Source organism: Nicotiana tabacum, chromosome 15 (assembly GCF_000715075.1).
Source record: "Nicotiana tabacum cultivar K326 chromosome 15, ASM71507v2, whole genome shotgun sequence".
NCBI lineage: Eukaryota > Viridiplantae > Streptophyta > Magnoliopsida > Solanales > Solanaceae > Nicotiana > Nicotiana tabacum.
Window position 1 is genome coordinate 84,310,220 of NC_134094.1, and position 72,089 is coordinate 84,382,308.

At 37.5% G+C, this 72,089-nt stretch overlaps 2 protein-coding genes across 37 annotated transcripts; both read left to right on the top strand.

Annotated features, from left to right (window-relative positions):
* Window positions 1-28,825: 28,825 nt before the first annotated feature.
* On the top strand, window positions 28,826-33,502 carry LOC107782374 (putative protein phosphatase 2C 43). Of its 2 annotated transcripts, XR_001647216.2 has the most exons (5): window positions 28,826-29,529; window positions 30,845-31,209; window positions 32,079-32,315; window positions 32,426-33,008; window positions 33,112-33,502. XR_001647216.2 is itself a non-coding variant. In XM_016603255.2 (4 exons), exons 1-4 carry the CDS (start codon window positions 29,223-29,225, stop codon window positions 32,693-32,695), a joined length of 1,179 nt encoding a protein of 392 aa, XP_016458741.1. In that variant the 5' UTR covers window positions 28,826-29,222; the 3' UTR covers window positions 32,696-33,103. The 2 variants fall into 2 exon arrangements, 1 of the variants encoding a protein (XP_016458741.1); XM_016603255.2 differs by lacking the exon at window positions 33,112-33,502 and having other exon boundaries at window positions 32,426-33,103.
* An 8,509-nt stretch (window positions 33,503-42,011) lies between these two features.
* On the top strand, window positions 42,012-59,124 carry LOC107782376 (uncharacterized). 35 transcript variants are annotated; one of them, XR_012699339.1, is made up of 8 exons: window positions 42,012-42,210; window positions 42,504-42,710; window positions 44,920-45,008; window positions 55,021-55,080; window positions 56,215-56,271; window positions 57,149-57,219; window positions 57,345-57,442; window positions 58,195-59,124. XR_012699339.1 is itself a non-coding variant. In XM_075230937.1 (8 exons), the coding sequence occupies exons 7-8, from the start codon at window positions 58,420-58,422 to the stop codon at window positions 58,995-58,997; spliced, it is 426 nt and encodes a 141-aa protein (XP_075087038.1). In that variant the 5' UTR covers window positions 42,020-42,210; window positions 42,504-42,710; window positions 44,920-45,008; window positions 50,131-50,190; window positions 55,021-55,080; window positions 56,215-56,271; window positions 57,149-58,419; the 3' UTR covers window positions 58,998-59,124. The 35 variants fall into 35 exon arrangements, 18 of the variants coding, with proteins under 18 accessions (XP_075087038.1, XP_075087047.1, XP_075087034.1 ...); XR_012699333.1 differs by having other exon boundaries at window positions 42,013-42,210; window positions 57,149-57,799; window positions 58,195-58,302; window positions 58,387-59,124; XR_012699338.1 differs by having other exon boundaries at window positions 42,013-42,210; window positions 57,149-57,799; window positions 58,195-58,302; window positions 58,588-59,124.
* The last annotated feature ends 12,965 nt before the right edge of the window (window positions 59,125-72,089 follow it).

Genomic DNA, 72,089 nt, shown 5'->3' on the forward strand with positions numbered 1-72,089 from the left:
GAATATATTGTGAGAGCGGGTTGCACGCTGCAACAGAATTGAATGTGAATATATTGTGAGAGCAGGTTGCACGCTGCAACAGAATTGATGGAAATGACAATTTGGTTATGACTCCTGAGTTGGCTTCAATTATTATAAATGAATTACCTGATTTATTTCTATTATTTGTTGTTGTCATTAATATTGCGTACAGGTTAATGTAAGTGAACCGCCTTAGCCTCGTCACTACTTCGTCGAGGTTAGGCTCAGCACTTACCAGTATATGGGGTCGGTTGTACTGATACTACACTCTGCACTTCTTGTGCAGATTTTGGAGTTGGTCCCAGCGGCGTACCATAGACTTGCTCGGATTTCAGCTACCAGAGGAGACTTGAGGTATAACTGCATGGCGTCCGCAGTTCTGAAGTCCCCGTCTATTTTACTTTAGCTGTGTGCTTATTCCCAGACAGCTTTATTTTATTCAGACCTTTATTTGTATTTATTCTAAAAGCTCGTGCACTTGTGACACCAATTCTGGGATGGTATTTAGACACCGTTGTTTTTATGGATTATTTTACTATATTTCAAACTTTGCTTCCGCTTTTTTCCCCTTGATTATTAATAATTTAAAAATTAGTTAATATTATTCTAATATTGGCTTGCCTAGCAAGTGAAATGTTAGGCGCCATCATGATCCGAAGGAGGGAATTTCGGGTCGTGACAAGGAACATATATCGTGTTAAACCATTGAGATTATTTCTGTTAAGGCATAATTAAAAAAAAAAAAAAAAGTTTCAAATTTTTGCTAGCCGCAATAGTGGCGTGAATATAGTTTTACAGTGGAGATTTAACCTCATTTATTCATGTTCCTTGATTTTGTTTTCAAATAAAGTAAAAGAAAAACAGTATTGTTATAAAATAAAAATTATAAAGTAAATAAATCGAAAACAAGTATAGAGAAAGATTGATATATTATTCAATTTCAAGTTGATGTACATAATGAACTGAAAACTCCTTTATTTATAGAATAAAGGAAGCAGCTGCGAGGCTTTTCTTGAGCTGCTTGTAAGCTGTCTGCATGAGCTGCTTGCAACCTTCCTGTTTAATAAGAAGTTGTTGCATATCATTTTATTGAATTGTTTGCAACCTTCCTGCATTAGCTGCTTATAGATAAATTTCAATAGATTACCAAACGGATAATCTTCTTCATGAAGATTATCTATAGCGGAGTAATAAATGGACATCCACAATATAATTATTTCCATAACACTCCCCATTTGATGTTCATTAAAAGATATTGTGTCTCGTTAAAACCTTACTAGAAAAAATTCAGTGAAAAAAATCCTAGTGAAGTAAAAAGAGTATAAATATTTAGTAATACACATTTTTAGCTGCCTCATTAAAAACCTTACAAGAAAAATCACATGGGAAAAACCTTAATAAGGAAAAAAGAGTACATCACGTATTTCACTCCCCCTGATAAAAACCTTATTTCAAATATTTGAGTCTCCGCATTCCAATCTTGTATACTATCTTCTCAAAAGTTGAGGTTGGCAAAGATTTAGTGAACAAATCTGTTGGATTGTCACTTAAACAGATTTGTTGCACATCGATGTCACCATTTTTCTTGAATAAAATGAATCACTAATCTCAACCATACGCATTCCCTACTTGTTTCATGAATAACTATTATCTCAGTATGATTTGAAAAAGTAGCAGCAATAGATTGCTTTGTGGAGCGCTATGATATGACAGTACCTCCACATGTAAACACGTACCCGATTTGAGATCGAACTTTTATAGGGATCAGATAAATAACCTGCATCTGCATAATCAACAAGATCTGCACTACCTTTGTTAGCATAAAACAAACTCATATCAAGAGTTCCCTTTAAATATCGCAAAAATATGCTTAATCTCATTCCAATATCTCCGTATAAGAGAAGAGCTATATCTTGCTAGTGAATTAACAAAAAATGCTATGTCAGGCCTTGTAGCATTAGCAAGATACATAAGTGCATCAATTGCACTGAGATAGGGTATTTCAGGACCAAGGAGTTCCTCATCCTCTTCTACATGTCGGAATGGGTCTTTATTCACTTCAAGTGATCGAACAATCATTGGTGTACTCAATAGGTGCGCTTTGTCCATGTAAAAGCGTTTTAAGACCCTTTCTGTATAGGCAGATTGATGGATAAAGATCTCGTCTGCTAAATGTTCAATTTACAGGATAAAGATCCCGTCTCAAATTCTTTCTTAAGATATTCAATTGCTTTTTGAAGCTCTTCTGGAGTTCCAACAAGATTTATGTCATCAACATAAACAACAAGTATAACAAATTCTGATGACATTTTTATTATAAAAACACATGGACAAATAACATCACTTACGTAACATTCTTTCAGCAAATATTCATTGAGGCGATTATACCACATGCGCCTCGATTTCTTTAAACCGTACTAAGACCTTTGTAATCTGATTGAGTACATTTCTCGAGACTTTGAACTATATGCTTCAGGCATTTTAAATCCTTCAGGGATTTTTAAAGAAATTTAATCAAATGAGTCATATAGGTTATGACTTGTATTTAAATGGCATGACATCTTCAGGTGTCTGGACTGCAGGTCCGATCCTCACAATTTTTTACAATATTGTGCACTATATTGTATCAAATATATCATCGACAGTCATTTCATATCGGTTCGCAAGCGACATAACTTGTTTAGATCTCATCACTTTCTTTATTTCCAGGTACATTAACTTCTTCTGGAGTTTCATGAAATGTTATGTCGTGGGCTCTTCTAGAGCTTATTTCTTCCTTATTATGATCATTTTGATCATTTGCTCATATCCTTTTCAAGGTTGTTACCTTTGGAACCGATTGGTCTACCACGCTTCATGCGTACAATAATCTCTATCATTCAGGAACTTTAATTTTAATAGGAGCATTTGCAGCTGAAATATGATATTTTATTTTGGATCAATAAATGCTTCTAGCATTTGACTTGAATTATCTTCTGAATGAGGATCACACTAATGATAATTCAATTCATATAACATATTTTTCAACTGCTTATTACATCCCCTTAATGTTAGAAAAACTAACACATATCCCAAATTTTCTTTGGGAATCCTATCTTTGTGCTTTGTGGTAGAGAAATTAATCATATACCACGCATCAAAAGTTATTAGATAGTAAAAAAATTTGATTTCTGATCCTAAACCAATTGTGAGGGGAGGACTTATCATATATTTATTGGTCTGATGTATACAAGTGTTGTTGTATGCAGTTTAGAAAATCTTAGACCAACATATGAAGTTTTGTTCTCATAAGCAATAATTTAGCCATTAATAGGAGGTATTCAATGCTAAACCAACTTGGATATAAACCAGCGTTATCAAGATGAACTGTCTTGATTTCACAATGTGAAAATTATGCTCTTAATTGAGAAAAGCAATTTCAAATACCAAACTGCAAGTTGACAATAAACACACATATAACTATCTCATATATGCATTTATAAGTGGTTCACATGATAGGTGAATGGTCTCATATTCACCTTTTATGTATTCAAGAATTCAGGGGTCTTAGTCCCACCTTTAGCTGATATAATCAATTTATTATGAGAACAAGAAACACAACAGAATTCTTGAAGAATTTTCTAGTTCTTCAATATATGCTTATCAAAATTCTCAATTAGCTCATCATACTTAAACCATGTGGCAAATAAAAACTTCTAGTTTATTATGGCATGTGCTATCTTTTAGGAAACTTCTGGTTTACTATGGCATAAACTTTTATATCAGTAAACTTCTGATTTACTGTGACTATTTTTGTATAAGTAAACTCTAATTTACTGTAGCTACTTTTGCCTCGGTAAAAATTTGTGATTTATTGTGACTGCTACGTGATGTAGTACAAACTGAAGAATAAGACGGGTAACTTCTCACATATATATTTACCCCCTATGATTGTGAAAACACGAAGATTTTTAATTTTTCAATCATTTGTAGTCTCAGTATGATTGTCATTTATATTAGTAAACTTCGAGTTTATCATAACATATGTTTTGACAACAATAATGACAAATAAGCTCTTCGGGAGCCTTCAATTTATTGTCCACAATCAAATATTATTCATACACTACTTGTGTCATATGTCTTCTAGACAAACAGTTAGCTCTTCGGGAGCTTTATTAATATTGTCACATTCACTTCAGGGAATAGATTAATATTATCAAAAGTTCTCTTTCTTCAAGAGATGGAACATAATTATCTGAACGTGCAATAACCACATTAAATTGTGATGGCGTCTGACCTCTTTTAATATATTTGCTACTTCAGGAGCAAATCGAGGTATGTATGTAATATAGAAAAAATTTCTATAACTTATTTTTATTGTAACCATAGCAAGCCTAAATTATCACTTTTGGTAGTCATAGGCATATACAATTTTTGTTGGTTAACAAAATTTAGTTACAATGAGATATACGAAACACAACATCTTCTGATGGTTGTATATTTCTTGCAAACTCTGTTGGAGTTTAAGTGAATATAACAATATTATCCACTTTGTAATCATTTATTAAGATAATTAGGATGAAAACAAAAACCAAAATAAGTACTGTATACGTAGCACATAACCGATTAATTGATGATAAAGATATTAAACTAAATATAAGCAAAAGGCTCAAATTACTTTACACAAATTTGGCCACTTCAGACATGAATGATATCTACATCACTACTATTAAGAAGAAAAACTCACAACCTCAAGGATATAATTTGCTTTATGATACTCAGAATGAACAAGATCTAACCACGGACGTAAGAGCGTCGCCTTACATCGGAGATGAATACTGAAATAGAAATTTAAATTCGAAATAAGTGCTCAAAATGGCATAATTCGTGCTAATAACATGTTATAAAATAAAAACTGTAAAGTAAATAAACCGAAAACAAGTATAGAGAGAGATTGATATATTATTCAATTTCAAACTGATGTACATAATGAACTGAAAACTCTTCTATTTATAGAAGAAATGAAGCAATGCGAAACTTTTCAGGAAGCAGTTGTGAGGTTTTTCTTGAGCTGCTTGTAAGCTGTCTGCATGAGCTGCTTGCAACCTGCATGTTTAATAAAAAGCTGCTACAAATCATTTTATTGAGTTGCTTGCAACCTGTCTGCATCAGTTTCTTGTAGATAAATTTCAATAGAGTATCAAACGGATAATCTTCCTGAGTAATAAATGGGCATCCACAATATAATTATTTTTACAACAAGTACTAATTTTTCGGACACTAGTTGTGTGGCATACAGAGAGATGTTGTTATTGGGTATTTCAAGTTAACGTGCTTTCCTCTACGGCTGCCAAATTTAGTTTATCTGAGAAACTTTTTGGTTCATTAAAAAATTAAGAAAGGTTTGCAGTTAGGGATGACAATAGAGCGGTGCGGATGCGGGGCGGGGTGGGTTTGAATATTTGTGGGGCAGTACGGGTTTGAGAGTTTGCGGTTGCGGGGCGAGGCGGGGCGGGGCGGGGCGCGGGTGGGAATTTAATTTTTGAACTAACAGACATAATGGCTAAATATTAAAATCATAGTCCCAATTTCACTCTATTGACCTAGTCAACTGCTCTCTCACTCATTAGGGCTATCTCTCTCCTTAGTCCTCTCGCTCGATAATCAGAGAAAAATTTACAGCAACTTTCAATTATCAGTGAAGGTCATTATTCTGTGGTTTATCAAGGATTGTGAGTCCCTTTTCTCTCTGAATTCTACTTCTCACTATAGCTCCATTTTCTGGTTCTAGTAATCTAGAATTAATTTCTTGAATTAAGTTTTTGAGCTTTATCTTTGTTGTGGAATTCCTATTTAATTTTGATTTAAAACTTTGCATTTTCGATTATATCTTTGTAATGTCTGTGTCTGCCATTATAGAATTAATGCACTTATAGCAATGTACTGTTATTGGTGTCACCTCCTAAAAGCAGTAAGGAAGGTTTTCCTTTGAGAAATTTTATCAAACACATTATGCATTGTGTTCGTATATATTTTATCAAAAACTATATATTTAATTCTGTCCGTATACATTGTGCACTGAAAAGCAATGACTGAGCAAAAATGTTACTTCAAAAAAGTTAAAAATATTTACGGGGCGGGGGAGTGCGGAGCGGGTGAATGCGGGTTTAAATCCTATGCAGGACGAGACGAGTTGAAATTGCGCGGGTTCAGACAGAACCTGCCCGCACCGTCTGCCATTTCTATTTGCCGTTTGCCGCTTTTAATTTGCGGCACTAAAGTTTAGGATTTGAGAGGTTCATCTTCTCTCAGTATATGCTGCCAGAAAGGAGCAATAATGTGCAATTTTGTTTAATTTATTTTTAATATGCATTGAGATTTCCTTTTAACAATTTTAACTAAAGAAAAGGACAAAGGGATTCAAGGTAACTGGTAATATAAGAATCCCTGACAGTGGAGTGTCTTTAAGACAAAATGTACACTAGATGCTCTTTTAAAGGCAATTTTGGACTTTTGGTCGTATCAAACGAATAAACTTATCTTGAATGCTTGTTTGTTTGATTATATAAATTTTGGTGGTGTATATGTTGAAGATTTATTTATATTAATATTAAAGAAGTGCATGCATGTCTTATTTAACTTATAAAGCTACACTCACTGCTTGATACTTTAAGCATGGAAATAAAGATTAGAAACAGGCCATAAAGTTGCGATTTTGTGACAGAAAGTTTAAAGAAACGAAGGTTTTGTCCTCCTCTATTTGATGCAAGAAAGGGTTTTATTTTGAAAGAATGATTGTAACATGTACCTTTGCAATTTATTCGTTATTGTTTAATGGTCTGACAGAGGTGTCAGGTCACACTACAGTTTTTGTCTAAATTTGGTACTCTGATTACTAATGTTTGGTTAACAAGATTTGAGTAGAACTTTGGTATTGCCTTCTGTTAATACGTTAAAGTGTTAATTGAGTAGAATTACTTCAATTCGAGATTGTGGTTTCGGTATTTCATCAATTGAATACTGGCAGCATCTTTCAGATTAATTTTTTGGGCTCACCATAATTTACTTTGTTTTTGAAACTTATACTCTATGTTTTTGCTTTTGGAGAATTTAAATTTGAATATTGGTATAATTAAATATATCTTGAGATGAATAAATTTGAAGTTTGATGTCACCAAAGTGACATTTATTGTGGAGATTTATTTATTTTAAAATATAAAAGGTTGTGTATGTAACTTATGTGAATATTGATCGGCCCAAAGGAAGGTCAATGCTTATCAGAATTACATGTGCATCTTCTGGTAATAAACGTGTGATAATTATTTGATTTTACGTGTGAATAATAAATCGGCCTAAAGGAAGATTTAATATTCGACATGTTCTTTATTATGAGTGTTTGATCTAATACACCAAGATACCACTTACAAGTTAATATTTTATCCAAAGATAAAATATTAATGGAGTGACCGGTACCTTGAGATGGGGTCTACGTTTATTCAAATTTATTTTTATTTTTGTTTTAAGTAGTATGTGAGCTTATTTCGTTGTTTGTTGTTCTCTCATTCAGCTGAAATTACTCCTGCAAATATTACTGCCAGCATCAATTCAATTCCTATGTTGAATAGTACTAACTTCAAGTCATGGCAAGAGAATCTCAATATAGTTCTTGGAGTCATGGATCTCGACCTTGCGTTAAGGGTTGATTCTCCACCACCTCTTACAGATAAGAGTACCTCTAATGAAAAGAGGGAGATGGAAAGGTAGGAGAGATCAAATCGCATGTGTATGATGATCATGGAGAAAGCCATTCAAGAAATATTCAGGGGTACTATGTCTGACAAGGTTAAGACTAAAGAATTTATGGCGGAAATTGAAAAAGTATTTGTCAAGAGTGAAAATGTTGAGATTGGTACAGTCTTGACAAGTCTGATTTTAATGAGGTATCAAGGCAAAGATATCATCGGGAAGTACATCATGCAAATGTCTCTTCTTGCTTCTAAGTTGAAAGCACTTAAGTTGGACCTCTCTGAGAACTTACTAGTGCATTTGATTTTGATATCCCTTCCACCATAGTTTAGCTAGCGTAAGGTGAGTTATAATTGTTAGAAAGAGACTTGGTCTCTAGATGATCTCATCTCACACGATGTTCAGGAAGGGGATAGACTGAAGCATGAAAAGATAAAAAGTGTTCATTTAGTCGTTGTGCCTAAGGACAAGAGGAAGGATTGCATGAACTATCGAAAGTCTAATAATGGTGAAAGATACATCTACGATGGTGACGGCAAACAATTAGAACTTTTAGATTATTGTTAAGAACCAATTTTATTTGAATTTGAACGAGACTTATGTTGCACCATTTTTTTAGATGAAATTTGATTTCTGTTTCTGTACTAGAGAAGTTTGGTTATTTTTATTCATTTGAAATTTTTTTAAAAAAATAGTCTCTTTCCTAATTCAAAATTGATTGGTCCCGATTCTTTATCAGGTTACAATAATCTATACTTACTTGATGTGATTGTTTCGTTCGATGAACCTTGCATGTTAGTATAACTGGTAATAAGAGTAAATTAATAATCTAGTAGTCAGTTTCTTTTATGACATGAGAGATTAGGTCACATCTCTAAAGGAGAATTAATAGACTTTTGTCCAATAATATTTTCTATATACTTAATATTTTAGAATTTTTATCCCACTGCTATGGCTATTTTTTCCAATAATGTGAGGTTATTTGAGGATGTTGAGTTTGTGGGGGGAGAGAGAGTTAATGACTTTGTCTTTGAAGAGGAACATATTGATATTCCTTTAATTGTTATTGTCAATGCTCAGGAACAACTTTCTATACTTGACATTCTTCAAAAAGAAAATTTGGATCAAAGACAATATCATTCAACCTGTCATTCAAGAAGTAGTTCCCAAAGAACAAACTCTACAATCTCAAAAATAAATTTCAATAAAGAAAATCGTCTATGGACTTAAGAAAGTGTCTCATTAATAGTATTACTAATTTCATCAAGTTATTGTCTCATTTAGTTTCGAGATAAATGTTGTTCATCATTGTGTATACCACAAGTTTAGTGGGAGTAAGTATATTTTTTTATTGTATGATGTATGATCGGCTTTGTATGCGTTTGAATATCTCATTTAATTTAGGGATGTTGAGCAAATATTTAAACAATTTATAAAATTATCTTTTTGAAAGCAACTTAAAGGTTCAAAAGGTAATTACATAGAACAAATATTTTATGCTCACATAAAGGAAGTCGAAAAAGTTAAAGATTGTAACGACTTGGCCGGTTGTTTTGAATATTATAACCCAATTCCCCCATTTACTACTCAATTTATGCCTTGCTATTGATTTATGACTTATCGGGTTAGTTGGTTCGGGTCCAGAAGGAATTCGGAGTGAAATGAGACACTTAGTCTCATAATTGAAAAAATAAGTTAGAAAAGTGGATCGGATATGGACCTATGTGTAAACGACCTCATATTCAAATTCTGATAATTTCAATAGCTCTGTATGTTGATTTTGGACTTAGGAGCGTGTCCGGAAGAATTTTTGGAGGTCCATAGAGGAATTTGACTTGAAATGCCGAAAGTTAAATTTTTGGGAAGTTTGACCGAGGGGTTGACTTTGTTGATATTCGGGTCAAAATTCGATTCTGAAAATTTTTAATAGGTATGTTATGTCATTTATGACTTGTGAGCAAAATTTGAGGTCAATCGGACATGATTTGATAGGTTTCAGAGTTATTTATAAAATTAGAAATTTCAAAGTTCAATAGGCTTGAATTGGGGTATAATTCATGGTTTTAGCGTTGTTTGAGGTGATTTGAGGATTCAACTAAGTTCGTATGATATTTTAGGACTTGTTGGTATATTTTGTTGAGGTTCCGAGGGCCTCGGGTGAGTTTCGGATAGTTAACGGATCAAAAATTGAACTACAACAGCTGCTGCAATTTTCTTATGTTAGAAATTTTTTCTACCAGATTCGAGCTCAGAAATCTCTCAGAATCGAGCCCAGAACCTCCCAGAAGCGAGCCCAGATCGAGCCCAGGGTCGAGGGCCACGATCGAAGCCATGATCGAGCCCAAGGTCGAGGGCCACGGTCAAAGGCAGGGTCGAAGCCACGATCGAGGCCCAGGATCGAGGCCTAGGATCAAGGACCAGGATCGAGGCCTAGGATCGAGGACCTCGATCGAAGGCCAAGATCGAGGCAGAACCGAGGTTGTCTGAGCAGAATTATTAAAACAGGGACTTCGTCCCATTCGCCATTTTTGACAAATTGGAGCTTGAGGAGAGGTGATTTTTGATATATTTTCAAGGAAAACTTGAGGTAAGTCCCTTGTGATCATTTCTACTCCATAATATTGAATTATCATTGAATAATCCGACTAGATTACATGATTTTGAGGTGTAAATCGGAGATTGGAACTTAGAAATTTAGAAATAAATTTGTAGATTTAAGGGTCGAGTTGAGGTCAGAATTTGATAAAATTGGTATGGGTAGACTCGTGGTTGAATGGGCTTTTGGATTTTATAACTTTGTCGAGTTCCGAGACGTGGGCCCCACGGGCGATTTTTGAGCTAAAATTCGGATTTTTATGGAAAATTAGTATTTTCTTATGAAATTAATTCCAATAAATTTTATTGACTGAAACGAATTATTTGTGACTAGATTCGAGGCATTCGGAGGCCGATTTGCGAGGCAAAGGCATAGCAGAGTAAAGAATTTCACACTCTGAGGTAAGTAACAGTTTTAAATCTGGTCCTCAGGGTATTAAACCCCAGATTTTGGTATCATGTGATTATTTTGGAGGTGACGCACATGCTAGGTGACGGGCATGTGGGCGTGCACCAAGGGGATTATGACTTGGTCCGTCCCGAAAAACTGTAAAGTTGAAATAATTTGTTGTTAGTTGTATGCTCTCTATGTGTTGATAAAATTTAACTGTAAATCATGCTTAGGCTATGTGATAGTACTGTTGGGACTCACAGAGATCGCGTACTTGTTAAATTGCCTGCTAAATGCTATATGTACTCAGCCTCAGCTTTTACTTGCACATTTTATCTCAGTCTCTGTTGTTATTATTGATACATCATATTATTATTGTTTGGGCTGATTTCAAAATTTTTAAGATCCCGAGAGACTGGAGAGATTTATGACTGAGTGAGGCCGAGGGCCTGATTGTGAGATATTGATACTATAGCACGTGAGTTGGCCGTGCAGCACGTGAGTTGGCCGTGCGGATCCTTATATTATACTATAACACGTGAGTTGGCCGTGCGGATCCAGATAGTTATATTATGGCACATGAGTTGTCCGTGCAACACGTGAGTTATCCGTGCAGATTATAGCGCTTGGGCTGTAGGATGTCACTGTCAGGACCCAAAATTTCACTAGTCGTGATGGCGCCTAACACAACCCGTTAGGTAAGTCAATTTCCAATTATCCAATTCCAATGAAATTAATTAAAAGAAAATATCTAAAACCAATACATCTCCCCAAAAACTAGTAGTACAAATCATGAGCTTCTAAGAATAGAGTATACAAAGCGGAAATGAAATAAATACATAGTCTATTTCAATAATACATAAACAGAGCTTTTATAAAATCTAAGGCTACCCTGAACAAGAGGCAGCTACAGCAGGAACGCAGGTACAACTTTAAGTCTCGCAACCATCGAGCACAGCAACAACAACAGCCAACATCTGCATAAAATGTGCAGACGTGTAGTATCAGTAAAATCGACCCCATGTACTGAGTAAGTAACAAACCTACTCGTAGGTTAAAAGTAGTGATGAGCTTCCACCACAGTCGGGTCCAAAATCAATAATCCACAACAGTCCATAACAACAATAAGCAAATAATACCAGGAGTAACTCAGAGATAAAATGCTCAGTCAAATCATGATTTCAAAAATAATAGTTCTTCCTTTCAAATCCATCAATAAAAACTCAAATCTTTTACCGAAGTTGCCAATAATATGAATAGTTTGAAAACAATAAATTTCTCCAAAAATCTTTTCAATAATAAACAATATGTTTCATTTTTCTTCCGGGTAAACCGTGTAAAAACAAATGCATCACTATGCCCATCTGTCAAGATGTGTGAGAAATTATGAATAATGTGATACCGTACAACATGAGGAAAACACATCTCTATGCATATATGTCATGTGTGCATGTCAATGCAATGTATCTCAGAGATTGTACTCATGTACTCACACTCTTAGAGTACTCAATCTCACTGTCTCGCATTCTCTCTAACTGTGCTCAGCTCACTCAATCACTCAGCACTATACAATATCTGTTGCGGCGTACAGCCCGATCCCTGTTTATAGTCGACTGCGCTCACTGGGGGTGTGTACAGACTCATGAGGGGCTCCTACAGCCCAAGAGCTATAAGCACGGACAACTCACGTGCCATAATATAAATCCCTGGATCCGCACGGTCAACTCACGTGCTACGCAGACAACTCACGCGCTATGATATCAATACCTGGATCCGCACGGATAACCCACGTGCTACGCGGAAAACTCACGCGCTATGGTATCAATACCTGGATCCGCACGGACAACTCACATGCTATGTGGACAACTCACGCGCTATGACATCAATACCTGGATCCGCACGGACAACTCACGTGCTATAGTATCAATATATGGATTCGCACGGACAACTCACGTGCAATAATAGTAATAATATATATAAAGCCAACATGGCCTGTTGCGGCATGCAGCCCGATCCCAAAAATATCCTCACAATCAGGCCCTCGGCCTCCCTCAGTCATCAATCTCTCCAGTCTCTCTCTCATGGGCTCACAATGTCATGAGAATAGCCCAAAATAATGATATGATGTATCAATAAATAACAACAGAGACTGAGATATGATATGCAAAGAAATGAATATGACTGATTAAGAATTTTCAATTTAAAATAAATATTTCACATCAATATGACCTCTGTGGGTCCCAATAATACTGGCACATAGCCTCAACATGATTTTTAATATGTTTTTCAGTTCAATTTCTTTAACACGTAAAACTGCATGGAAAATGCCAAGATCATTTAACTACAAAATTCCACAAAAATAATTATGTCACAATTCCTATAGTGCACACCCACACGCCTGTCACCTAGCATGTGCGTCACCTCCCAACAATTCACGAAATACATATATTCAGGGTTCATACCCTCAACTCCAAGATTAGAAGAGTTACTTACCTCGAACAAGCCGAATCCAATGGCGAGCAAGATAAACAATGCTCCAGAAATTCCATTATGCGTGTATCAACTCCCGAATGGCTCGAATCTAGTCATAATTAATTTGACTCAGTCCACACAATTTATAAGAATTAATTCCATATCAAAACGCTAAAATTTTTCGTAAAATCTGAAATTACGCCCCAAAAATTATGTGTGGGGCCCACGTCTCGAAATCTGATGAAACTCACAAAATACGACAACCCATCCAATTACAAGTTTAACCATACTAATTTCACTAAAATCCGACTCCAAATCGGTATTCAAACATGAAAAAATCGTTTTGTGACATTATAGAAATTTCCTTCTATTTCTCTTGAAGATTCAATAATCTTATACCAAAAATGAAGATTAATTCATGGAATATAATCAAAAGGGAGTTAAGAATACTTACCTCAAGTTGTGTGGAAAATTTTCTCTCCAAAATCGCCCAACCCGAGCTCCAAAATCCAAAAATGGGTGAAAATGCTGAACCCTCGAATTTAAGGTTCTGCCCGAGCGATTTCCGCAACTGCGGACAATATTTGCGCACCTGCACATCCACTTGTGCGAGCAAAATGTCGCATGTGCGGACTTCAGTTGCCTGCCCAGTTTGCGCATCTGCGAGGAAACCATCACATTTGCGAGGCCGCATCTGCGGAAAAGACATCGCAGATGCGAAACTCCTCAGCTTCCAGCCATCTCTCTTCTGCGCACAATCTTCCGCATCTGCGCTCACACAGGTGCGAAATTTCCCTCGCACCTGCGACCAATGTCTCACAGTCCCTGCCCGCATCTGCGCTTGCCAGGCTCGCTTCTGCGAGCTCGCACCTGTGATGGAATTTTTGCAGGTGCGATTGCATCAGATGGCAGAAACTTTAGCCTTTTCTCCTAAGTCCGAATTGATCCGTTAGCCACCCAAAACTCGCCCGAGCCCCTCGAGACCCCGTCCGAACATACCAAAAATTCCCATTATATAATACAGACCTACTCGAGGCCTCAAAGCACACCTAGCAACATCAAAACGATGAATTACGCCTCAATTCAAAATCAACGAACTTTGAACTTTCAAATTCTACATCTTGTGCCGGAACACATCAAATCAATCCGGAATGACTTCAAATTTTTCACACAAGTCACATTTCACATAACAGACCTATTCCAATTTCCAGAATCGGATTCTGACCCCGATATCAAAAAGTCACCCCCGGTCAAACTTCCCAAAAATTCAACTTTCGGCAATTCAAGCCAAATTTCACTACGGACCTCCAAATAATTTTCCGGATACGCTCCTAAGTCCAAAATCACCATACGGGGCTATTGGAATCATCAAAAGTCAAATCCGAGGTCGTTTACACATAAGTCCGCATCCAGTCACTATTTTAACTTAAGCTTTAAACCTTGGAACTAAGTGTTCCAATTCATTCCAAAACCTCACTGGACCCGAACCAATTACCCCGGCAATTCACACAACAACTGTAAAGTACAATTTGAGAAGTAAATGGGGGAAACGGGGTTGTAATACTCAAAATGACCAGCCGGGTCGTTATAGTCACGACCCAAACCGATGGGATGTGACGGGCACCCGGTACCTTACTCAACCGAGTACCAACATAACATATCTTTTCGTATCATACTATCATAGATAACTGAGCCGGAGAGGTTTTCGAGAGATAATTAGAATATAACATGAAATACCAACTTATACTTAAGACATACGGGCCTACAAGTCCAAAACGAGCACTCTTACACTGAACATAGGCCGACAAGGCCATACAATCTTTCATATACATGACATCTGTCTACAAGCCTATGAGTACATAAACATCATAAAAATCGGTACAGAGCCCTGCCATACCAATCAACACATATTCTAATCATACTGACCAAATAGCAACTCCGGAGCAAATGAAGCACACCAACACCTTCCCTGAGCTGATAGCCTACTTGGAGGACTCTCATCCTGTCTAACGGGACTTGCGAGCATGAAACGGAGCGTCCCCAGGCAAAAGAGATGTCAGTACAAATAATGTACCGAGTATGTAAGGAATGAAAATCAGTAAATAATAGACATGAGAGAAACATGGAGTAAAAGACTCAACATGTAAGTCTGAAGAGCTCTGTGAATTATTTAATATTATAATGGTATGCATATGCGTATAACTGTCATACCATGAATAGGTATATGCATTCATAACATCATCAAGCCTCTGAGGGCATCCCGTTCATATCATCTCGGCCACTGTGGGCAAATCATCAATGTATACCAGTTGACCAGGTGGTGATGCGTATATAACGCCATCTCTCTCTCTCTCTATATATATATATATATATATATATATATATATATATATATATATATATATATATATATATATATATATATATATATATATACACGTATATAACACCTTCTGGTCATGGGTCAATGTACATGTATAAATGCATGAAATGCATAAGAAATACGTTAATAAGATTTCTCAAATATCATAAAATCAATATGCCTTTCGGACAAAATTTATCAAATACGTATTTTTTTGAGACCCATGAATAGAGCATATAATAATAATTCACATACGGAATCAAGAATATAGACACCCCTAGTATTTCTATGAATAGAGTCATTTATGAAAGTTGCGTATTTTTCTCGTTTTGTTTGTATCATTTGGATCATGCCAAAGAGAAAGAAGGGATAGCCTTAACATACCTGGACTGATCCTCTTGACGATCCCTCTAACACATGTCTTTTGTGAAAACACGTAACGACGGATCGAAGTAGGGAAAAATCCGTATGATGTTCTTGAGAAACATTGTACCGTACTCTCTTAGAATTGCAAATCCCGTTGCTATTACATTACGTAGTCTCGTATAAATTTTGTTGAAGCAATTTGCCATGGCAGATCCGTATGATATCTTTCTCAAATGAATTTGATCAAAATCTTTCATGACCTTTGTTGAAGTGAATTACGTTGCCAAGATGCTTACGGAATTTTTGCTTGAATTCTTGAACTCCTTCTTGAATTCTTGCTTGAATTCTTGTTGAAGCAGAATATTATTAAGTTGCCTATTTTTAATATAAGTACTCACGTTGCTAATGAAGTTTACCTTGGTGAAGCCTTTCACATAGATGTAATACATCTTTAGTTTGAATTTAGAGATGGATTTTAAGTCTTGGTGGTGTGGGCCCCACCTTTCAAGACTTGGTGTCACATATCTTCTTTAAAAATGTGCCACATTTCCACTTAATTCAAGAGTCATTATATGGCATAGTGGGCTGCCATGTTTGGGAGCTCAATCAAAATTATCTTGTAGACAAAGTGAATTAGAGAAGTATTAAATCCTTAGGTATGGACCCCACTTTGATTTTGCTTGAAGCTTTTTCTTAAGAGATAAACAATTGATAACGTTGATATTGCAAAGTTTATCCTTGCTGAACCTTTTCATTATTACCTTGTAGACAAAATGAATTAGAGAAGTATTAAATCCTTAGGTGTAGACCCCACTTTGATAAGATGACTAAGCCAAGAGCTCCTCCAAAATGTTCCACATGGCCATCCATGTTTGGGGGGGGGTGTTTAAATTTATCAAGTTTATCCAAAATAATCCACCCCTTTCCTTAATTAGTTTATTAATCCTCCACTAATTTAATAATTAACTAATTATCCGCATAATTAAGAATTATCTCAAATTACTTAAAATATTGCTCATTTTTAGCACACCTTATACACCTCACTATCATGGTCATGTGGTACCTTGTATGACACTAGTCCATAATTACCAGGTATTACAGCTTAGACCGTATTTTATCCCAAAATGTCAAATTTTGACGAAATTCATTTTCTTTGGTTTGCTTTCCCTCTCACCTTCACGAATTTACTCATCACTTGTTTGAAATAAAGTAATACTTACAATCTTAAAATAATCTCATTCCCGAGCTTACGTCGATTAACTTATGACAAAACTTTAACGTACGAAAATGTGAGATGTAATATCTCATTTCCGAGCTTACATCAATTTATTTATGGCGTACTTTCACGTACGAAAATATGAGGTGTAACATCATTCCCCTCTTTGGAACATTCGTCCTCGAATGTTGACTGATGCACTTATCATTGTCGTAACCCATAGCTCTTGCGAATACTTTAATACTATTCTTGCCATTTAGGCAACTGTTCTTTGAATAAATCCAAAGGCCAGGGCATTCCCCCCTTTAGGCCTCTTTCTCACACCACGGTCTGTGGTCGGAATTCTTTCAATCTCGTAACTCTTGTTACCCTTTGTCGTGCAGCCTGTATGACTTTTTCCTTGTGTATGCGCCTATGCGACTCTTCTTTCCTTTTTCCTCCAATTTTTAGTCAATCTCTAGGCCTCACTTTGTAAGCATATACAGAGCTTGATAAGATGTCTCTCTGGGCATCTATAGGTATACTGAAGTTCTTTGCTCGATACTTTGTTGAACTTACGAATATTGCTATATCTTATTTCATATACCTGATTATCCATTCGTATGACTTTATTGCATTTAGGTAGGTCATACTATACCATAACTCTTACTTCGATTTATCGTTACTGAGGTCTGCTACCGAACTCCAGGTTACTTTCGTTGCTTATCCCATATGTATAAATCTAAGTCCTTTAATGCTTCCTCATTACTGTTCATCTTAAGAATGACGGCCTAATCTCATCTCATACTTTGTGACTTTTGTTCATCCATTGTTGATTCACCTCAATATTGATGTACAATATACCACTGATAACTTGAAACTTCTTACGTAATACCTTGCCACTAGGGCTTACGTTGCATCGTGGAACAACTGAAGTAATTAGACTGATCCACCTAGGGGCGATACTATACTTCCATAACTGTATTTCATAGCACCCCAATGTGATTCACTTTACGTGGGTATTTTAATCCTGTACAATTCATGAAATCATTACTCAATCGAAGGCCCAAACGCCATCCTTCATCTATCACAATTACACCCTCATTCTACTACCATGACAGTATTCCATTTCTTCTAAATGCTACTAGTCTTAGACTCCTTTGAGTTCATTCAGGCTATACTGAGTTTTCTATAACTTAGAGAACTATAAGCTCTCTTGTTTTCATGGGCGTAATCCCGAGAACTTATCCATTCTCGTCACCTTTTCACTCGCCCTTCTTATCCTTATTCATGTCTTCCTAAAACCTTATCGCTTTACCATACTTTAGCTTGCGACCTACACATATTCGTTTATACTACTCGCAACCTTCCTTCAACTTGCTTGCACCACAGATTTCCTTATGTTATTCTGGAATATCAAGCGAGACATCACATCATCTCTAACTCTTCTTTACTCTCTTAATTAGACATCTCGATACCTATAAACCATAGGCTGGAAGGTATGCCACTGACGATTCTGCTATCATTCCTGGATACTGAATCCCAGTGCTTCTAGCCTTCTATCTGAAATATGGACTATTCACAACCTTCCTTTACCTTGCTTGCCTTAAAATCTCGCATCACATCTTTTATCTCTTTCATAACCTTCCTTCCACATAGGTATAATTCACATCCACAACTTGAAGCTCTATTATAATACTTGCACCTTTGGTGCATACCCAATTCGGTGAGAGCTTCATACTGACTTCTTATGAGATTGGTACTCTTCTGACTGGATTTATCGTACAACCGTTATGGAATATGGCTATTGTACTATCTCTCTTGTACCTCTGATATTTAAGAGTGATCCTGCAATGTTCTCAATCGCGAGGTCTATAATTTCCTGGGTCCAATAATCAGACTCCTGATTTACTTAGTTGATGTAACTCTTTAGTTTCCTCTTCCTTTTGATCAGCCTTCATGTAGGCTTAAGCTATCTTCCGATATGCGGCTCCTGGTATTAGTTATTACTTTATCCTTTCATGGGCGCTATGAAATATCCATGACACAATCTTCTAACAATTCAATCCCTTATCTATGCCCTGGGCTCAATTCTTTCTTTTAACTTATACCTGAGTCTTCTATGGCTGTATGATTGTCAACATATATGCTGCATGGATAATACTCCGAAATCTTAAGTGCTTTTATAACATAACTAACTCTGGATCATTGATTGAATAATTCCTTTTGTTCATTCTCATCTTTCTTTAAACGTAAGCTATTACTTGTCCTGGTCATTCTGCCACTTGTTGCGTGCATACTTAGCTTATCTTAGTTCCCATGCATATCGGAATTTTGTGCAATTCGTATGGTCTTGAATATTACTTTTGATTTTTTTACTCCCCGTTAATTAGCCATGGTAGGTGCCGCTTTCTTATAGAGTGCATACAACGTTGTAGCGAGACTGCTTCAAGTTACTGTGCTTAGGTTGAAGACTTCTTCCTTTTTTATTCAGTTAGTCTTTCATTGTAGTACTTAGGGAGGACCCTCTGACTCTTGTAAAGCTGCGAGCTTATTACATTATATACTTGACAGAATTTTTGATGTCCTTCCTCGCCTATAATTATCCGTTGTTGCTTACCTCCACGCCCTTGTGCTTGTAGGGTTGCTTCTGAACTGATATATTGACTGTTTTCCCAGTGGAATTCTCTTTTATTTCCATAATACTCATACGGTACCTTTAACTACCCCAACTCCTATCTGAATATTTCTCAAGTATTGCAATGTCATATCTGCGAGGCTGAATTCACTATATTGGGTTTTACTATGTTTATCTTGCACGATTTGCTGATTTGTCTGTGTCCTCTTTTCTAGCCACTAACTAGGCTCTTCCTGAATCAACTACTAACTACTCGTTGGCCCATTCTCATATCAATATTTCGCGTAATCTTTCTTGGGTTATTTCCTTTGTTTTAACTTACCTCTTGCACTAGCTCCTTATTTATCAATAACATCCCGGGCAGGAACCCTTACTTCCTTTCCTTGACGACGTGCTTGCATAATGTTTTGGAATCGTAGCATATCAGTAGGATTTGGATAAGTGCAATCTCATTCCTTTCTCATTTCTATCACATTCTTTCTTTACCATTCCATAGTTACTAGAACCATTTAATTCTGACTTAATGCCACATCACACCATATTCTCCTCTTTAGGGGAGCACTAAGATTTAGTGCTACGATGATCTACATATAGATGTTTTACCTCTTCATCTTTGGCATCTTTTCACATTATCGATGATCCTTACTCGCCTCGCGGTAATCCTTCTGTACCAAGGATAACAAATTTCCTTACTCGCGAGGGTGACACTTAGTATAACTGGCATATACAGTCCCTTAAGCTTAACTTTGCTCATATTGCTTGCTTTAGGGAAGCGTCTTCCTGAATGATCATTCTCTGAATTTCTCATGAATTTTCTTCTGTTGTCCATTCTATTATCGCTGGAACAAAATCTGAAATTCTTATGATGTCGACCATTCTCAAATCACTCAGTCCTTAATTCATGTTTAGTTTATCTTGTTCACCAGCCCATACTGATTTCTATTACTCTGGGGTCTAACTTTCCTTCTGGTAGTCGTGTTGGAATCACGAACTTATTTCTCGAAATGAGGATATGACTTTATGGCCTATACTCTTTTGTTATCTCAAGGCCTGTCACCTCTCGTCTCTCCCTTCACTTAACTATAGAATCTGTAATACTGTCATTTTTTTGATTTATCGCTGTCATCCATGTATCACATCTTACTCATAATGCTTCATTAACTCTCTTCTTATTTTCCTACTAACATCTCTGTCTATCACTTTATTTTGAAACTTTCAACAAGACATTCTTTTGCTTTTAGCTCCCCTTGCTCCATCCACTAGCTCTTCGGGTTTCCTAACATTCTCGCTCTACTAGGGACGGGAGCCACACTAAGGCAATATTTATCCCTTCAAGGCCTCCGGTGCCTATCCTTGTAACTCATATCTAGTTGTACTATTTTAGAGTGCACCATCTGGGTGTCTCACAAGGAGATCTGTTATCACATTTGCAATATTCTTCGAAAATGTCAACTAACACAAATAATCCATTCACTATTTTGGGTTACTCTAACCCCAGTCGGATCCTGATATCCCTTCCTTATCTTAAACTACACCTGTCAGCTCTCATAGGCATAATTGAGATGGGTGTGGCTAATTGTGTATAACTCCGTTACTATTGAAAGTAACTTAGAAATTTCTCTGCTTGAATTGTAAAAACTGTTAACCTTCATTAACTGGGTACCTCATACCCTTCTTCACCTTGCTTCTTTTACTTGCTGAAACTTGTGTCTACCTTTCGATTCTCTTATTCCTTTTTACCGTAAGTGTGGATAGATATTCTTGCCTTAGGGATCCTTATCAAGAATCTTACACATCTTAGTATACATATGATCTGTTGAATACCTCATATTTATCCATCATAAGCATGATGCAAAATCGAGTTTCTCTGACTCAACTCTTCCACAACTATATCTCTTACCAATCATCTTTCTAGATGTAGGTATCATCTTATTACGAATAAAATAGAATTTAGGAATCTGAATTCTTACAAGTGAGCTCTACCACACGATCTAGAGTAAGAAGAAATAGTGACAGTCCTAAATGCCCTGTAGCCTCCTACTTATAAGTGTGGTGCACAACACACCCATAAACAAGATTCTACTAGACACGGCTTGTAGACTCCCTAGAACAGAACTTTTGTCACGACCAAAACTAATGGGTTGTGACGGGCACCCGGTACCTTACTCAACCGAGTACCAACATAACATATCTTTTTGTATCATACTATCATAGATAACTGAGCCGGAGAGGCTGCCGTGAGATAATTAGAATATAACATGAAATACCAACTTATACTTAAGACATACGGGCCTACAAGTCCAAAATGAGCACTCTTACACTGAACATAGGCCGACAAGGTCATACAATCTTTCATATACATGACATTTGTCTACAAGCCTCTAAGAATACATAAACATCATAAAGGTTGGGACAGAGCCCCGCCATACCAATCAATATATGTTCTAATCATACTGACCAAATAGCAACTCCGGAGCAAATGGAGCACACCAACACCTTCCGTTGAGCTGATAGCCTACTTGGAGGACTCTCATCCTGTCTAACGGGACCTGCGGGCATGAAATGCAGCATCCCCAGGCAAAAGGGACGTCAGTACAAATAATGTACCGAGTATGTAAGGAATGAAAATTAGTAAATAATAGATATGAGATAAACATGGAGTAAAAGACTCAACATGTAAGTCTGAATAGCTCTGTGAATCATTTAATATTATAATGGCATGCATATGTGTATAAATGTCATACCATGCATAGGTATATGCGTTCATAACATCATCAAGCCTCTGAGGGCATCCCATCATATCATCTCGGTCAATGTGGGCAAATAATCAATGTATACCAGCTGATCAGGTGGTGGTGCGTCTATAACGCCGTAACCGATGATCGGGTGGTGGTGCATGTATAATGCCATAACCTTTTCCCATTTCACATATACATATAATATACGCATATATAACGCCTTCTGATCATGGGTCAATGTACATGTATAAATGCATGAAATGCATAAGAAATACGTTAATAAGATTTCTCAAATATCATAAAATCAATATGCCTTTCGGATAAACTTTATCAAATACGTATTTTTCTGAGACCCATGAATAGAGGATATAATAATAATTCACATAGGGAATCAAGAATATAGACACCCCTAGTATTTCTATGAATAGAGTCATTTATGAAAGTTGCGTATTTTGCTCGTTTCGTTTGTATCATTTGGATCATGCCAAAAAGAAAGAAGGGATAGCCTTAACATACCTTAAATCCGTTGAGTCCTTAATACCTTCCAAGAAATTCTTCAAACAACTCAATTCAATCTACCACATCATAAGGAGATTCAAAATTAGTGCTGAGTAAAGGCTAAGTCCTCAACTTAAACTAGTAGTCTCGTATGAATTTTGTTGAAGCAATTTGCCATGGCAGATCCGTATGATATCTTTCTCAAATGAATTTGATCAAAATCTTTCATGACCTTTGTTGAAGTGAATTACGTTGCCAAGATGCTTAAGGAGTTTTTGCTTGAATTCTTGAACTCTTGCTTGAATTCTTGTTGAAGCAGAATGTTACTAAGTTGCCTATTTTTAATATAAGCATCCACATTGCTAATGAAGTTCACCTTGCTGAAGCCTTTCACATAGATGTAATACATCTTTAGTTTGAATTTAGAGATGGATTTCAAGTCTTGGTGGTGTGGGCCCACCTTTCAAGACTTGGTGTCACATATCTTCTTTAAAAATATGCCACATTTCCCCTTAATTCAAGAGTCATTATATGGCATAATGGGCTACCACGTTTGGGAGCTCAATCAAAATTATCTTGTAGACAAAGTGAATTAGAGAAGTATTAAATCCTTAGGTATGGACCCCACTTTGATTTTACTTGAAGCTTTTTCTTAAGAGATGAATAATTGATAACGTTGATATTGCAAAGTTTATCCTTGCCGAAGCTTTCTATTATTACCTTGTAGACAAAGTGAATTAGAGAAGTATTAAATCCTTAGGTGTGGACCCCACTTTGATAAGATGACTAAGCCAAGAGCTCCTCCAAAATGTGCCACATTGTCTTGTGAGTTAAAGACTCATTATCATGGCCTCTTTGGCCAGCCATGTTGTGGGGGAGGGTGTTTAAATTTATCAAGTTTATCCAAAATAATTCACCCCTTTCCTTAATTAGTTTATTAATCTCTCACTAATTCAATAATTAACCAATTATCCATATAATTAAGAATTATCTCAAATTACTTAAAATATTGCTCATTTTTAGCACACCTTATACACCTCACTATCATGGTCATGTAGTACCTTGTATGACACTAGTCCATAATTACCATGTATTATAGCTTAGACTGTATTTTGTCCCAAAATGTCAAATTTTGACGAAATTCATTTTCTTTGATTTGCTTTCCCTCTCACCTTCATGAATTTACTCATCACTTGTTTGAAATAGCGTAATACTTATAATCCCAAAATAATCTCATTCCCGAACTTACGTCGATTAACTTATGACGAAACTTTAACGTACGAAAATGTGGGATGTAACATCTCATTTTCGAGCTTCCATCAATTTATTTATGGTGTACTTTCACGTACGAAAATATGGGGTGTAACATCGGAGCCCCTCCAGAGTCTGTACACCCCCAGTGAGCGTGGGTACCCATTGAGAGTGAGTGATGAGGGATGGGAGCTCAGTGAGTGATGATTGTTGGGAGCCCAGTTAGTGATTGTTGTCCTCACAAGTTGTACTTGATTTTCATTTATTGTTGCACTTAGTTGCTATTTGTCATTATTGTAAAATTTCTAAAGAGATTTTCATCTACAGATTACATGAACAAGAACTGTACAAAAATTGATTTGACATTAAACTGCCAGATTTGATAGCATGTCTATTCTTTGCTGGAATTACTGGAAATGAACCATAACTGTGTAGCTCGTTTCTATCTTCAGTTCCTTATTTATTATTGTTACTTGCTGAGTTGGTTGTACTCATACTACACCCTGCACCTCGTGTGCAGATCCAGGTGTTCCCGGACATAGCGGGTGTTGATCCTTTCGCGCAGTTGATTTTCAGGAGATTTTGAGGTAGCTGCCGTGTTCCGCAGACCTTCTATCTCCTTCTCTATCTCCTTGTTTACTGTATTTGGTCTCAGACTATTATAGATCATATTTTCTAGACTTGTATTCATATTAGATGCTCATGTACTCAGTGACACCGTATTTTGGGAGTATTTATATTTGTACGTGTGAGATTTTCTTCCGCTGAAATTAATCATTGTGTTTTCGTATTTAAAAGATATGTGGTTTATTGAGATTGTCGACTTGCCTAGTATTGAGATAGGCGTCATCACGACGGGCTAGGTTTTGGGTCGTGACAAAGATAATCATGTATTTAGATATCGACTTCACTAGATGCTGATATGATATGATATACTTGGTTGATGAGCTACATAAGGAAGAGTGTTAAACGAACACTCATGCCTCTTTTTACCATGGAAGTTAATTTATAACATATTATGTAGCATCTGATTATGGAATATGACTGTAGAACTTTGTCAATGGCTGCGAATTTATGGGTAAAGTTGAAAGGATACTTTAAGTTATTTTGTGACAATAAACTAGCAGTCTTGTATTCCAATAACAATAGGAGTTCGGTAAAGTCAAAGCACACTGGCATAAAGTTCCCTGATTGTTAAAAAAAGAGTTCAGAGTGGTTAGGTATCTATAGAGAATATTGGTACAAACTCCATGGTTTGTGGATCCACTTACTAAGGGACTACCACCCAAGGTTTTCATGAGCATATTTAGGTTATTTCTGCAGAAATAAAGTATTTAGGTTATTTTTACTCTGACTTATTTTTCAGTTGGACTAGTTGAAAATAAGCATGCTTAGATCACATTGCATATAATTTTCATGCTACACATCCATACTTGATCTATGTCATTTGGTTATGTTGTTATTCGTGATCAAGGAAGGTTTAATTACGATAAATGTAATGAAAGCCACCTTGGTTCAATATTGGCATGATTGATGAACAAAATTGTTCGGAGGTACTTTGGTTTATGATAGCAAACATTTTGAGCTTATAAGGTGATATACAATTATAGAGTTATATGTGTAATCCAAGTGGGAGATTGTTAGAACTTTTTATGGACTTGCACATATATGGTATTAAGAATAATTGTATGTTGGTTGCTATTATTAAAATATTGACCCAAATTAAAAGTGATTTGCTAAAATTTTAAAGTTAAATGGGTCTATTAGATACCTTATAAAGTATGGGGTCTTATGTGTAGATACTCGGATTTAGTTTCTAATTTGATGATGAGCTAAATTAGAAATACATAAAATTGTGCACCTATTAATATGATTATGGTTCCCAAATCAGACGAAAAGTTTTTCTTTCTAACACCCCATCGCTGGAAAGAGTAGAACGACTTACGTCTTGGTTTGGAAGACTGTACATCGAAAGATTCAGTAATCTCTGTGGCACTCATGGATTCAGGTACGCTTCCACATCTAGTTTTTTATTCTTGATAATTTGACATAATAATTCTTGGGTAAAAAATGAACGATTTCATGTTTAAAGTAATTTGGTCCCAACATAATATACTACTACCAGTTCAACTAGATTAATTACTGCAACGTAAGAACTTTTTCTTTCACTATATATATAGCTTAAAATCTAATTATAAAGAACAAGAGCATGATGCCAACATACAAGATGACAAATTATTTTGACATCCACATTCCTGTTCAACTAAAAATAAAAACCTACGTGAGATGTTGCTTTCATTTTCTTCTTTTCACTTTTGGGCCCGAGCTTTTCAACCAAATAACATCAAAAGTCAACCTTCAAAGTTAGTTGAATTTCTTTTATACATTTTTAGTGGGATATCTGTTTATGTCATAGTCGTAGTTTCTAGGCCTGCATCTCATAATTGTAGCACAAGCCCTCTTTTCCCTTTTCCTTTTTTCTTGGATTAGATCAGCTAGGTGAATTGGAAATTAAAGCATTCTAGACTAAAGTTCTTCACGAGTCACTTGTGGTACCTTGTTTGATGGGGAAAACAACATTGCCCTCGATCGCCACTTGCAAGCACGGATTATCTTACATTGTTCTTGAACAAAAAATCTTGTTTTTCTAGGCGATTTTAGGAGTCTCCGCAAAGTTCACCCTTAAAAAATCAATAAAAAGGGATCAAATTTATCCTCGTATTACTCAAACTTGAGCAACTTTGCCTTTCCAAGCATTTGGATACCTAGAGTCCATCCATTTTAAGCCGGAGAGATAATTTGCTAACAATAACGATGTGAATGAACCAATTAAACGTCCAAAGTATATTGAACAATTTTTGGAAGGACTATTTTGAGATTGCAGTAAAACATTGTTTGGAAGACGTTGTAGTTATATTTTCAGACATAAATCTAATTTGAAAAAAAAAAACTGGAAGATTTGAGTAAAAACTACTGTATTATCACTCGAAATATTTCTCAAACAAATTTTTTTTACTGATATTTTACCATTGTTTCAAATACTGAATTTATTTGTAAATACTGACGCCCATACCGATATTTGCAAATATTGAACAATTAGGGGCCGTTTCAACATCTTTTTCCTTTTGAACTTTCCCTCTTGGGCTTTATTCTTTTTAGATACCTCAACTATAAATGGAAAATTAATATATGTATAGCATTATCTATTTTATTGCTGATTTTCCTGTAATTGATAAAAGAAACAAAAACAGAAAAAGAGCTCTACGTTGACTACATGCAACTTGTTGACTTCTTTATGAATAGTTTACGTTTTGCATAAAAGCCGATTTCTGAATAAGTCAGTACTCACTAAACAATTGAGTTGACTTAACATGCAAATTGAAAAAATAAAAATAAAAATAAAAGACTTAACATGCAAATTCAATTGTTCATTGAATGGCACCAGCGCCGCATCTTGTGATTGTGATATGTTCTATTTTAGTGCGAAACTTCACTATAAGTTAAATTTATTTAAATCTACTTTATTAATTATAAAATATTGTATTTAAACGATCTAATCCCCGACTTTCTTAATTCGCTGTAATTAACAATCCAAATTCATATTCATTCTGAAACTATAAGCACCTTACATTTTAAATTTGCTTTTTATAACACCTAACAGCCATTTTTTTACAATTCAAATTACCTTTTAAATATTTTTTTATAAAATTCACAATTTTATTTATTCTTTTAGACCAAAGATTACTTTGCTCATGTATCACCCAAATTCACTCTGCTGTTGCAGATCTACCAATCAACAAATCTTCATCAAGGTACATTTAATAAGGAAACTTCGCAGAAATATTAAATGACTATGATGTCACAATTTAATTTGTAGTACTTCGAGTTCAAAATTCAGTGACCTCTTTAAAATTGTTGTCTATTACTAAGATTACTACTCTACTTCCTATGTTATGCTTTGAATTCGAATTAAGTGACCTATTTAACATGGTTGCCTAACTGAATCCCTACTTCCTATATTTATCTTAGAAAAAGATCCCCTTAATAATTAGAAGCTTGTCATCAAACAAACTGAATGATGTTTTCTTTTTTTCATCTTTTATCTTAATATCTAATATTTGTACTGAGGAATCGACTAATTTAAATTTATATTACTTCAGACCGATTAAACGAAAAATATTCCCTATACTCCTCTGGTTAAGAGTGAATAAATAACTTTGGAGATATCATCACCAAAGTATGTGATCCGACGGATGAGATCTCTCCATCCAAAACCAAAAGTTTTCGGTTCGCCTTTTGAAAACGAAGAAATATCTCTCAGGGACACTTTCTTTTTAATAAATTATATGCCACCCGAATTCATTAATTGGAACTTGACTACCAAATGATCATTAAAAAACTTTTGAGGTGTTAAATGTATTATTCTTTTAAAAAGAATTTATTGTTTAAATTATTTTGAATTTTTTTATTCTATAAAAGATAGGGAGAGAGGGGCCTACAAACAACCACCACCCCCTCATGTCCGGGGAAGTGGAACCTTTCTCTCTACACAATCGCCAAGTCGCCAACCCCACCCCCTCCTCTCTCCCGGGGCCCCCGCAAAACCCCCCAAAACCTTCTCTTTCTCTACAAGAATCCCTTCTTTCTGTTGCAATTTCACACATCTCTTTATCTCTCTACTCTTTCTCTCTCTATAACTACACACAACTCCAAGAAAAGAAAAAGATTCCTTTTAAAACTCTTCCATTTTAATCTACATTGATCACTTTTGTTGTGCTTTCGTTGAACCGTTTATGGCATTGATATAAAAACAGAGGTTTTTCTATTGAATTTACAGTATTCTGAATTCAAAATTCAGTTTTTTCTGAATTTGGGGGTTTCCATTTACTGCTGAAATATTGGGGTTTTTTTTTGGTTCAATCTTGATTTTTACTGTTGTTTGTTTGAGTGTGTAAAAAAGGAAATGAAGGATGTTTTCCTGGCTGGTAAGGACGGTATCAGCATGTTTTCGGCCATTGAGTCGATATGTCCCTATGAGCAAGGATGAAGAGGATGTTTTTGTGCGAGGTGAAGATGATGTGCTTTTATGGTGTAGAGACCTTGAGAAACATTCATGTGGGGAGTTTTCTTTTGCTGTAGTCCAAGCTAATTCAGTACTTGAAGATCATAGCCAAGTTGATACAGGTCGTGAAGCTACTTTTGTTGGGATTTATGATGGACATGGTGGCCCTGAGGCTTCAAGATTTGTCCGTGATCACCTTTTCCTGCATTTAATAAGTGAGATTTGTTTCTCTTTTCTCTTTTTCTTTGCTGCAGTCTTTAGTTGAGAATGTATCTTAGTCATGTTAATATGTTTAAATTAGGTCCTATGCTTTCTAGGAGTCTTTTAGCCCTACTAGAGATTGTTATGCAAGTAGGAAATATAAAGAAATTTGCGCCATGGGAATCACAAACATAGTGCGAAATTAACAAGGAATGAGAAAACAAGAAACAAACATAAAGGAAAATTGCAGGAAAACAGAGAAAAAGATAGTGGAAACAGGGTTTTTCATTCAAGGCATAACCTTACAATGCTCAAACTACAGTTTATAAAGACCAAGCGGGGTCAAAGTGGAATTATAGGACTAAGGTTGGTTCAAACTATAATAGTAGAAACTTGGCCTAATATCTCAATTCGTTACCAACTTCTAGTACTTCTCAATGTTAGCTTGAGATGAATTTAAATGGTGAACATGGTCCGTGAGGATTCATGTGGTCGACAATAACTTGTTTGAGATTGAGGCGTTGTTGTTGTTGTTGTTGTGGTCTTTGCCAATGGAATTCTTTTTTTTCTTTTTAAATGTTACTGTATATAAGAGCAATTTATTGTTTCAAGTTTTGGAAGAAATGATATTCATAGTTATTTCTTGAGCATGTGAGATGTGAAGAGTTACAGTATTTTCTTTATTCAGTTTATGTCTGCTCTAGTGCATGTTGTAGCAGTATTTAAGTGTTTTTTTATAAGTCGGTAGTTAAGTAAAATGTAAAGTAGAAGTCTTCAATTGTCATTATGTGGAGGTTTTGCCGCTCACTCACAACATAGGCTTTTGTTGCTCCTTCAATGTGTTGTTATATGCCAATTGTTTTTATTTTGTAGGGCATTTTCTTCAAAGGCACAAACAGTAACATAGAGAAACAGGGATCATCTTTATGGTACTCTTGATGTTTTCAAGCAAACGAGTGCTTAGTCTCGTCTTAAAAGGAATATCAATGTTTAGAGGGAAAACGTTAACACTTTTAATAGAATACAGAGCAAGCACCTTTTAGTCATCGTTATCATGAATAACAAGTTCATCTTAGTCTGCAGACTGATATTTGGGGTATTGTCACTGATGTCAAACTCTCATTCTTCTACTTCACTGACGAGTCGTATGGTAACAAATAATATCATCCACTTACTTACATTTTCATCTTTTCTGATTGGTTGTGTCATGTTGACTAATTGTTCTGGTGAATAAAACCTCGCTTTTCCTACTTTCTCGTGTTGTTTCATATATTATTTGAGAGTTTTAAGGCGATCATGGATGCTAAATGCACACATCTTTTCTTACAGGGCTTGCCCGAGAAAATGGAACAATAGATGAAGAAGTGCTTAAAAATGCGTTCGCTGCAACTGAAGTTGGCTTTCTTTCTCTTGTGAGAAGGGCATTTGGTATTACACCATTAATTGCGACAAAGGGTTGCTGCTGTCTGGTTGGTGTTATCTGGAAAAGGACGTTGTATGTTGCTAACCTTGGTGATTCTAGAGTGGTATTAGGTCATATAGAGAGATCAAATAAAATTTTTGCTGAGCAATTGACCAAGGATCATAATGCCAGTATCGAGGAGGTTAGGAAGGAACTGATGTCGTTGCACCCAGACGATTCACGCATTGTGGTTAATGTCAATGGAGCATGGCGTGTTAAAGGCATCATACAGGTTTGCTTTTATAAGTAATATAGAACACAAGCTTTTGTGTTATGTGTCATTTTGAATTTTATATCCATTCTGAATATCTCATGACAGATGCGCATTCTTTCTGATCAAAATCAATCTAGTTTTTCATCCAACTCCTTAATATTATCAGAAAATTAGTGAGCTAACTCTCAAATTACATAGTAATTTTCTAGCTTGTAATACAAATATCTTATCCTATTCTGGTGGGTTTTTCCAAGAACAAGACATTTTTACCTCATGACGTGCTTGGATACCTCTGAAACAGAACCTTTGAAATTGAACAATGGACTTGTTCCATTTTGTCACCTTGGGAAGTGATCTCCTGTTGTCCCTTCGAGGACATTCCATAAAATTGGGTGATCTTCCATTATATTGAAGATCACTGTTAAGTACAACCAAATATACTGAACTAGAAATATATCTGCCTCGGCCTTTTACACCAGATCCGCCTCTGCCTTTTACTGCATATATTTGTCTCGACTTTCATGATAGCTGCTGTATCAAGAATCTTTATTGTTCTGATTGTCTTACCTAGATGTTTTATATTGCATTGGTTTACTACATGATATAGTTGTACTAAGCGATCACTAATCCATTTCATTATGTGAGATTACATGTATTTTATTTTACTTGTCTAAAGCAAGTATAGGCTGTATTCACATTTTAGGAACTGGTTATTTTATTTTCAGGGAAGTTTGAGTGCAATTCATTGACTTTTTGGCTTGGTTTCATTCATTTTCTCACCATATCTTTTCCTGTTTGATTTCTTGTGAATTCTCCAAATCTATGGCACTCTGTTACATTTGATTAGTTATATTCATTTTCTTTATGTTTGTGTCTGCATCTTTTAGGTATCTAGATCAATTGGAGATGCATATCTGAAGAAGCCAGAGTTTGCTGTTGGTCCAGCTCACCCACGATTCCATCTTAAAGAACCACTTATTCGGCCAGTGCTAAGAGCTGATCCATCTGTATGTTCAAGAAACTTACAACCCGGTGATAGATTTCTTATATTTGCTTCTGACGGGCTGTGGGAACTCATAAGTAATCAAAAGGCTGTCGAGATTGTGCATAATAACCCTAGAGAGGTAGGTATCTCCTTTATTTTTTATTGTTTAATAATTTTCCCTTGTTCTGCCATAGATGTATTGTTATGTTTGTTTGGTCAAACTTATATGTATTTCATCCAATATATCAGGGCATCGCAAGAAGACTTATTATATCAGCCCTGGATGAGGCCGCAAGGAGAAGGAAGTTGAAGTACGATGACCTTAAGAAGTATGACAAGGGTGCGAGGAGGGCCTTTCATGATGATATAACAGTTGTTGTCATCTTTATAGATCATGAGATGTTGGAAGGAAAACAATCTGTGCCTGAACTGTCAGTTCGAGGATTTATAGATACTCATGGACCATCAGATTTCAATATCCTCCAAGAGGTTGCTATGAAGACAAATTCTCTCAAGTGAAACATACCAAACAAGTTGTTGGCTCTTCTTCTTTTCTAAGGAAGCCCGGGTGCAGGAAGTTTCTGACGCCCCCCTTTTCGCTTTGTTTTCCAATTTACAGTTGACATACAGTCCAGATGAACGGCAAGACTATCAAGTTACCTGCTTTACACATGCCCCCACCCCTAGGTCATTGGCGACCTACTTGCTCTAAAGTTTTGATGTACACAAATTTTCTGTACAAGACACGCTGAGAAAACTGCCTTCTGTTGTTTGTGTACCGCATATCTGTCAAAGTAAGGCCATAAAAGTAGGCATTGTGATTGAAAATCAGGTAGTTTCAATGCTCAAAATGTAAACAAGTCGAAGCTCTAAGCTCAACTATGTTTGACCTTTGTTTACAAGTGCTGATTCATTTTTGTTTCTTACTGTGGAAGGGGTGCTTAACTGTCTTGCATGTAATCTTGACTTGCTGCACAGCATAAGCTTGTCGCCGCGGAAGGGGTATTTGACACTTTGGCGTGCATTTTGCTTGCCGGATTCGCGTTGTGATCGAAAAAGCAACGTATGCTGTTTCAGATTCGTGCACATGAAACACCACATTTTTGTCATTAAACAATGGAGTATCTTGTAAGGATTTCCAACTTGTTATAAAAGCAGCTAGGCAGAAACTCAAGCTGCTGCTGCATTCCTCTCTGTGCACATGCACATGCACATGCACATACACACCCCAGGAGGCTTTATCAATCTTCTCCCTCTTTCTGATAATACCCATGAACATGTTTGTCTGGATTTGTAATAAGCTATAGCAATTCAGTTGCATACTCTTCTATCTTTATGAAAATTTTGAGTTCTTTCTTCCACAACCAAAATAACTGCATATGCATAAATTTTAGGCGCCACCACTTGGCTAAAGATTGAGCCCAACTACTAGCAGGAGTTTCAACTGCAATTTGTTAAGCAAGAGAGTTAATTTATGGCTCTTCTGCCCTTGTCTGTAAGCTTGGAATGAGATGCTGTGGTGAGATTTGTGTGGCCATCAGGAAAAAGGGGTCCCCTGTGGGTGGGAGGCTCGCATCGCAAATTTAAGTGCTAATGTCGGCCGTTGAGCCTATGGCCTAGTGCTACCTCCGGTTCACTTTAAATATTAGTTGGTTTTCCCTACTCGCATTGAGACACGATTAAATTTGGATTTGTTTTGGGAAATCCCAATTAAGGTAAAGCGCTTCTTCAATACGGAACTTTCTGAATTCGAATTTAGCCGGGTTGAGTGAAAGTAATAAATGGAAAATAAAAAAAATAAAGTAAAATAAGTGACAAGATTTTGCACAAATATAGCACTAGAAAGAAGCTGAAAGTACAACACAAGCGGAAGATGTAGTCAAGCACGCCAACGTAAGAGGACACCAGCGATTAATTAATTCATGAGTATGGTGTCTTTTGCTGTGGACTGTAGTGCCAAACTAAAGAGGAATTAAACTATGAAAGGAATGAACGAGAAACATCCGATTATCAGAAGATGGATAATACTGCTTTTACATATCGTCGGGGTTCATTTCATTTTTTAATGGCACATTTGGTGTTCGGTATCTATATTGGGATCCGACTAAATTCAGAGTTGCGAATTTAAATTCAGCTCGATTAGGAATACTAATACTCGGGGAAAACCAAAAAAGTAAAAATAAAGTTAAGTTAGTAACAAGATTTTGCACATCTAAGTAGACTATGAAAGGATTGAAAGAGAAACATCACTACCAGAAGATTGATAATATTGCCTCAACTTTTATATTGACGGGGTTCACATATTATTTTCTTGGATTTTTCATCTCGTGTTCGGTACTAGCATGGGGCTCGGTTAAATCATAAGACCTAAATTCATATTTAATCGAGTCCAAATACGAATATCGGATGAAGAACCAAAAAAAATAAAATAACATAAGTAACGCATTAGAAAGAAGCAGGAAGTACAACAAAAGTTGAAAATGTAATCAAGCACGCCAAGATAAGAGTACACCAACCACTTAATTAAGTGATGAAGTCTAGAACTAAAGTAAAGCAAAATGTAACTTAAAAAACCAAAGTAATGTAGAAAAAAAAAACTGAACACAACTACAAATAATGCAGGTCAAATGCATACGCAGGCACCTAAACTTGTCCAAATTTTTCATTTAGACACTTAACTCGCGCTAGTTCCTATTGAACACCTAAAGTCCTCCAAAAGTGTATTAATTAGACACATTTTGTTGAGATAGCCAAAAATAAAGTGCGTGCATTTCAAATGCAGTTGACTTGGCAAAACAAACCAATGAGACAGAGAAACTTGGAATTTGATCCCAAATAATTAGGAAAAAAGAGTTTTGAGGAAAAAATAAATAAAAATTCTCTCCCGATATTTCCTTTCAAATTTAATAGTAACTTTTTCTTAAATTTGCATGAGCTTTTTGCAGCTTAAAACATGAAGAATTAGTTGTTGTAGTGTTAAAACGGGGTTCTTAGCGGAAATTGGGAACTAGAATTGATATAGAGGAGATCTTGATACAACCACCACTGACCCAAGTGGAAACTCCATTAACAGAGAAAAAACAATGCTTATAAAATCCGTAAAGAAGATAGACAAATAAGGAAAATGTCTCTACTTAGCTGTCCTGAATTTGAAATAAGTTTCTGCTTGACAACTTCAAATCTTTACGTTTCTGTTACCTTAATCGTCTTATCAACTCCCATAACAAATGTAAATTTCTGATTTCAGTACGCATATCCGGCAACTGATTTTGACTCTGATTTTCTATTATCAAATTTACAAGGAAAACTGTAGCTGATGGTGGTGTTAGAATTGGGTGGGATTGAAAAAGCTAGATCTAATATTTTTTCGGAGTGTTCTTGGCGGAGAAGTGAGAAGCGGGCTTGCTGCTGGCCATGGAAATTTCTGACAAGGTAGGCCGACCTTCAGGCAAAACCAGAGTAAAAGAAAAAATATGAAAAAAGAGAAAGAGAAAGAAAAAAGAAAAAATGAATTTACTGCTTTTTGAGATACTAAACGCGCTTTAAGAGAGTGGGAAATACACACTTTGCCGCAAAATGTGTCTAATTGGAAGAAGAGTTTTGGTGTTCAACAGGTTCTAATTGAAGTTCAAGTGTCTAAACGAACAAGTTAAAGTGCCTGCGTAAACGGTCCTCCCTTCCTTTTAAATTATGCCATTAACGGCAAGTCGAGGTCTCACCACGTGGTTTTGTTCAGTTTTTTTTACAGAAAAAGAATATAAATTCAAGGTATATTCGAGGCATAGAAGAAGATTGTTACTCAAATTTCAGAAAAAGCTTCCATTTTAGGTATTTAACCTTTTTTTTTTTGCTTATAATAACTAGAGATTTTGTGGATAATATTAATATTAACCATATATTCTTGTAGTTTTCCATTTTATTATTTTTTAGTAATTTTTGAACATTACGATTTTCTGAAAATTATGAAATTCTGGAATTTTGTTTTTTTTTTCCTATCAATTATGCTTTTTCACTTTCTGCTGTCACGACTCAAATCCCAATATGAGTCGTGATGGCGCCTAACGGCGCCGCTAGGCAAGCAACAACTAAACAACGCAACGAATAGTCCACAACTCGTCTTAAAACAGTTTGAGAATTAAAATAATCGAAAAATATTCTCAACCATACTTGAGATATCAAGTATTATTGAAAGAAGTTCGTACAGTGACCCAAATACAAGCCAAAATGCTAAATTAACCAATGCAAAACACGATCAAATAGTCCTCAATCCCAAAATTCGGTGACTCAAGTGCAGGAACACCTACTGGAATATGCAATACTACAACAACAACTATCTAGAATAAAAATTAGACATAATACAATAAATAAGTAGGAAGGAGAATGTGTGTGCTGCTGATTGTAACATAGAAAACAGCTCACCACAAAGTCTCCTCATGTTATGTCGAGGAAACCCTCATTAATATATGTGAGCAAAAGTGAGCAAGTAATATATGTGAAAATATTGCATGTATTAATCTTGGCATATCTTTTATTGCCTCACTACTTATGTTGCTGTCTTTATTTTTTATTTTTTCGATTTCGCCTCAGGTTTCTTGGTTACTAGTCCTATGTTTGACGTAGATATGCCACTATTTGACGTTGCAATCTCCGTATTTACACAAGCTACGCTTGGTTTGGAGATGATATACTTTGAATGGATATATAATGGACTTTATGCTACTCAAAGTGTACTCATGTCAAGGCTTGGATGATACATTGGGATATACTCAAACTGTCTGAAGCTATTTAATTAGCTAAAGCACTATTTTGTTGATTGTTTGTTATCATCAAAGCATAAAACTTAGTGACACTCGAGCCAACTCGTCTATATTTTATCTTTTCCATTTTTTTCCGGATCAAGATTCAAGGCATTTGTTGCTAGAAAATCACGTCTAATAACATTGTCTAATGAATTTGTAGTAAAATTTTGAAGTCTTTTTAAGACAAATAGGTGGTTATAACTTGCTGCCTTGTATTGCATCAGTATGTTTGTAGAATGTGCAGATCACTGTATGTGCAGACTTATAATTGTATCAGTATGTTTCCAAAATAGGCCTCTGTAATACAGATTCAAATAGGCCGATAAATCGCCCGATAATAACTAAACCGATACCAATCCACGGATCAATACATTTACAAGTCGATAATCGATAAGCCGAGCCGTTAAGCATAAATAAACGCCCAATTCGTTCGATAAACAGCCCTAGTAGCTCAGCATTCCAAGCGCGAAAAGTTACCCCTATTTTGTGGTCCAGGGAGTTATTGGCTAATGACCTACAAATGCGTGAAGCAACATTACATTGCGCTCTTCATGCTCTTTTAGCCATATCTCTAGCTTGAGTAAACCATAAATATCAAGGATCCTTTTGCTGCAGCTTCTATTGCATTTAATTGACTGCCTTATGTCAGGCAAGTGTCAACCATGTTAAAGTTGTCTGGTCCTATAGGAATGAAAGAATAAAACATGCATGCGAAGTTAAAGACTTTATCCATCGGTAGAGAAAACTAATTTGTGTTCAAGGGAGGAAAACTGTTACATTTTGCGTTTTTATACGTTAAAGTTTTATCGTAAGTTAACCGACGTAGGTTCGGAAATGAGATTATTTTTTAGGTTATAGGCATTTATGCTATTTATAACTGGCGATAAGTAAGTGCCGTGAAGGTTAAAGGGTAAACGAATAAAAGAAAATGAGTTTCGTTGAAGGTTGTCAATTTGGAATATAATACGATCCAAGCCATAATACCCGATATTTATGGACTAGTGTCATACAAAGTACCACATGACCACGATAGTAGGGTACATAAAGTGTATTAAAAGTGAGTAGTATTTTAAGTAATTTGAGATAATTCTTAATTATGTGGGTAATTGGTTAATTATTGAATAATGAGATATTACCTAATTAATTAAGGAATTGTTGGATAAGATTAACCCCCCCCCCCAAACAACGTGGCAGCACCCCCATCCCTATCTCAATACTAAGCAAGCCCACAATCTTAATAAATCACTACATCTATAAAATTTGAAAACAAAATAATTAAATTCAGCGGAAAAAATCTCACAAATACAAATATAATACCTCCAAAACCCGGTGTCACGGAGTAAATGAGCATCTAATATGAATACAATGTCTGATTGATAAAAACAAAACCATTCTCTGAAAGTATAGAACAGTACAATAACTGAAGGAAAAAAGAGACAAGGTCAGCGGACGCCAGGCAACTACCTTGATAGTCTCCAACTGGTATCATACTGAGGTCTAACAGCCGCCGTGTCCGGAAGCACCTGGATCTGCACACAAGGTGCAGAGTGTAGTATGAGTACAACCAACTCAATAAGTAACAAGACTAACCTTTGGGCTGAAAGTAGTGACGAGCTCTGCAGGTACAGTCTAGTATAAATAATGGTGTAAAAATATAGGCATGCTTTCAAGTTCAATAGTAAAACTCATTACAAGTGAAATAGATCAATACTGCAAGATACGAGGAATATGATATCTCAGTAGAAAGACCTCATGTAAATACTGATTACAAATTATTCGGTCACTCGGTACAGTTTATGGCCAATCCAACCCAAGGGTATTCCATCCCGTATATAAATACACATCGACTGATAATCAGTCACTCAGTACCGTATAAGGCCAATCCAGCCCTGGGGTAATTTATCCCTAAATATAAATAATACGGACAAGATCCATGTCCAGGTAAATTCATTACAATATAAATAAGTAAGGCAAATCCATGCCTTGGGAAATCCATCCCGAATATGTATAATCATCTACGCTCACTAAGGGTGTGTACAGACTCCGGAGGGGCTCTTTCAGCCCAAGCGTGATATAAAGTCTTTATGGCCTACTGCAGGCGAGTAGTCTCGATCCGTATAATAATAAAGCCTATAAGCCCTGCTGCAGGCGGGCAGCCCCAATCCATAAAATAGTAAAGCCAATAAGGCCTGGTGCAGGCGGGCAGCCCCGATCCAGAACAATAATAATGTATAAAGCCATTCTGGCCTGCTGCAGGCGGGCAGCCCCGATCCATTTAATAATAACATATATAAAGCCAATATGGCTTGCTGCGGCGTGCAACTCGATCCCATAAATATCCTCACAATGGACGTATATGACTGACTGTGAAATGTACATTTTTAAAACAATTAATTCAACAGCAATACTACCTCATGGGTCCCAAAATATCGGCACGTAGCCTAAACATGATTTTTAATAAGAGCCTCATCTCAATTTCTCTAACACGTAGGGAAATGTTTAGATAATAACATGATTCTTTAAATTTTCAACTCCACAGAATTTATTCAAATCACAATTTCAATGGTGCACGTCCACACGCCCGTCAACTATCGTGTGCGTCACTTACAAACAATTTATATAACACCAATTCGGGGATTCATACCCTCAGAATCAAGTTTAGAAGTGTTACTTACCTCAATCCGAGTAAAGCTCTACTCCAAAATGCCTTTGCCTCTCAAATCGGTCTCTATATGTCCTGAATTTAATCACAAGCAGTACAATACAATTAATATAGGCTAAAGGAATTAATTCCACAAGAAAGCTACTAAATTTATAGCCAAAAATCCGAAATCGGCTAAAAACACCTGACCTTCGGGCCCACATCTCGAAATCCAACAAAAGTCACAAAACTCGAAAGCACATTCACTCACGAGTCTAACTATACCAAATTTACTAAAATCTGATAACAAAATCCCATTCAAAACCTCAAAATTCTAGCCCAAGAACTCTTCTTCATTTTTCCCAAATTTCCATCTCAAAACACTAATTAAATGCTGAAAACATTGATATATTCGTGTATATTGACCAAATGTGAGTTAGAATCACTTACCCCGATATTTTCCCATGAAAATCTCTCAAAAATCACTTCTCCCCAAGCTTCAAATTGTCAAAAATAAAAAAATGGGACAAAACCCCCGTTTTGTAACTTAAAATTTCTGCCGAGGCCTGGCCTCGATTTTCATGACCTCGATTTTCTCGCCTCAATTTTCATGACCTCGATTTTTCCAGCATCAGAAATTTTCAGCAGCTATTTAAGTCCAATGTTATATCCATTAACCATCTGAAACTCACCTGAAACCTCCCGGACACAAACCATATATGAATTTCAATAATAAAATACGCTACGGACCTGATCGCTCACTCAAAACACTGAAAGGAGGTCATCTTGAACCGATATTGACTATGGTCAAACTCCCAAATTTCTTAACTTTACTAGTCTCTCAACCAATGATCCAAAATAAAATACACCCAAGCCCCTCGGGACCCGTCAAATCATACCAACAAGTCCTAAAATATCATACAAACTTAGTCGAAACTTCAAATCACGCCAAACAATGCTAGAACCACAAATCATACATCAATTCAAGTCTAATGAACTTTGAAATTTCAAGTTTCCACAAACGACGCCTGAACCTATCAAATCAAGTCCGATTGACCTCAAATTTTGCACACAAGTCATAAATGACATAACGGACCTATAAAAAATTTCAGAATCAGATTTCAACCCCGATATCAAAAAGTCAACTCCCGGTCAAACTTCCAAAAAAATTCAACTTTCGCCATTTCAAGCCAAATTCTACTACGGACTTCCAAAAACTTTTTCATACACGCTCCTAAGTCCAAAATCATCATACGGAGCTATTAGAATCATCAGAATTTGAATCCGAGGTCGTTTACGCATAAGTCAATATCTAGTCAACTTTTCCAACTTATGTTTTCATTTATGAGACTAAGTGTCTCATTTCACTCCGAAATCCTTACGGACCCGAACCAACTAACCCAGTAAGTTATAAAACAACTGTAAAGAATAACTTGAGAAGTAAATGAGGGAACGTCGTTATAATACTCAACACGACCGGCCAGGTCTTTACATTCTCCCCCACTTAAATATACATTCGTCCTCGAACGTGCCAAGAGTTGTTTCCAAGCCATCACATTACTATTCTATCTACCACTCACATACCCGGGGGTGATCCCATGCCACCTTATGCTGTGTAAATTGTATAGGACTAACAACACAACATAATTAAAAATCATAACTTCAACCTTAGCCCATAAACCTTGGAATTCAATTTCCAACATTCGGAATTTCTTTTCAAGACCTGAATCTCACATCAAGATGTTGTATGAGTCTGAACAAGCTGTATCAAGCCATAATCATAGCCCCAGATATAATAACTTAACATACTACACAACTCGCATGCTTGAAACACCATTTTCGATCACAGTAACTACTCCAAACTAACCCAGTAATAGTATTAACTTTATATCAAGCCAAACCTCATTCCAAAACCTTCGTACATTGCTGATAATGAAAGAAACACGTGGAATCTCATTACCCCTTATTAAATCAATAAGTCATGGAGCTTACTTGCCCAAACTAGAATCATAATATCCTTCTATGATGACTTTCAATATTATCCTTCCAATATACCGTACAGTACAAAAAAACTCGATTTAGCGACGAAATTTTGCGACAAATATGTTCCCCTCGCTACTTAGCGACGAATTAATTACGGAAATAGAGCTTTATCGCAAAAAGGTAAACCAAATAATTAGTATCTAATATAGCGACAAATTAGCGACAAACTGAAAACTCCGTCGCTAAAAATTGGCGCCCTCATTTTAACAACAAAATAAGTGAGGAAAATTTGGTGAAAATATTTATTGCATATTAGTGACGGATGTAGTGACGAAGTGTGTATGTTGCTAATATTTTTAATTAATGAGAGTATCTTTACCCTTGTTGCTACAGAAAGTTTTTGTCGCTTGGTATTTAGGGAAAAAAGGTTACGACAAAATAAGTGTTCTGCTTTAGCGAAAAACCAGCCCCTTTCTAAAAAATAAGGTCTTTCTTTCTCACAGAAGAATACACTAAGAAACCAGCCCCTTTGCTTCTTCTTATTCTTCTCCTCTAATCTTTCATTAATTTTCCCAGATGCGTTACTACATCAACTCTTTTCTAAAATAATGGTATGTCTCTGCTTCTTTCTCTGTTTATTAGCAATTTTTCTACATTAAAATTTTTAGGGCTTTGGTAGATGTAAAATAAATCAAGCTTTCGTCTCTTCCCCCTTTTTCTTTGTAGTATGTGAAGTTAAATATGAAGTAGAGGTTGACATATTTTGGGTATATCTCATTTGTGCATAAATGTATATTTTTATTACTATTTATTGTTGGCAAAATATGATTTGAGGATTTCTTTTGTGTTGAACTCTTGATTAATACTAATTTTGGTGATATTTGGTTATTAAAATCGAATTTAGGTGTTTTGAGATGTGCGTGGTTTCCAATTTCTTCAAGGTGAAGTGCTGCAAAACTCTACATTGTTGCTGAACTTTCACACTGTTTTGTCCTTCTTTTGAGATTGCTTTGACATCAACCAGTTCTAGCATCTACCCAGTAACCAGTTCTTCACTCGAGCACTAGAAGTCTTAGAGTTTTGCTACTCTTTTATACCTCCTGTATATCATGTAAGGAGTTTCTTATCCTTTTCTTAACGTAGGATTGATAACACCCAGTAGTCACAGATAATTTCTTTCTTATGTTTTATTCCTAGTTTTGTTACTAAGAATTGCATTTACTTGAAAACAATAAAAAAATCATATGAGAACAACATAGAACAAAATCTTTTCTTAACGTAGGATTGATAACACCTTATTTAGACCAATTGTTTTTTTACTTGCAGTAGTCTTTTTGCAAGCTACTCGAGTCCATCCTTCCTCCATATTTTTCTCCTTATTGTTGCTTAATTTATAGGCATTCAAGCTAGTTGTAGATGTACCAATCTTCCTGTAACGACCCGACTTGTCGTTTTAAGAATTAATGCCCCGCTCAGTGACTTAAGGTCTCGAGAATCCTCGCAATATGTATTATGACCCGCGTGTGTGGTCGAGTTTGATTTACGGATAATTCAGAGAGATTTGGGATACTTAGTCCCTAAGACGGAAGCTTATGTCTTAGGATTTTGACCGTATTTGGAACTGTGTGAAGACGACTCCGGAATAGAGTTTCGTTAGCTCCGTTGAGTGATTTTGGACTTAGGAGCGTGTCCGGACTGTGAATCTGAGGTCTGTATCCAATTTAGGCTTGAAATGGCGAAAGTCGAATTTTTGGAGAATTGGACCGGAAGTGGACTTTTGATATCGGGGTCGGAATCTAATTCCAGAAGTTGGAGTAGGTCCATAATGTCAATTATGACTTGTGTGAAACATTTGAAGTCATTCCGGATTGATTTGATGTGTTTCGGCACAAGTTATAGAAATTGAAAGTTCAAAGTTCATAAATTTTGATTTGGGATGCGATTCATCGTTTTGATATTGTTTGAGATGATTTGAGAATTCAACTAACTTCGTATGATGTTTTGGGACTTGATGGTATGTTTGGTTGAGGTCCCAAGAGGCTCGGGTGTGTTTCAGGGTGGTTTAGGACCAAATTGGAGTTGTTTGGACTGTTGTTACTGAAGTCTGGTTTCCTTCTTCGCGAACGCGAAGGGAGTCCCGCGTTTCCTAATAGGTATTTGAGGGACTGATGGTTTGGCCTTCGCAAATGCGAAGCTGTGGACGCGAACGCGAAGAAGGAGCAGGGCAAGCCATCGTGAACATTGCCCACGCAACGCGAACGCAAAGAAGAAAGGAGCGATAAGTGTGGCAATATGAGCGAAAAGGGTGGCTATTGGTATTTTCTGGGCGGAGCGATAAGGGTGGCTATTGTCAGGGATGATATGTGATGATGTGGGGTTGTGGTGTTGACAATTTTCATGTGATGTTGTGATTTTCTTGTGTTATTTCTATACCTTGTGCAACTTGTCATGTTGTTAGTAAATTGATAATAATTTTATTTATGTTGAAATTGGGAGCCTGTGGCTATTGCCAGGCGGTTTATAAAATGAAATGTGGGTACGAGGTGCCGTGAATTATGATATGAAATGGGGATATTGGCACGTGAATTGTCCGTGCAGTTGTGATATAAAATGTGGGCACGAGGTGCTGTGATGAAATGATAATGATATTTGGCACATGAATTGTCCGTGCAGTTGTGATATGAAATGAGGGCACGTGGTGCCGGGGAAATATGATGATTTAATTATAGGCATGAGGTGCCGTGGAAATATGAAAATGGGATGAGACCCATGTTTACGAAAAATAAAAAATGGGCTGAGACTCGTATTTTGATGATTATGAAATGAGGTGTCACATGGTGACCTTTTAATTGAAAGAATTCTATTAAAGATATTTATTTGAAGAAATTGTATTTGAAAAGATTTATTGAAAGAATTATGTTTGAAAAATAATTATTTGAGAAAATTATATTTGAAAGAGAGTTACTTGGAAGAACTATGTGAAAGACATTTATTTGAAGGGCTTGATTTAATTGGGTGTAATTGTGTTTATTAATTGTTGAGTGATATTAATGGTATTCTTGTTGTCTGTTGTGCATATCGCTGGTTGTTTTATCCTGCCTTTATTATTATTATTATTATTATTATTATTATTATTATTATTTTTATTATTATTATTATTATTATTTGTTTCCTATTATTTTGTATATCATATTGCACAGGTTATTAGACTAGTGACTGTCTTGACTATACCTCGTCTCTACTCCATTGAGGTTAGTCTTGATACTTACTGGGCACCGCTGTGGTGTGCTCACTGTATACTTCTGCACATTTTTGTGCAGAGCCAGGTATTGAAGATAACATACTTGAGCAGAGTTAAAGCGGGATCGTAAGGATTCAAGGTAGAGCTGCTTGGTCGTCGCATTCCCTTGTGAGTCTTTTCATTTCATTGTACTGTTAACTTGTAATCAAACAATATTGTATATTCGGTCCTCGTGATCATATGTATTCAGTTAGAGTTTATGACTCAGTACTACCAGTCTTGGGAGCTTGTATATTCATATTTGTTCCGTTGTCAGTTTTGATTATTTATTTAATTAAAAAAAATGGTTTCAAAAGGTAGTTGAAATAGGCTTACCTAGTCTTAGAGACTAGGTGCCATCACAACGCCTGTGGTGGGATTTTGGGTCGTGACAAGTTGGTATCAGAGCTCTAGGTTCATAGGTTCTACGAGTCACGAACGAGTCTAGTAGAGTCTTGCGGATCGGTACGAAGACGTCTGTACTTATCTTCGAGAGGCTACATAACTGTTAGGAAATTTCCATTTCTTTCATTCCTGTCGTGCAGAATTTGTTGAATTTGAACCTTTGTATCTTCATTATCTCACAGATGGTGAGGACACGTGCTACTAGGTTAGCTAAGCAGGCATCTGCATATCCGCACATAATGCTAGGGCTGCAAGAGGTCGGGACCGAGTTAGAGGCCGAGGAAGGGCACGTGCTACGACTAGAGCACATGTCAGAACAACAGTTGAGGAGCCACCAGTAGCTCCAGTTGGGGGATAGGTACCAGAAGCACCTGTTGTTATCCCCGGACTTCAGGAGACTTTAGTACAGTTCCTGAGTATGTTTGGTACATTAACTCAGGCGGGTTTGATCTCTATTGCACCAAACATTCCGCAGATTGGGGGAGTAGCTCAGACTCCTACCACAACTCCATAGCAACAGTTTCCCGTTGGTCAGGTTCCGGGTGTAGTACCGGTACAACTTGTTATTCCGGTTCGACCTGAGGTCAAGTCCGAGGCATCAGAAGAAGAACAAAAGAGACTTGAAAGGTTTAAGAGGTATAGTCCACCTACTTTCAATGGCACAGCTACAGAGGATGCTTAAGAATTTCTAGTAAATTTTCACTGTATTTCTCCGTACCATGGGTATTGTGGAGGTGAGAAGAGTCGTCTTAACTACATTTCAACTGTCAGGCGCGGCGTATCGGTGGTGGCAAATATGTGAAGAAGGTAGACCAGCCGATGCCACACCACCAACTTGGGCTCAATTTTCGGAAATGTTCTTGTAAGAGTTTGTTCCCAGACTCTCAGAGATGCGTGGCGCACAAAGTTTGAACGGTTGCGTCATGGTACTATGACAATATTAGAATATGCTATCAGGTTCAGTGAGTTAGCCCGTCATGCACTTATCTTAGTTCCGACAATCAGAGAACGGGTCCGCAGATTTAATGAGGGGCTCGATTATGATATTAAAATATGTATGGCTCGAGAGTTGCAAACTGATGCTCCATTTCAACAAGTAGTGGAAATTGCAAGGAAGATTGAGGGTGTTTTAGGCGAGGAAAGGGAGTCTAAGGAGGCCAAAAGGTCTCGAAGATCTATAAGGTTCAGTGGATTTTACTCTTCAGCTAGAACCCATTATAGCGGAGAGTCGAGCAGCCGGTCAGCTCAGTCCGCACATCAGATTACTCGGGGTGCTCCAGTTTATAATGCACCACCGACACGAGATTCTTACAGTGGTTATTCCAGTTATTTGGCACAGACTCAATACGAGCAGTCGCGACCTCAGAGGGATTGTTATGAGTGTGGTGATACTAGGCATATCATGAGAGATTGTCCCAGACTTGGGAGGGGTGGATTTCATCAGAACACTCTAGCTACAAGCTTTATTCCAGTTGATACTCCACGTTTACGGTCAGCTATAGTTGGAGGACAGGCGGGTAGTGGGTGCCTAAGAGGTGGAGGCCCGACCCGTTGATATAATCGCTATGTTTTGGCTGAGGCCAATACACGAGATGATGTTGTTACAGGTACGATCCTGGTTTTATTATAAAAGGTTATTTTCCTTAATTTGATTCGGTTCTGAATATTGAGGTGAGTCCTCCTATTATGCTCCACTTATGGGTGAGCTTCGTAAATTTGTGACCCATTTATATGTTTATCCCTTTGGGGAGATTTAAATATGTGATCCCGTATTTGTCATTTTATTTTTGGTACACCATTGAGGGCTATAAGCCTAAAAGTAATTTTTATTATTCACTACAGTGGGTTTAATGTGTTTCGAAATAATTGATTCCAATTTTTTTTTTATGAATTATATGCCCTACCGGTAGGAGGGTTCATTATATGTTGTGAAAATTGTTTATGAAATATATTGAAAAGAAGAAAGAAAGGAAATTGAAAATTATAGTTGGCACAATGTGCAAAATACTTGTGATTCGGAGTTTAGGACGAGATCCTCGAATTTTATATATGATGTGAAATATTTAAACTGGGCTGCAAGCCGCGATGGAAGTTATATAAGGACGAGGTCCTTGTGGTAAAATATTTATGTGTTTAAAATTTTACCTTGTGAAATTTAATTTGTGCAATAATATTAATAGAGAGTCATGCTGTTAGGATTATTTGATAATGCTTGTATATTTTCTGTTTATATTCATCCATTTTTGTGCTGTAAATATTGAGTTTTAGCCTATGAGGTGAGTGCCCAAGTGGCGTTAAATGTGACTCATTAATCCGAGTAAGTAATCATGAGGTCTTCATGCCTCACGTTCTGTTGTCAGTGTTGTGAAAATTCGAAACGAGGTAATAGTTAATATGAGATTAATGTTATTGATATATACCCTGTGGTATTTTGTTGGGTTGTGGATATATTGTTAGGAGTTGTTTTGGTGTTACTCTGGCAGGTGGATAGGCCCAATTACAGGGGAGACTGTCGAAATTTCTGAAAAATTTGGGAGTTAGTAAAATTTGAAGGATTGAGAATTGCAAAAGAAGAGACAAATTATGTTATGTGTTTAAGAGCGAATGATCCTACGCAGGGGAGAATAAAGCACCCCAGAAAATTTTTGAAGTACTTTAACACTATCAAGAAAGTTGATGTGTGTAGGCACGAGTTGCTACATCCAGTTAAGACTAATACCGTGCGTTGATGAAAAATCGGATTTTCTGAAAATGTTTGGAGTGTAAGAAGTTGATCTTAAAGTTTACAAATACAGATAAAAGAAGTAATCTCAAGTGAGATGATGTTGTCGGTCTTATCTCAAATGCGGTAACGTGGAATCAACTGTGAGTTTATGTGTAAGAGTAAAATTATCAATTCGGTAACCTCAGAATAATTCTTAGAATGTTCGAGGATGAACGTTTGTTTATGAGGTGGAGAATGTAACGACCCGACTTGTCGTTTTAAAAATTAACTCCCCGTTTAGTGACTTAAGGTCTCGTGAAGCCTTGCAATATGTATTATGACCCATGTGTGTGGTCGAGTTTGATTTACGGATGATTCAGAGAGATTTGGGATACTTAGTCCCGAAGACGGAAGCTTAAGTCTTAGGATTTTGACCATAGTCGAAACTATGTCAAGACGACTCCGGAATGGAGTTTCGTCGGTTCCGTTAGCTCCGTTGAGTAATTTTGGACTTAGGAATGTGTCCAGAGTGTGAATCTGAGGTCTGTTGCCAATTTAGACTTGAAATGGCAAAAGTCAAATTTTTGGAGAATTGGACCGGAAGTGGACTTTTGATATCGGGGTCGAAATCTGATTCCGGAAGTTGGAGTAGGTCCACAATGTCAATTATGACTTGTGTGTAAAATTTGAAGTCATTCCGGTTTGATTTGATGTGTTTCGGCACAAGTTATAGAAATTGAAAGTTCAAAGTTCATAGATTTTTATTTGGGGTGCGATTCGACGTTTTGATGTTCTTTGAGGTGATTTGAGAATTCGACTAACTTCGTATGATGTTTTGAGACTTGATGGTATGTTTGGTTGAGGTCCCGAGGGGCTCGGGTGTATTTCGGGGTGATTTCGGACCAAATTGGAGTTGTTTGGACTGCTGTTGCTAAAGTCTGGTTTCCTTCTTCGCGAACGCGAAGGAAGTCCCGCGTTCGGGAAGAGGAATTTGAGGGACTGATGGTTTGGCCTTCGCGATCGCGAAGTTGTGGACGCGAAGAAGGAGCAGGGCAAGCCTTCGCGAGTTCGGCCCAGGCAATGCGAACGCAAAGAAGAAAGGAGCGATAAGGGTGGCAATAGGAGCGATAAGGGTGGCTATTAATATTGTCTGGGCGGAGCGATAAAGGTGGCTATATGAGCGATAAGGGTGGCAATAGGAGCGATAAGGGTGGCTATTGTTAGGGACGATATGTGATGATGTGGGGTTGTGGTATTGACAATTTTCATGTGATGTTGTGATTTTCTTGTGTTATTTCTATACCTTGTGTAACTTGTCATGTTAGTAAATTGATAATAATTTGATTTATGTTGAAATTGGGAGCCTGTGGCTATTGCCAGGCGGTTTATAAAATGAAATGTGGGTACGAGGTGCCGTGAATTATGATATGAAATGGGGATATTGGCACGTGAATTGTCCGTGCAGTTGTGATATAAAATGTGGGCACGAGGTGCTGTGATGAAATGATAATGATATTTGGCACATGAATTGTCCGTGCAGTTGTGATATGAAATGAGGGCACGTGGTGCCGGGAAAATATGATGATTTAATTATAGGCATGAGGTGCCGTGGAAATATGAAAATGGGATGAGACCCATGTTTACGAAAAATAAAAAATGGGCTGAGACTCGTATTTTGATGATTATGAAATGAGGTGTCACATGTTGACCTTTTAATTGAAAGAATTCTATTAAAGATATTTATTTGAAGAAATTATATTTGAAAAGATTTATTGAAAGAATTATGTTTGAAAAATAATTATTTGAGAAAATTAAATTTGAAAGAGAGTTACTTGGAAGAACTATGTGAAAGACATTTATTTGAAGGGCTTGATTTAATTGGGTATAATTGTGTTTATTAATTGTTGAGTGATATTAATGGTATTCTTGTTGTTTGTTGTGCATATCGCTGGTTGTTTTATCCTGCCTTTATTATTATTATTCGTTTCCTATTATTTTGTATATCATATTGCACGGGTTATTAGATTAGACTAGTGAACGTCTTGACTGTACCTCGTCTCTACTCCATTGATGTTAGTCTTGATACTTAATGGGTACCGACCGTTGCGTACTCATACTACACTTCTGCACATTTTTGTGCAGAGCCAGGTATTGAAGATAACAGACTTGAGCAGAGTTAAAGCGGGATCGTAAGGATTCAAGGTAGAGCTGCTTGGTCGTCGCAGTCCCTTGGAGTCTTTTCATTTCATTGTACTGTTAACTTGTAATCAAACAGTATTGTATATTCGGTCATCGTAATCATTCTATGTATTCAGTTAGAGTTCGTGACTCAGTACTACCAGTCTTGGAAGGTTGTATATTCATATTTGTTCCGTTGTCAGTTTTGATTATTTATTTAATTCAAAAAACAAAATGGCTTAAAAGGTAGTTGAAATCGGCTTACCTAGTTTTAGAGTCTAGGTGCCATGACGACGCCTGTGGTGGGATTTTGGGTCGTGACAAGTTGGTATCATAGCTCTAGGTTCATTGGTTCTACGAGTCATGAACGAGTGTAGAAGGGTCTTGCGGATCGGTACAGAGACGTCTGTACTTATCTTCGAGAGGCTACAGAACTGTTAGGAAATTTCCATTTCTTTTATTCCTTTCGTGCGAAATTTGTTGAATTTGAACCTTTGTATCTCCATTATCTCACATATGGTGAGGACACGTGCTACTGTGTTAGCTGAGCAGGCATCTGCACATACTGCTAGGGCTGCAAGAGGTCGGGGCCAAGGTAGAGGCCGAGGTAGAGATCGAGGAAGGGCACGTAGAGCACCTGTCAGAACAACAGTTGAAGAGCCACTAGTAGCTCCAGTTGGGTTACAGGTAGCAGAAGAACTTGTTGTTATCCCCGGACTTCAGGAGACTTTAGTACAGTTCCTGAGTATGTTTGGTACATTAACTCAGGCGGGATTGATCTCTGTTACACCAAACATTCCGCAGATTAGGGGGAGTTGCTCAGGCTCCTACCACAACTCCAGAGCAACAGGTTCTCGTTGGTCAGGTTCCGGGTATAGTACCAGTACAACCTGTTATTCCAATTTGACTTGAGGTCAGGCCCGAGGAATCTGAAAAAGAACAAAAAAGACTTGAAAGGTTTAAGAGGTATAGTCCACCTACTTTCAGTGGCACAGCTATAGAGGATGCCCAAGAATTTCTAGAAAATTGTCACCGTATTCGCCGCACCATGGGTATTGTGGAGGTGAGCGGAGTTGCCTTTACTACATTTCAACTATCAGACGCAGCGTTTTGGTGGTGGCAAATCTATGAAGAAGGTAGACCAGCCGATGCCACACCACCAACTTGGCCTCAATTTTCGGAAATATTCTTGAAAGAGTTTGTTCCCCAGATTCTCAGAGATGCGTGGCGCACAAAGTTTGAACGGTTGCGTCAGGGTACTATGACAGTGTCAGAATATGCTATAAGGTTCAGTGAGTTAGCCCGTCATGCACCTATCTTAGTTCCGACAATCAGAGAACGGCTATGCAGATTCATTGAGGGGTTCGATTATGATATTAAAATATGTATGGCTAGAGAGTTGCAAATTGATGCTCCATTTCAACAAGTAATGGAAATTGCAAGGAAGATTAAGGGTGTTTTAGGCGAGGAAAGGGAGTCTAAGGAGGCCAAAACTTCTCGAAGATCTAGAGGGTTCAGTGGATTTTACTCTTCAGCAAGAACCCATTATAGCGGAGACTTGAGCAACCGGTCAGCTCAGTCCGCACATCAGATTACTCGGGGTGCTCCATTTTATAGTGCACCACCAACACGAGATTCTTACAGTGGTTATTCCAGTTATTTGGCACAGGTTCAGTACGAGAAGCCGCGACCTCAGAGGGGTTGTTATGAGTGTGGTGATACTAGGCATATCATGAGAGATTGTCCCAGACTAGGGAGGGGTGGATTTCATCAGAATACTCCAGCTACAAGCTTTATTCCAGTTGATACTCCACGTGCACGGTCAGCTAGAGATGGAGGGCAGGTGGGTAGTGGGCGCCTAAGAGGTGGAGGACAGTCGGGTAGTGGGTTTAATATGTTTCGGAATAATTTATTCCAATTTTTTTTAATGAATTATATGCCCTACCGGTAGGAGGGTTCATTATATGTTGTGAAAATTATTTATGAAATATATTGAAAAGAAGAAAGAAAGAAAATTGAAAATTTTAGTTGGCACAATGTGTAAAATACTTGTGATTCGGAGTTGAGGACGAGATCCTCGAAATTTATATATGATGTGAAATATTTAAACCGGGCTGCAAGCCGCGATGGAAGTTATATAAGGACGAGGTCCTTGTGGTGAAATGTTTATGAGTTTAAAATTCTCCCTTGTGAAATTTAATTTGTGCAATAATATTAATAAGGAGTCATGCCTGTTAGGCTTAATTGATAATGCTTGTATATTTTCTGTTCATATTCATCCATTTTTGTGCTGTAAAAATTGAGTTTTAGCCTATGAGGTGAGTGCCTAGGTGGCATTAAATGTGACTCATTAATCAGAGTAAGTAATCATGAGGTCTTCATGCCTCACGTTATGATGTGCTTTATGTCCTAATATCATTATGATAAGGCAATGCTGAGATTAATGTTATTGATATATACCCTGTGGTATTTTGTTGGGTTGTGGATATGTTGTTAGGAGTTGTTTGGGTGTTACTCTGGCAGGTGAATAGGCCTAATTACCGGGGAGACTCTGCCGAAATTTCTGAAAAATTTGGGAGTTAGTAAAATTTGAAGGATTGAGAATTGCAAAAGAAGAGACAAATTATGTTATTTGTTTAAGGGCGAATGATCCTAAGCAGGGGAGAATGAAGCACCCCAGAAATTTTTTGAAGTACTTCAACACTATCAAGAAAGTTGATGTGTATAGGCACGAGTTGCTATAACCAGTTGAGACTAATACCGTGCGTTGATGAAAAATCAAATTTTCTGAAAATGTTTGGAGTGTAAGAAGTTGATCTTAAAGTTTACAAATATGGATAAAAGAAATAATCTCAAGTGAGATGATGTTGTCGAGCTTATCTCAAATGCGGTAACGTAGAATCAACCATGAGTTTATGTCTAAAAGTAAAATTATCAATTCGGTAACCTCAGAATAATTCTTAGAACGTTCGAGGACGAACGTTTGTTTAAGAGGTGGAGAATGTAACGACCCGATTTATCGTTTTAAGAATTAACGTCTCGTTCAGTGACTTAAGGTCTCGAGAAGCCTCGTAATATGTATTATGACCCATGTGTGTGGTCGAGTTTCATTTATGGATGATTCAGAGAGATTTGGGATACTTAGTTCCTAAGACGGAAGCTTAAGTCTTAGGATTTTGACCATAGTCGAACTGCATGAAGACGACTCTGGAATGGAGTTCCGTCGGTTCCGTTAGCTCCATTGAGTGATTTTGGACTTAGAAGCGTATCCAGACTATGAATCTGAGGTCTGTAGCCAATTTAGACTTGAAATAGCGAAAGTCAAATTTTTGGAAAATTGTACCTGAAGTGGACTTTTGATATCTGTGTCGGAATCTGATTCCGGAAGTTGGAGTAGGTCCATAATGTTAATTATGACTTGTGTGCACAAGTTGAAGTCATTCCGGATTGATTTGATTTGTTTTGGCACAAGTTATAGAAATTGAAAGTTCAAAGTTCATAGATTTTGCTTTGGGGTACGATTTGTCGTTTTGATATTGTTTGAGGTGATTTGAGAATTCGACTAACTCTGTATGATGTTTTGGGACTTGATGTTATGTTTGGTTGAGGTCCTGAGGGGCTCGGGTGTGTTTCAGACGAAATTGGAGTTGTTTGGACTGTTGTTGTTGAAGTCTGGTTTCCTTCTTCGCGAACGCGAAGGGAGTCCCGTGTTCGCGAAGAGGAATTTAAGGGACTGATGGTTTGGCCTTTGAGAATGCGAAGCTGTGGACGCAAACGCGAAGAAGGAGCAGGGCAAGCCTTCGCGAACGCGGCCCAGGCAACGCGAATGCGAAGAAGAAAGGAGCGATAAGGGTGGCAATATGAGCGATAAGGGTGGCTATTGATATTGTTTGGGCAGAGCGATAAGGGTGGAAATAGGAGCGATAAGGGTGGCTATTTTCAGGGACGATATGTGATGATGTGGGGTTGTAGTGTTGACAATTTTTATGCGATGTTGTGATTTTCTTGTGTTATTTGTAAACCTTCTGCAACTTGTCTTGTTGTTAGTAAATTGATAATAATCTGATTTATGTTGAAATTGGGAGCCTGTGGCTATTGTCAGGCGGTTTATAAAATGAAATGTGGACATGAGGTGCCGTGAATTGTGATATGAAATGGGGATATTGCCACGTGAATTGTCCGTGCAGCTGTGATATAAAATGTGGGCACGAGGTGCTATGATAAAATGATAATGATATTTGGCACGTGAATTGTCCGTGCAGTTGTGATATGAAATGAGGGAACGAGGTGTCGGAGAAATGTGATGATTTAATTATGGGCACGAGGTGTCGTGAAAATATGAAAATGGGTTGAGATCCGTGTTTACGAAAAATCAAAAATAGGCTGAGACCCGTATTTTGATGATTATGAAATGAGGTGTCACATGGTGACCTTTTAATTGAAAGAATTATATTAAAAATATTTATTTGAGGAAATTGTATTTGAAAAGATTTATTGAAAGAATTATATTTGAAAAATAATTATTTGAGAAAATTATATTTGAAAGAGAGTTACCTGGAAGAACTATGTGAAAGACATTTATTTGAAGGTCTTGATTTAATTGAGTATAGTTGTGTTTATTAATTGTTGAGTTATATTAATGGTATTCTTGTTGTCTGTTGTGCATATCATTGGTTGTTTTATCATGCCTTTATTATTATTTGTTTCCTATTATTTTGTATATCATATTGCACAGGTTATTAGACTAGTGAGTGTCTTGACTGTACCTCATCTCTACTCCATTGAGGTTAGTCTTGATACTTACTGGGCACTGCTGTGGTGTGCTTACTCTACACTTCTTCACATTTTGTGCAGAGCCATGTATTGAAGATAACGGACTTGAGAAGAGTTAAAGCGGAATCGTAAGGATTTAAGGTAGAGCTTCTTGGTCGTTGCAGTCCCTTGGAGTCTTTTCATTTCATTGTACTGTTAACTTGTAATCAAACAGTATTGTATATTCGGTCTTCGTGATCATTCTATGTATTCTGTTAGAGTTCGTGACTTAGTACTACCAGTCTTGGGAGGTTGTATATTCATATTTGTTTCGCTGTCAGTTTTGATTATTTATTTAATTAAAAAAAAATGGCTTCAAAAGGTAGTTGAAATCGACTTACCTAGTCTTAGAGACTAGGTGCCATCACGACGCCTGTGCTGGGATTTTGGGTCGTGATATTTAGAATGTTCAGCCACTTGAACACTTTCATGTCCAGCTTTTTTCTTTTCCTGTTGCAACAGATTTCTGGCATGCACATTTGCTTCTATATCCCTATGGTTGCCTGATTGCTCAGCTTCAACATCCATTTTTTTAAGTGTAATTGATTGATCGACATCCCAAGCAGGCAAACAACATTAGTAGCATTCACCTGCTCCCCAAATTTGTAGCTGCAGGAATATCCCTAGGAGCTTTAGATTTATCATAAGTTTTTCGTAGATCCGTACTCCTCTACACAATATTTTCACCAGCTGTTTTCTTTTCAATAATTTGTCCAATTTTAATTTGAACTACAATTACATTAGGCATATTTTTAACAGCTTCCTTAACACATGTAACAGCAACCCAATCATCTGGTGTACTCTAAGAAACCCCATGCTCCACTCGAACTTCAGCAACTCAAACAATTGTGGCATTGAGTTTTGATGATTGCCAGCCCGTTCCTCCTACTTTCATCTTCTCAGTCATATGATCACCACCGTTAATAGTAGACGACACCATATCAGCCTTCTTCTTTTCATCCAATAAAGTCCTTAAATCACCTTGTTATTTCTCAGCAGAGTTTCCTTTATACGTAGCCTTTTCATGATCGTGATTGTCATTCTTTTCCTATTTTCTTGACATATGAGTTGTGTAGCTTTTTGCATCAATACCTGATTTTGTCTTCTGAAACTAGCTAGAAACATGAATATAATCTCTGTAATAAATTTATTAGTACCTTTGTGGTTCTACATATTGCAAAATAATCTATGTGGTATTTGTTTTGCATGCATCTGACTAAATTTATATTTGTTCAGCTTCATTTCAGGAAAAGGAACGAAACAATCTCAAAGATTCCTCATGGATTAGTTAAGGTATTAGTATATTTCTATTAAATTATAAATATATCTTAATTTATTTTGTTGACATATATTTTATTGTCGCTCTCTCTCTTTCTCTCTCTCCCTTCTTTTCTTGTTCTTATTAGCGCTTTCTTAAAATGAAATGTCAATGTTATTTAGAATTTTCGCTTTTTCTTATCTAAAAATATTCACATAGATTACATTAGCTTTTTGATGTATTTGTGATGTTATGATGTATTTGAGATTGTTTATATATAGTGACTTCTAGGGATGTATTTGTGATATTCTGATTGTTTGTGATCTATTTAATCTTACATTAGCTTCATGATGTATCTGTGATATTTTTTTTCTTTAATAATTTATGGCTTATAAAATAAAAGTAACTATTTGGGTTTTTTTGCTGTCATGTATTTGGTTTCTTTCCTTCGTGCATAAAAAGGCAGTTCTGGGTGTTTGGTAAGATTAAGTGTATCTTCTCTTTACTTTATTCTTGTGTTATTACTTACAAAAAAAATTATATCTGCTTGTCTTTTTAATTTCAACATTAAATAAGAAAATGGAGAATCTAAAGCGTGGTTGGATGTATGAGAGGTTGGATGGACGAGGGGGTATTAATTCTTGTTTCATATTCGACGAGGATAAATTTCTCCAGTTTGCATGTTCTCAAAGAAATAGCATGAGTGGTGACAATGTTAGATGTCCTTGTAAAAAATATCACAACATTAAATACATGGATGTTGAAACCGTTAGATTACACCTTTTGCAGTTTGGATTTGTTGAGAATTATTTTATTTGGATATATCAAGGGGAAAGATGCCTTACTAATGAGTTGTCTTCTGGTGGTAATCTTATAGTATACTAATGTTACTACTTTACAAAATTATTTCAGAAGGCATTCTATTGGGATTCTTTGATTGATAGAGAAGTGAAGCACCTACGGTGAAGTAAGGCAGCGAGAAGGTACTATGATTTTATATGCAAAATAAAAAAAGATAAGGATATAGTTCAACCAGATTTTGCTCCAAAAGATGTGTGAGGCAATTGAATGGAACTATGGAAGGATCCTAAGTGTGTCAAAAAATCAGAAATAAATGCAAAATATCGTTGTGGCGGCGGGACTACCATCTCCATTGGGACTCACACGGGCGGCTCTGTCACCATTGGGGAACATCGCAAGATACTTGTAAGTATATTCTTCGTAAGGGGTAATCACTAGAATTCAGTAGACATATTTCAGCTTCTTAATAGGTTGAGTGGAACGGAGGAGCAGTAACTTATTATTAGTAAGTAGTAATATTTGCTAAGTTTTGTTGCTCTATCATAGACTGGCTTTGTTATATTTGTGATGTATGCAAATAACACGAAGCATCTTTAGTTTTTCAGGTGAACCCGCTTTTTCACCTGAAGCTCCTGAACCCACATTTTTGCTCTATCAAACGATGCCTAAAATAAAGAATTGAGAAACTAAGTTAACAAGTTCACATGCTAGCAAATATTTTCAGAGCAATATCAAGTAATTATAGTGAATAGTTGGAATCAGGTGAGAAAGTTACTTGATTTGTGATATCATAAATAATTATAGCAGTTGCAGCTCCTCTGTAATACATTGGAGCAAGACTGTGGTATCTCTCTTGGCCTGTTGTGTCCCATATTTCAAATTTTGTAGTAGCATCATTTACTGCTACTGTTTGCGAGAAAAATGCTGCACCAATAGTTGATTCCTACACATAACATAAGCTGAGTTCAATCAAAAAGTCCAAATATAAAATAGGAAGCACAAAACTAAACTGGATTTTGCAGCTACACTTATCAAATGGTAAACCAAGAACCTACCTGAAATTCAATAAATGAGTACTGTTGTATACCTTCTTGGTACCTCCATTAGTAAACTGTTTCACCTTATCAAAGGAAATTAAGTTCTTTGTTTTTGTATAGGCTATTGAAAAGGGTCGAGATCCAACACCAAGTGAGCTACACTTGCACGTCCATACATATGGTCATGATGAAAAATCTTTTGTTAGTAAGCGATCCTGACTTGTACATGTAAGTCCAAAATCCTATAATTTTACTGACTTTGTATGTGACATTAACGTCCTACTTGAACTACTTGTTTAACACCTATTTCAGTCCTAAAGATGATATTTGCTAACTTTTGTTTGAATGAAGAACTTAACAGGTAACTTATTTATGCTTTTATCATTTCTTTTCCCCTAATGTTCATCTTCATCATTAATGAATTTCACTAATTATTATGGAATTTACCGAAAAAATATCAGTAAATATTACAGCAAAAAATACAAATTCAATCTGATATTGATCAATCTTTAGCATTTTATCAAGTCGCGGGAGGGAAAAAGAAGAGAAGAAAATATGGTCTTGGATCTCAAGCAAAATATTTCTATGGGCCGAATCTTCGTGCCTCTTCTAGATCATCTGATGCTTCTTCATCATCAGCACCTCCGAATGCTCAGTCAGCTCCGATGGCGAATTTGGATGAGTTAGTGATGCGATTGATTCCTGCATTGACTGATCATATGGTTCTTGTACTGACTGATCACATGCTTCCTGTGTTGGCTCAGCAAGTAAGAGGATTGATAGCTTCACCATCACATGTGCAAGATAATCATACCGATCACCCATCAGCTAGGGCACCTCCAGTTCCTCCTCCTCCTACTAATATTAACGAGGTTCATGCATCGCTTTCTGATGATGACCTCCACTCTCCAGTATCTCAGTAGTTAACTATTTTTATTTGAATTTTATTTTGGTATTGTAGATATTTTGGTATTAACAAGGTTCATGCATAGCTTTCTAATGATGACCTTCACTCTCCAGTCTCTCAATAATTAACTATTTTTATTTGAACTTTATTTTAGTATTGTAAATGTTTTAATCTTAACTTTATTTTGGTATCTATTTTGGATCTTGTAGAATATTAATTTCTATGAATTTCAGTTATTATTAAGAGTATCTTATATATGCTTGAACAATATGTATTTTATTAAATAAAATAAGAAAAATATAATTTGTGACGAATTTTCTTCGTAGCTATAACTAATATAGAATAACAGGATGCGACATATTTGCGACAAAAGAATTTCATCACCAAAAGAAAGGCAAATATGTCTCAATAATATTAGCGACGGATTAGCTGCAGAAAATATTCGTCGCCAATTAAATCCGACGACGAAATGACTTGTCAATTTGGCGACAAAATTGATGAATTTTACGATGGATATGTGTTGTCGCTAAGAGTAGCAACAGATACAAACCGTAGCTAATTCGTCACTAACTTACCAATGGATTCAAGTTTTTCATTAGTAAAGGGTTAGCTACGAGCAAATTAGCGACGGACACAAATCTGTCGCTAAACAAGTTTAGCGACGGAAATATACTACTTAGTTACGGAATTCATCCGTCGCTAAAGACGGTTTTTTTTGTAGTGGTAATAAAATCTTATGGTACCCATTCTGGGTCCAATGACCATATATTATTAAACACAACTATCCCACTGACATGCCACACCAATACAACTCAAGCCACAACTGCGCAACCTTGTACCCAAAATGGAAGATGTCTCAAAGTAGAGAACCGTATTGCAAGTTCAACAAGCACCACCACAACTGCAATGCTATAAGCTCATTATATATAGTAGAACCAATACACCCGAATTTAATAAGAGTAACCAGCTCTTCTAGAGCTAACATAATCATCACCCGCACGGACAACTCACATGCTATAGTATAAATATTCGGACCTGCACGTACAACTCACGTGCCAATAATATCAGTATATGGATCCGCATGGACAACTCACGTACCAATAATATAATCCGCCTGGCATGGTCACAGGCCTCCAGTCCAAGCATATCATACCGGAGCGATCAAATAAGTACACATGTATATGATAAATGAATTATGATTCTCATGCTCCTGGATTGGTACAGATAACACGCCATGGAGTAGGTAGGTGCAATGTGTGCTATAACTACTCAAATCGGCAAGTTAACGCAGAGATATTAACTACCCAAAAAGGCCAAAAGACACAAGTCCCATTATCACAACGGCCCCCAAAGAAGGAACCCTGCCTTAACACCACCAATCAAATTCATACTTCGTGCGCACTACATCCTTCAAAATAACAATTTGATCATTTCATGATTTTTCATAAATTGCAATATAACCCGCATTCAAGAAATTTTCTTACTCAAGTTATCCCCGATATCAACCTCTGCAAGTCATAACTAATCAACAAGTATTCCTAGGCCCAAAACCCAATATCGTACAAAATCGTGCAATCAAATCATAGATAGTAGACTCCCCCACTTGGCTCAAAGCCATAAAACAAAACATCTTATAACTCACCATACCCAAGCTAACATCTAAATTGACCATACTAAGCAATGAAAGATCAACTCTGGTCTCTAGTCCCCCAATAATTTTCACATACCACCGATACACATGGTCCAGAATTACAGTATCGCATATCGGCATAGATACATGAACAGGTGAAACTAAGGACTCACGGGGCATATCCAGATAATGAATAATATATGATGAAACATACGAATATGTGGAACCAGGGTCTAATAATATAGATGTCTCCCTGTGGCACACTAAGACAATACATGTTATCACTGCATCTGAAGCAACAACATCAGGTCTGGCAGGAAAAGCATATAATCGCCTTGACCGTCACCGGATCGGCCTTCCCCTCTTAGGCGACCCCTAGCTGACTGAGCCCCACCCCATGCTGGCTGGGCGGGTGGTAGAGCAACTAGTGCAGAAGTAGTAGCCTGACTCCGCTGCTGAACTGGAGCTCGCGTATGGTGGGGACAATATTTCCTTACATGACCCAGCTCTCCACACTCATAGCACTCCATCTCGAAGAATGGTGGCGAGTTCTGAGGCGGACCTCGGGAACCAGAATAACTACCAGAAGGACCAGGTACATATGATCCCTGAACTGATGGTGCACGGGGCGTACTCGGGGCTGGAAGTGCACTGAGAGATGACTGACTCTTATAAGAACTGTATGAACCATGGCTGGATGATGCACCATGGTGAACTGAACGGCCCCTGTTGTGGTAGAACTGCCCTCCAGAAGGTACCCCACCAAAACCTCCCGAACCTCGAGGCCTCTTAGCCTCCCTTTCACCATGCTCCTGGCTACGAACCACCTCTATCTGCCGAGCAATGTCAACCACCTCATCAAAAGTGGCACCAGATACCCTCTCCCTAGTTAAAAGCAATCGCAACTGATACGTGAGGCCATCAATGAACCTTTTAATCCTCTCCCTATCAGTGGGAACCAACCAATCTGCGTGACTAGCCAACTCAAAAAATCTCATCTCGTACTGCATCACAAACATGCCATCGTGATGTAACTGCTCAAACTCTCTGTGTAGCTCCTCTCTACGAGACTGCGAAAAAAACTTCTCCAAAAATAGAACGGAGAACTCCTGTCATGTAAGTGGTACTGCACCAACCGGTATGCGCCTCTCATAATCCTACCACCATCTGAAGGAAGCTCCAGAAAACTAAAAAGTAGTGAACGAGACCCCACTGGTCTCCAGAATACCTATTGTGTGAAGCATACGCTGGTACTTATCCAGAAAACCCGGAGCATCCTCTAACTCAGCACCGCTAAATGATGGAGGTCGAAGCCTCCCAAATCTCTCAAGTCTCCTTTGTTCATCATCTGCCATAACAGGAACTACCGGGGCCTGAGAAGCTACAGCCGATTGGGCTGGTAGTGCCCCTGGTATCTGAACTCCCTATACTACTTGATCTGGAGTACGGGCAATAGGGGTATGAGTACCTCCCCCGGCCTGAGAAGTGACTGGTGCAGCCTGAGCCGAAACCACCTGAGCAAGGCCAGTGCAAACTGTAAATATTTGGGCCAAAGTCTCCTGAAGGCCAGGAATCTCAATGGGCACAACTGGTGCCTAAGTTGGTCCTGTCGGCTCAGCTATATCTGGAATCTTCTCCTGAGCTGGAGCAACTGGTGGTGCTACAGGCACTGCTCCAACTGTTGTACGAGTGACACCTCGACCTCTACCTCGGCCTCTACCACGGCCCTGACCTCTCGCGGCCCTAGCTGGTGGCACTGGTGCCTGACCGTCCAATCCGGTAGTACGTGTTCTTACCATTTGTGAGAGAATAGAATAACAAAATTTTAGTTTTCCGGAATCAAAAAGTTCGCCCGATAGAATACAAGAAAAAATGAAATTTTTCCTAAGGGTTCAGCAGCCTCTCGAAGATAAGTACAAATGTCTCCGTACCGATCCACAAGACTCAACTCAACCTGCTCATGACTCATGAGACCTATGAAACCTAGGCTCTGATACCAACTTGTCACGACCAAAAATCTCACTAGTCGTGATGGCGCCTATATCAATACTAAGCAAGTCCACAATCTTAATAAACCACCATATCTATTAAATTTGAAAACAAAATAATTAAATTAAACGGATGAAATCTCACAAATACAAATATAACACTCCCAAAACCCGGTATCATGGAGTACATGAGCATCTAATATGAATACAATGTCTGACTGATTAAAAATACCACTGTCCGAAAGAATAGAACAATACAATAACTGAAGAAAAAAGAGAAAAGGTCAGCGGATGCCAAGCAGCTACCTTGATAGACTCCAACTGGTATCACACTGAGGTCTAACAGCCGCCTTGTCCAGAAGCATCTGGATCTACACACAAGGTGCAGAGTGTAGTATGAGTACAACCAACTCAATAAGTAACAAGACTAACCTTCGGTCTGAAAGTAGTGACGAGCTCCGCAGGTACAGTCTAGTATAAATAATGGTACAAAAATGTAGGCATGCTTTCAAGTTCAATAGTAAAACTCAGTACAAGTGAAATAGATCAATACTGCATGATATGAGAAATATGATATCTATGTAGAAAGACCTCACGTAAATACTGGTCACAAATTATTCGATCACTCGGTACAATTCATGACCAATCCAGCCCAGGGGTGTTCCAACCCTTAAATAATACACAACGAATGACAGTCCGTCACTCAGTACCGTATAAGGCCAATCCAGCCCTGGAGTAATTTATCCCCAAATATAAATGATATGGATAAGATCCATGTCCAGGTAAATTCATTACAATATAAATAAGTAAGGTAAGTCCATGCCCTGGGAAATCCATCCCTAATATGTATAATCATCTACGCTCACTAGGGGTGTGTACAGACTCCGGAGGGGTTCCTTCATCCCAAGCGTGATATAAAGCCTTTATGCCCTACTGCAGGCGGACAATCCCGATCCGTATAATAATAAAGCCTATAAGGCCTGCTGCAGGCGGGCAGCCCCGATCCATAAAATAGTAAAGCCAATAAGGCATTCTGCATGCGGGTAGCCCTGATCCAGAACAATAATAATGTATAAAGCCATTCTAGCCTACTGCAGGCGGGCTACCCCGATCCATTTAGCCTAAACATGATCTTTAATTAGAGCCTCATCTCAATTTCTCTAACACGTGGGGGAAATGTTCAGATAATAACATGATTCTTTAATTTTTTGACTCCACAAAATTTATTCAAGTCACAATTTCAATGGTGCACGTCCATACGCTTGTCAACTATCGTGTGCGTCACTTCTTATATAACACCAATTCGGGGATTCATACCCTTAGAACCAAGTTTAGAAGTGTTACTTACCTCAATCCGAGTAAAACTCTACTCCAAAATGCCTTTGACTCTCAAATCGGTCTCCAAACATCCCAAATCTAACCACAATCAGTACAATACAATCAATATTGGCTAAAGGAATCAATTTCAGAAGAAAATATGAAGTTATAGCCAAAAATCTGAAATCGGCTCAAACCCGGCCCCCGGGCCCACGTCTCGAAATCCAACAAAAGTCACAAAACCTGAAAGCCCATTCACTCACGAATCTAACCATACCAAATTTACTCAAACCCAATAACAAAATCACATTCAAAACCTCAAAATTCTAGCCCAAGAATGCTTCCTCATTTTCGCTAGATTTTCATCTCAAAACACTAATTAAATGCTGAAAACATTGTTATATTCGTGTATATTGACCAAATCCGAGTTAGAATCACTTACCCCGATGTTTTCCCTTGAAAATCTCTCAAACATCGCCTCCCCCCAAGCTCCAATTTGTTAAAAATGGAAAAAATGGGACGAAACCCCTATTTTGTAACTTAAAGTTTCTGCCCAGGTGCCTGGCCTCGATTTTCATGACCTCGATTTCCTGGCTACGATTTTCATGACCTCGATTTCCTGGCTTCGATTTTCATGACCTCGATTTTTATGGCCTCGATTTTCATGACCTCGATTTTTCCAGCAGCAGAAATTTCCAGCAACTGTTTAAGTCTAATTGTTTATCCGTTAACCATCTGAAACTCACCCGAAACCTCTTGGACACAAACCTTATATGAATTTCAATCATAAAACATGCTATGGCCCTGCTCGCGCACTCAAAACACTGAAAAGAGGTCGTCTTGACCTGATAATGACCATGGTCAAACTCCCAAATTTCTTAACTTTACTAGTCTCTCAACCAATGATGCAAAAAAATACACCCAAGCCCCTCGGGACGTCAAATCATACTAACAAGTCCTAAAACATCATACGAACTTAATCGAAACTTTAAATCACGCCAAACAACTCTAGAACCACGAATCATACATCAATTCAAGCCTAATAAACTTTGAAATTTCAAGTTTTCACAAACGACGCCGGAACCTATCAAATCAAGTCTGATTGACCTCAAATTTTGCACACAAGTCATAAATGACATAACAGACCTATTAAAAATTTTAGAATCAGATTTCGACCCCGATATCAAAAATTCAACTCCCCGGTCAAACTTCCTAAAAATTCAACTTTCGCCATTTCAAGCCAAATTCCACTACGGAATTCCAAAAATAATTTCGGACACGCTCCTAAGTCGAAAATCACCATATGGAGCTATTGGAATCATTAAAATTCGAATCCTTGGTCGTTTACACATAAATCAATATCTGGTCAACTTTTTCAATTTAAATTTTTAATTATGAGACAAAGTGTCGCATTTCACTTCGAAATCCTTACGGACCTGAACCAACTAACCCGGTAAGTTATAAAATAATTGTAAAGAATAACTTGAGCAGTAAATGGGGGAAAGGAGTTATAATATTCAAAACGACCGGCCGGCTCGTTACATTCATAGATGGCACATTTTGAGGATTAGGTGGCTTAGTCATCTACTAAGTGGGCCACACCCACTAAGAGCTTTCCTACACTAGTAAGATATTTTATTCCTTAATAACTAAAGATGAAGAATCAAGAATTGAGTCTCTTATGTAAAGAGAGTGGGCTGGTCGTGATGCCTTCAGAAAGCAAATATTTCCATACCAAATATGGATAACGTTGCTTGTTGATTCCGTGCCAATGGGGTAAAGCGTGAATTTCAAATTCTAAGAGAGCACGGTACAATCTTTCTCAAGAATATCATACGGATCTCTACTTCGATCCGCCGTTACATGTTTTTCGCAAAAGACGTGTGTTAGAAGAATTGTCAAGAGAATCGGTTCAGGTATATTAAGGCTATCCCTTCTTTTTTTTTTGGCATGATCCAAATGATACAAGCGAAACGAGGAAATGGACAACTTTCATAAGTAACTATATTCATAGAAGTACTAGCGGTGTCTATGTTCTTGATTCCCCATGTGATATATTATTATATCTTCTGTTCATGGGTCTCAAAATAATACGTAGTTGATAAAGTTTATTCGAAAGGTATATTGATCTTATTAATATATTTTTATGCATTTCATTCATTTATACATGTACATTGACCCATGACCAGATGGCGATATATACGCGTATATATATATGTATATATATATGTATATGGGATATGGAAAAAGGTTACGACGTTATATACGCACTACCACCTAATCAACTGGTATATGCTAATGATTTTTCCCACAGTGGCCGAGATGATATAATGGGATGCCCTTAGAGGCTGGATGATGTTATGTACACATATACCTATGTATGACATGACATTTATACGCACGTGCATGACATTATAAATGTTTCAGGATTTACAAAGTTATTTAGACTTACATGCAGAATTCTTTATTCCATATTTCATCTATGTCTTTTATGTACTGATTTGTATGCCTTACATACTCAGTACATTATTCGTACTGATGCCCTATTTCCCGTGGCCTGCGTTTCATGCCCGCAGGTGCAGGTAGATAAGCTGACAATCCCCCTTCTTAGGATCCTTGATCAGCGAGAGTTGGTGTGCTCCATTTGATCCTGAGTTGCTTTTGATTTTAGTACGATATGTTTGTATACATATATGGGTATGACGGAGCCCAGTCCCATCCTTGTACAGTTGTATATTCTAATAGAGGTCTGTAGACAGTTATGTATAGTTGGATAGTATGTGGCCTTGTCGGCCTCTAGTTTTGGATGTATAGTTGTCTATAGCATCCTTGTTGGCTTGCCCTACCATATTCTGCGTATTTATGTATATATATCTTTTGGACAGGTTTCCCTCACGTATGTTATTCTCATAATTCAGCAGTTTATTGACAGATGTTATTCAAGTTTATATCTTAGACGTATGCTTAAGGGTATTAGACATGTAGGACTCGGGCACCTGTCGCGGCCCATAGGTTTGGGTCATGACAAAAGTGGTATCAGAAGTTTTGTCCTAGGGTTGTCTACAGACCGTGTCTAGTAAAGTCTTTTTTATGGGTGTGTTGTGCACCACACTTATAGACAGGAGGCTACAGGACATATAGGATGTTATCCTCCCTTCTTATCTTATATCGTGCGATATAAGAATTAATGTTCCTAATGATATGTTATATTTTCAACGATACCTCCAAAGACTACAGCCACCCAGAAGAGCAAGTCCGTGGCTGGTGAGAGTACTAGTCGAGCGCCATGAGTTACCAGGGCTCGGGGAAAGTCTCATAGTGAGATTCCATCTCAGACTTCACATACCCCGCCCTCTCAAGAAGAGCTATAAGGGGCACCAGCTCTAGCGCTCGCCCGTGTACATCCAACTTCTCAGCTAGATGCATCGAGTTAAGAGATGAGAGATGCTATCCAGTTATTAACTCGATTAGTAGCCGCACAGGCTTGGCGTCAGGAAGTAGGTGTTGGTCATACAGATAGGTCCGTCAGTGCGAGGGTTCGTGATTTCATTAATTTGGACCCTCCGGTATTCACTGGGGCAGATCCAAATGAAGACCCTCAAGTATTTATCGATAGAATACATAGGACTTTGAGGGTAATGAAGGCCACTGCGACTGAGTCAGTTGAGCTAGCTTCCTATAGACTTCAGGATGTTGCAGTTAATTGGTACGAGTCTTGGGAGTTGTCCAGAAGTGAGGATGCCCCTCTAGCAGTATGGCAGGAGTTTACAGAGGCTTTTCTTCGTCATTATCTACCACCAGAGCTTAGACGGGCCAGAGTTGATTGGTTCTTGACCCTTTGGTAGGGTAACATGTGTGTTCGGGAGTACAGTCTTCAGTTTGATTCATTGGCTAGTTATGCTCCAACTATTGTATCTAAGATAGAGGATCGAGTTCACCGGTTCGTGATGGGATTAGAGCCGCACTTGCTTAACGATTGTATGCTGGTCTCACTTTAGCCAGACATGGATATTTCTCGTACTCAGGCATACGCTCAGGGTGTAGAGGAACAAAAACAGAAGTAGAGGGCCGATCGTAAGCATGATAGGGGCCAGATTAAAAGAGCAAGATCCTCGGGTCCTTCTGGAGAGTTTTAAGGTGGTCAGATACAACAATTCCCGAGGTATCCAACCCAGCCATCAGCTAGCGCACCCCCTCAGTTTGCCGATAAGAGATTTGATCATTCCACATATTCAGGGCCTGGTCAGAATTCCAAGGCCTCAAGTTCTTAGTATAGGGGTGAGTCAAGTCAGATGAGGCCTCCCTTGCCACGGCGTGCTCAGTGTGGTAAGCACAGCATGCCGGGCAGTGTCGTATGGGGTTGGGTATTTGTTATACTTTTGGTTCAGCCAGCGAGATCTGTACCTGCTTCGTCATCATCAGTACGCCCCCTGGGCAATGTTCACAAGTACCAATCGGTCGTGGTAGAGGCAGAGGTAGAGCATCTAGCTCGAGTATTCCTCAGAACTGCATTTATCTGTTAGCAGGACGACAGGAGCAGGAGTCATCACCTGATGTTGTTAGAGGTATATTATCAGTCTTCTCATATGATGTATATGCACTGATTGACCCCAGTTCCACCTTATCATATGTTACTCCGTTGGTTGCTAGTAAGTTTGGAATAAAACATGAGTTGGTTAAACCTTTTGAGGTGTCCACACCTGTTGGGGATCCAGTGATAGCTAGGCGGATATATAAAAATTGTATAACAGTAGTTCATAGTCGATCTACAGTAGCAGACCTAATCAAGTTAGATATGGTAGAATTTGATGTTATAATAGGTATGGATTGGTTGACTTCTTGTCATGCCAACGTTGAATGTAGATCGAAGATGGTCCGATTTCAATTTCTAGGGGAGCCTGTTTTGGAATGGAAAGGTAATACGACATCGCCAAGAAGTAGATTTATTTCCTATCTCAAGGCAAGGAAGATTATTAGAAATGCCTATATCTATCACTTAGTTCGGGTACAGGATGTGAAAGTAGAGTCACCAACCATTCAATCTATCCCCGTGGTTAATGAGTTTCCCGATGAGCTTCTGGGTCTTCTGCCACAGTGAGAAATTGAGTTTGCTGTTGATATATTACCAGATACTCAACCAATATCTATTCCTCCCTATAGAATGGCACCCGCAGAGCTGAAAGAGTTGAAGGAACAACTAAGGGACTTGCTTGAAAAAGGCTTTATCAGACCTAGTACATCACCTTGGGGAGCACCTGTGTTATTTATGAGGAAGAAAGATGATTCCTTGCGGATGTGTATTGATTATAGACAGTTGAATAAGGTGACGATCAAGAATAAGTACCCACTCCCGAGGATTGATGATTTATTTGATCAGTTGCAAGGTGCCAACTGTTTCTTGAAGATAGACTTGAGGTCCGAATACTAACAGGTAAGGGTTAAGGAGAAAGATATTCCGAAGACAGCATTCAGGACCAGATATGGGCATTTTGAGTTTCGTGTTATGTCGTTCGGTTTGACTAATGCCCCAGCATTATTCATGGATTTGATGAACTGTGTGTTCAGATCCTTTTTAGATATGTTCGTAATTGTATTTATTGATGATATATTTGCTTACTCCCGATCAGAGGTTGAGCATGCATATCATTTGCGTACGGTGCTCAGAGTTCTACAAAAAGAAAATTTGTACGCCAAACTCTCTAAATGTGAATTCTGGTTGAACTCTGTAGCTTTCCTTGGGCATATCATTTCGGGTTAGGGTATCCGGGTTGATACACAAAATATTGAGGCAGTAAAAACTTGGCCTAGACCCACGACACTGACGGAGGTTCGTAGCTTTCTCGATTTTGTAGGTTATTACAGGAGATTTGTAGAGGGATTTTCTTCTCTTTCAGCACCTTTGACAAAGTTGACTCAGAAGGGAGCAAAGTTTCAATGGACTGATGCTTGCGAACAAATTTTCCAGGCATTGAAGGACAAATTAACTTCAGCATTGGTTCTAACGCTCCAGAAGGATCTGATGGTTATGTTATCTATTGTGACGCTTCAGGCGTAGGATTGGGTTGTGTACTGATGCAGCATGGTAAGGTTGTATCTTATGCTTCTAGACAGCTAAGAAAGCACAAGAAGAATTACCCGACCGACGATTTAGAGTTAGCCGTGGTGATTCATGCACTAAAGATGTGGAGGTACTGCTTGTGTGGCATTCATGTTGATATCTATATTGATCATAAGAGCCTCCAGTATATCTTCAAGCAAAAGGAATTGAATTTTCGTCAAAGGAGATGGTTGGAGCTACTTAGAGACTATGACGTTGATATTTTATACCATCCGGGGAAGGCGAATGTAGTAGCCGACGCCCTCAGCTGTAGATCAATGGGTAGCCTGTCATATTTACAGCCAGAGAAGAGGGGAATAGCGCATGAGATTCATCAGCTAGCTAGTCTTGGAATTCGATTATTGGATTCAGGAGATACCAGAATTACTATTCAGGACACGACAACATCCTCTTTAGTAACTGAAGTGAAGGAACGCCAGTATGAGGATCTTGTGTTAGATCATTATAGAGATACAACCCCTCTGAAGGAGAAGACACCATTTGAAATTACAGGATATGGGGTCCTCAGATATCGAGGAAGATTATGTGTCCCTAATATTGCAGGGTTGCACCGATAGGTTATGGGATAAACTCACTATTCTCGTTATTCTATCCATCTGGGAGCAACAAAGATGTATCATGATATCAGGGAAGTATATTGGTAGGATGAAATGAAGAAGGATATAGCAGAGTTTGTTGCTCAGTGCCCTAATTGTCAACAAGTTAATATTGAGCATCAGAAACCCGATGGAATGTTGCAGGCTATAGAGATTCCAACTTGGAAATGAGAAGTAATCAATATGGATTTCATCATAGGTTTACCTCGTACCCAGCGTAAGTTCGATTCTATATGGGTGATTGTTGATAGACTTAAAAAATTAGCCCATTTTCTACCTGTCAAGACTACGTATTCAATAGAGGATTATGCAAGGCTTTACATTAAGGAGATTGTATGACTTCATGGTGTGCCTGTATCTATTATCTCGGATAAAAGAGCTCAGTTTACAGCTAATTTTTGGAGGTCCTTCCAAAAAAGATTGGGGACTCAGGTAAGTCTTAGTACAACATTTTATCCCTAGACAGATGGACAAGCTGAGCGTACTATTCAGACACTTGAGGATATGCTACGCGCTTTTGTGATAGACTTCAAGGGGTGCTGGGATGATCATCTTCCGCTTATTGAGTTCGTGTATAATAATATCTATAATTCTAGTATTCAGATGGCTCCATACGAAGCTCTTTACGGACGGAAGTGTAGGTCGCCTATAGGTCATATATAGTTTTACCTTTCATTGATGAAAATGTGAAATCGTGCCTTAAAACTCATTTGAGTTGACTTCAATCAACATTTTAAGCAAACAGACCCGGATCAGTATTTTGACGGTCGCGGTGGGTCCGTATCGTAATTTGGGACTTGGGCGTCTGCCTAGAATCAAATTCGGAAGTCCCTAACTTGATTTAACGTAATTTGTTAAAAATTAGAAGTTTAAATGTTTAAAGAATTTTTAAGTTTGACTGTAAGTTGACTTTGTTGCTAAAGGTTCGGATTTCAGTTCCAGAACTTGGTATAGGTTCGTTTTAGTATTTATGACTTGTCTGCAAAATTTGGTGCAAAACGGAGTTGATTTGACATGATTAGGACGTCCGATTGAAAAATTAAAAGTTCTTAAGTTTGTTTAAAAAAATTATTTATTTTGCTGTCTGATTCATAGTTCTAGGTATTATTTTGGTATTTTTATCACGTGAGCAAGTTAGTATGATGTTATTACACTTGTGTGCATGTTTGGTTTGGAGCCCGAGGGGCTCGGGTAAGTTTCGGATAAGCTAGAGAGTGATTTTTGAACTTAGAAGAGTGCCGGTGCATCATGTCTGCAGATCTCGCATTTGGGAGAACCTAATCGCAAATGCGAGTTCAGGCTCGTATATGCGAAGATGGTAGGGGTTGGGTCGGCTTCGCTTTTGCGAAGTGAAGTCCGCAAATGCAAAGGGGGGAAGGTTCACATTTGCGAACTTTTGAGTCGCATTTGTGACTAGAGGAAGACCGAGGTAGACTCGCATATGCAAAGTCGATTGTTC

What these genes read in the sequence shown, in the direction of transcription:
- LOC107782374 (XM_016603255.2), top strand. Translation starts at nt 29,223, where the DNA reads ATGTTTTCCTGGCTGGTAAGGACGGTATCAGCATGTTTTCGGCCATTG. An exon ending in CCTTTTCCTGCATTTAATAA is followed by an intron (nt 29,530 to 30,844) that starts GTGAGATTTGTT and finishes CTTTTCTTACAG; the next exon opens with GGCTTGCCCGAGAAAATGGA. An exon ending in TGCATAATAACCCTAGAGAG is followed by an intron (nt 32,316 to 32,425) that starts GTAGGTATCTCC and finishes CCAATATATCAG; the next exon opens with GGCATCGCAAGAAGACTTAT.